Raw genomic sequence first — 72,089 nt, forward strand, 5'->3', positions numbered from 1 at the left:
GGAGCCTTACTCTAAGGTGCCACACAAAGGAATATGTCACTGGAAGTAGTACTGTAGGTGAGCGGCACCTCGCTTTACATTCTGCCACATACAGTGCTCCTCTCACTGACCACCAATGAAAGAGGTGCCCCTTCTGGAAGTGAGGTGGGGGCTGGATACATGGCCTCAGAGGGCCACATGTAGCCCACAGGCCATATTTTGGGGACCCCTGGACTAGAGGGTCTGATCTCATGAATTTCAAAAGATTAAGAGAGCATTTTGGAACTCTGAATGAGTACTTAGAGTATTTACTCACTGTCTGATTCTCCCATAACCAGGGTAGTTACTTCTGCCCCTTGGGATTTGAGAGTACCCTCAGGGGTTTGAGGGTTTCTTGCTTCTCTACTAATATCAGCTCAAGTCCCCAGAAACTATGTTGCCTCTGTTGTTAGGCATTGGCACCACCATTCCACTTTCATATAACCCACTTAACATTAGCTTTGACAAAAGAATATTTATTTCAATGATAGAGCAAGAATACAAGGCACAAGCACCTCAGGGATCTATGATGCTATATATTGCCTTGGTCTTATGCTCAGCTTAACTCAGTTTCTAAACAGTAGTGGACCCACTAAGGTCAGGTTCAAATGATGATTGGTTCATGTATCCTTATCTCAGTTTCTATAGATTCAAGTTTAGAAGCTCTATTCTGAAGGTTGTTCCTTGATCTTCATGACATTATTGCAGGACAAGCTAGTCTAGACTCTTACTTCTGGATTCCTGTATCTAGATAGCCCCATATTTTAGAACTCACAAGATTAGAGGTCACATTTATTTCACATAGAAGGGGGAAAACACAATGACCATGAACCAAAGTATATTTCTTAGAGCTATGTGGTCTCAATGTGGCAAAGAGCCCAAAAACTTTTCTTCTTGTAACATGGTCTCTCTAGAGATGACATAATTCAAGGATATTCATGAATGAATGTAGTAAGGAGGGAATTTCCTCAGGATAAATTCAATTTTGGCTATAGAAACAAATGAAGGGGAAAAAAAAAAGGTTTTTCGTAATCAGCCTTGGTGAATGTTTTCGAGTTTGCATGCCCAAACCACAACTTCAAGCTGCCTGTGAGCCAACCTCCCCCCAACCCCTCCCCAAAATACCCAGAGAATGGAAGGAGAAAGTACTCTAATTGGAAGGTTAGACAGAGAGATGGGACATGCAAAAATTGTCCTCAGGCTTTGGGAAGAGGGGAACAGAGCAGCTCCCCCATGAAGGACCAGCACTCTAGCCAATACTTCAACACTGCTCCTAATGACCAAAATGAGTTGGAGAGTATCTACACATATGTTTCACTTTCTCTGCAAGCTACTTAAAAGTCATCATAACTCTCATGGAAGCCAGGCTTCCAGCTTCTCCATCTGGGGAAGTTGCATCGGCAGACAAAATGTATCTGATCTGCACAAACACTAGACACTAGTTATATTAAGCACTAGAAGGAAACTAGGTGTTAATTGATATTGATGATATTGCCAAGGATGGGTAAGCAGTGAATTGAATTGAATTATAGAGTTTTGAATGTTCATTCAGCCTAATTTCTTCCAAATTAAAAATCTGCAGGGAATGCTACTAAAAGAATAGAAAGCCTTACTTACTATCAACTCACCTTTTTAAAGTAGAGCTTTAGGCTGGATAATGGAAGTTTTCGTTTAGGCAAGTGGCTTTGAAAAAAATTATAGGTGTGGGATGGGGAATCAGGATGCCTGGCAGGTGTGGGAATTAGGTGGTTATGCATAAACTCATGTGTCTTATTGGATGAGTCAGAATAAAATTCTCCATGACTGATCTGAATTTGTACCTCTGTAGTCCCTCTAGGACTGATATTTCCAGGTCAAAGATTCACGGAATTTAAAACTAGAAAAGATCTCTGTAAACATCTATTCTAACCTTCCTTATTTTATAGGTGGAGAAATAATTTCAGAGAGAGGAAGTGAAGAATCATGGGTTGTAAAGAGTAGAGTCAGCGTTTGAATCAGTTTCTCTGAATTTAGATGCACTGTTCCTTCCACTTATATTTCTTCTTCTAGTTTCTCAGCTTGTCTTCTTCCAAGAGAAGTTGGGAAATATTTGGTCCCAGTCTTTTATGTTATGATAAATTTAACAAGGAGATATACTAGTCTACCACCATCTGTAATAACTAAGCATGGATGCAGTGTTATGTTTTTGTTTTCTGTATGATGGGGATGGAGAAGTAATGTAAGGCATAGCATTCCAGCAAAGCATTGATGGATCTGGGATGTCCTAGGTTCCTTTGAGTAGGTGAGCAAGTATTTACTTCTATGGCTCACTGAGATATTTAGGTGGCTCACTTAAGTGACCAGAGAATGTGTTTTATGTCTTCATTTTATCCATGAAAGTCAATTTGGTTAAAGAAAAGAATATTAAGGACCTCCTGGGTCTAAAGGTTGGTCACTAGAGAAGATAAAAAGAGTAGAGATGAGAGACTTTCATTCCATAACATTTTGTGGGTAGTGGAAGGAGATGATAACAGTGGAATGAGTGTTGGATTAGAATTAAAAGGAATAGAATTCAAATCTTGTTGGGTTTTTTTTTTCATATGCTACCTTGTGATCTTGGGGCAAATCACTTGATTTCTCTAGGCTTCCCTTTCCTTATCTATAAAATAAGGGGGGCAGACTAGATGATCTCTAAATTCTTTGATCTTTTCAGGTTCTATAGGCAAAATATGTTAAATTCATAAGGATGGTTCATTAAAAGTCCTATGTAAGACATAAGGGATGAAAGGGCAGATGGTGATAGTCTGGCATTAAGAAGTTGGTAAGTGATAAGGGAGGTGATAATACCTAGGAAATGAATATGCCAACAACAAATTAAAGTTTGGTTCCCAGGCTAATCTGTGTTTTTCTGGTTCAATATATTGCAATTATTGTTGGCCAATCATTTTCAGTTGTATCTGACTCTTCATGACCCCATTGGGGGTTTTCCTTGGCAAAGATACTAGAGCAATTTGCAATTTCCTTCTTCAGCTCATTTTACAGATGAGGAAACTGAGCCAAATAGGTTTAAATGATTTGCCCAGGGTCACACAGCTAATAGGTGTCTGAGACCAGATTTGAACTCAGGAAGATGAGTCTTCTAGACTCCAGAAAGTGCATTGTGTTCATTATGCCGCCAGCAATCAGTATTAGTACTTCTTATCCATACAGTTCTCTCTTAATCTAGGATTTGTAGCTGAAATCCTTCTGTAACGTTGGTATGTTGTTGATGCCTCTCTAATTTTGGGTGTTGGCTTACTCACTGAATCTGCATTCATGCTGACAGCTATAAGGTGAACAGGGAGGCAAACATCATGCTGTTAGAATTCAAACTCTCTCACAGTTCTAGAGACAGCTCTGGAATGTATATTCTGACACAGTAGCTCCTCAACTCCTATCAGCATGCTTCCTATGAACATGAAATCAGGGACATGATGGAGTATTTAAAAAAAAAAATCCTTCCTTCTGGCATAAAATCAATAGTAAGTATTTGTTCCAAGGCAGAAGAGCAGTAAGGATTAGGCAATTGAGAGTAAGTGACTTGCCCAAGGTCACACAGCTAGGTAATATCTGAGGCCGGATTTGAACCCAGGACACCTCTCTAGATCTGGCTGTCTACCATTGAGCCACCTAGATGCCTTGTTCAAAACTGCAAAAAGGAGGAAAAAATGGTGGTGCTGTGTTGGTGGTTCTATGGGATATATGGAATTCTTTATTTATTTTGTTACTTTGTCTTTGCAAGACCTATCACATATTCATGCAATATATGTTATATATATATGCACATACATATAATATGTGTTATATATGCACATATATATGCACAAACATACATGCATGCAGGGATCGTCTAGGTCCTTGGTTTCATTGGCCTTTACCATTTTGTGCCCCACATGACTCTCTACAGAAACACACATTGAATTGGTGACACATTAAATATGGTCAATGACTGTAACACATCTTCTGCCAATGACAAGAAGAGATCAAATGTCACTAGTGTTTGGATCCTCCTTTTCTCTGCCATGGGCTAAACCCTTCACTTAAGCATAGACTCAAATTTCTAGGAATTTCAAAGTCTTTTTCACTTCACTGATCCCTTTGATATCAAATGGGAAGATTCCTAATAATCCTGAATTGGCTCCTGAATCTGGGAAACCTCGAAGTTGCTAATATCTTTAGTGACATAATAATTGAAATAATCAGATCAGCATTAAAACTGTAGATGGGATTTGTGTAATGAATTTAAATGTATTCATCACACAACCTGCATAATGCAATAGTCTCCACAATCAAAAATTAATAAACATGAAAATCTGCAATGTATTTATGCCTAAAGAGAATAAATATTATGGTCCCATAAGAACAATTGAATAATCTCAATATTGTTTTTCCTCAATTCAAAGACAATTAAAGATGAATGAATAAAAAAAAAATCAAGAAAACAGAGCTAAGGAGAAAAAGCTTGAAACTAAAGCTGAATTGTTCACACAAAGTCCCCAAATGGCCCAGAATCCTGATTTTCACTCAGGAGGTATTAAGGTATGAAAGCCATTCACCCTTAGAGCATTCTGCTAGTTTCACCCATGGTTAGGTATTTTGCTCAGATTGTACACAAACTGCATTTTCTGGTCAGTTTGCTCCCTAACACATACTAGCAGACCAGTAAATGTTTGTACTTAGTTTTAGACCAACAAAAGCTTCTACCCAAAGCTCTTTGCAGCATCTCTTCTCCCTGGAGTAAAGTAGCCTTTTATTCTGTGCATTATCCCGAGCATGTGCTGGATGGATTTAAATTTCAGGGACACTATTTCCACCCTGGATATTGGCAAAAGTTAAAAATCAGCATTTGATTAATTGTTTTCTTTAAAAGTGACAAAATATTCTTGATTCAAATTAAATTTGAAAGTATGTCTTACATTTTTGGAGAGCCAGTTGTTAAATGTTACCAGCATACCACATTATTGACCTCATATGTACGAACTTGCATTTTCAAAAGTGACAAATTAAGAGGCAAATATTTACAATGGGTTTCATCATGATATTCTTTTGAATCTGTTTCCTTAAGTGATTTAATCTAGGTTTCACATAATTCAGCATTTTAAAAGATACTAATAACAATAATAATAATAATAATATATTAATGAGAGATTTTAAGGATTATGAAGATGTTTTATCCTTACAACAAATTTGTGAAGGAAGACATCAGAGGGTTTTTTTTGTCCTCATTTTATAAATCAATGGAAAAAAGACAGAGGTAAGTGACTTTTCTAGGATTACACAGTAAGTGGGTATCAGAGCAAAAATTTAAACCCAAATCCCTCAACTCCAAATACAATCCATATATCCCTATATATAACTTGCCTTATATCTATTTAATTAGTTAACATTTCATTCATTTTTTTGGCTATTTAATAAGCACATATCTTGCCCTAATGTGTTTTTCCAATAGCTCATCATGCCATGAAGGTGATCTCATATCCTTGAAGGCTTTGACCTATCAAGTATTTCTTTCTCTTTTAAATCTTTACCTTTGGTCTTAGAATCAACACTTTGTATTGGTTCCAGAGCAGAAGAGCAATAAAGATTAAACAATGAGGGTTAAGCGATTTGCCCAGGATCACACAGCTAGAAATTGTCTGAGGTCAGATTTGAACTGGATCTCAATCTACTCAGGTCATTTTTAGATAGAAATTTCAGAGCTCTGACTTTGCTACTAGTGTCTAAGGCTTTATGGGCAACCTTTTGAGCATGGTGTGTCAAAATTCACCAAAAACCACGTGCAAAACTCAGGTGGTGTGTCACTTTGAGGGAAAAAAACCCTTAATTTCACGATATTTTTAGTTTAAATAAGAAAAATGTATAATTGTAATATATAACTGTATTTAATAAACCAGAAAATAATTTTGTAATTTACCTGCTTAGTGATTTCTTTGTTCTCTGTCCTAAGCCAAGCTTAAGCTACCATTGGTACATGTGAGATGCAGGAAGTGATGTGAAGAACGGTCTATATATTTTGTGTCACTTCCTCTCTCTCTCAGGCCACTCTCTCTTGGAGACATTGGGCTCTCTTGGGGATGTTGGTCTTTTGCTCAGAAGTGTGGGGAGCTCTGGGCAGCATTTAGGTGTGCTTGCAGCTTTTGGTTCTATAGCATGTTTCAGGTGAGACGTCTTCCCTGAGCAACCTTGGTGAGTGGTTAGGCTGATTTCTCCTTTCCTTGACTTCCTGAAAAGCACTATCCCTCGAGGAAGCCCCTCATCTTGGAGGAGACCTCATGGCTGAAAGCCAAGCTAGATTTGAACTTCTGAGAAGGCCCCTTGACTGAGGCATCTGGACTTCCTTTGGCTTAGGCTAGGCTGGAGAAATCTTATTCCCTTTCCTCTCTCTTTTCTTCTTATTTTCTTCCTACTATTGTAATTAAACCACCATAAAAAATCCTAAACTGACTTGAGCATTTTATTGGGACTGAAGTTAAATCCCTGGCAACCACTAAAATAATATATTCAGTCAACAAATCCTAATTTTACCCCTAACAAGACCACTATATTGGGGTCAATAGACAATGTGTCCAACTATGTCTGATCAGACCAATATGGGCTCTAAAATCTCTACTAGAGGTTAGGCTAGGATAGCCTAAATAAACATTTGGAATGGAGATGTTTAAATTTGTACATCTCACATTTCTTTTGAGCTACTACAATTCTGCTTTGCTCCTAGAGGACAGTGCCTTCTTTGATGCAGTCACCCCTTTCCAGATGGCCCTGTGACAGTGTCTCCCATGTCTCATAATTGATACCAAAATATTTCTGAGGCATTAAGTGTCCTTCTATCACTTCTTCTGACCTCCAGGAGAGCATTTGCCTTGTGTGAGTTCTTCATAAAACAGTATTTTAGAGAAATGTCTTCTACTTTTCTTCAGAGCCTCTTAAACCCAGCAATGGCAATGCATGCATCAACCTCATCATCTATGTAGACATCCTTGGAAAGTATACTGCTACAGTAAGGGAACTAATCCATAGCATTCAAAATTTCTCCATTTCTAGACATTTAAGTCACCCAGTCAGTCTCCATTTGTTTTAACTGATGGTTCCACATATGGATAGGGTAGTGCTGGTGGAGAATTTCTGTTATCTTCACGTTCATTGTCAGGCCAAACTTAGCAAAAGTGGCAGAGAATTGATCTATGGTTTTTTACATCTCAGACTTAGAGGCTGCACTGAATGAACAATCATCTGTAAACAGAAAATCATGAACCAAATGCCCCTCCAGATATAGAGACATAGGTATCCAGAATGGAAGGTGATAGTTCCATTGTACTTTGTCTTTGTCTTTCCTCATATGGAGTGTTGTGTTCGCTTCTGGAATATGGTGAGCTGGTGTATCCAAAAGAGGGCAACAAACATGGTGAAGAGCCTTGAATCCATGTCATATAAGAATCTATTGAAGGAACTGATGATGTTTGGACTGGAGAAGAGAAGGCTTGGAGGAAGATCCAATATGTCTTCAAGGATTTGAAGGACTGTCATGTGGTGGTGAGAATAACTTTATTCTCTTTAGTACCAGGGGATTGAAAGAGGAGCAATGGGTAGAAGATTTATAGAGGTCAGTTGAAGTTTATAGAGGCCTAGATGTCAAGAAGAATTTTCTAACAGTGGAACTGTCCAAAAGCAAAATGTGTCAAGTTCTACTTAGTACATTTTCAGCACAGAATAAGCACTTAATAAATGTTCATTGAGTTATTGACTTCAAGTAGAGGCTAAAGGACCAATTGTTGGGTCTGTTAGAATGGGGATTCCTTTCAGATATGGGCCGGATTGATAGGTTGTTAAGGTCCCTCCCAGCACTTGAATTCTCTCATTCTGGGATTCTGGATCAGAGCTGACCACTCATGTTTTGTTTTGATTTTTTTTCCTTTTATTTTTTTAAACTTAAAAAAAAAATAACTGAAAACAAGAAGATCCTATTCCTTCATTCCAGATAGGTATGCTTTAAAAGACATGGAAAGAACTATACAAGATAACAAACAGTGAAATGAGTAGAACTAAAAATAAAACATTCTATACAGCCACAGAACTAATACTGGAGGAATTGAGAACAAGAATATTACTTCCCAAAAATGAACAGAAAGATAAAATGTGAAAGACTTCATTCATATGAATATGTTGGCTTCTATTCACAATATCCTATGTGATGTGAGGAGGAGAGGAAGGGGCTGGGGCACTAATGGACAGGTATATTATGTAGATATGAAGAAAAATAAATTAAACAAATAGTGATTTCATTTTTGTAATAACGTCTTTTTCTCTACATATGGAAATGCTTGTTTTGTTTGGATTTATGAACATTTGGAATAAAAAATGTTTAAAATTTCCTGGGGAAAAAATAGACAGGTGTGCTTACCTGACTACTCACATCAACACTTACAGACTCTGGAGGCAGTGAGTCAGTCCTCACAGTCTAGATGTCTCCCCAAGTTGCTCTTGCCTACCCCTCCCTCCACCTAAGAAGAAAATGGCACCACATCCCCTGGTTACACTTGGCATCTGGACTCTGATTTTCCCTAGAGATGAGGGGTGCCAATAGGGAGACAGAGGTAGGGAATGAAGACAACTGGGGAAAAGTAATGAAGGAGGAGGCAAAGAGCAGAGAGGCCAGAGAGAGAAAAACTGGGACTTTGTCAGAGGCTGTCACTGCTCCTTTCTATCTCCCCAGTACCTAGCACACTGTCATGAAAACATGTACTTAATAGATATGTAGAATTTACCTGCCCATTTCCTCAACAGGGACTGAGTATCTCAAGGACTTCTCTTGCTCCTTCAAGACTCTTCTAGGAAACTCATAGGAAAACTGGACCTAAAGCACTCTGACCCTGCAAAGGCCTGTATACCTGTGAGCTGTAATTATCATTAGGACTGCCATAGGCCAGGGAATTAGGAGGCCAAACCAATTTAAGAACTCCAAAGGGACATACCCTGGGGTTATTGTGCCTTTGTTCCCAGCTAGCTTTTAGAAGCCATCTATTTGTAATATGTTATACAAACTAGCTGAGTTCATTTTTAAAAAATTAATTAATTAACTAAATCAATTTAGAACATTTTTCCTTGGTTACAAGAATCATATTCTTCCCCTCCCTCCTTTCCCCCTCCCCTTCCCCTAGCTGACCCACAATTCCACTGGGTTTTACATGTGTCCTTGTCCAAAACCTATTTCTATGTTGTTGATGTTTGCATTAGGATGATCATTTAGAGTCTTCATCCCCAATCATATCCCTTCAACCCATATAATCAAGCAGTTGTTTTTCTTTGGTATTTTTACTCCCACTGTGTTTCCTCTGGATGTGGATAGTGTTTTTTCTCATAGATCCCTCCAGGTTGCTCATGATAACTGCATTGCCACTATATGGAAAAGTCCATTACGTTCAATTATACCACAGTGTATCAGTCTCTGTGTACAATGTTCTCCTGGTTCTGCTCCTTTCACTCTGCATCACTTCCTGGAGGTTGTTCCAGTTCGCATGGAATTCCTCCAGTTTTTTATTCCTTTTAGCACAATAGTATTCCATCACCAACATATACCACAATTTGTTCAGCCATTCCCCAATTGAAGGGCATCCCCTCATTTTCCAATTTCTTGCCACCACAAAGAGCGCAGCTATGAATATTCTTGTATAAGTCTTTTCCTTATTATACCCAGCAGTGCTATGGCTGGATCAAAGGGCAGACAGTCTTTTAGTGCCCTTTGGGCATAGTTCCAAATTGCTCTCCAGAATGGTTGGATCAATTCAAACTCCACCAGCAATACATTAATGTCCCCACTTTGCCATATTCCTTCCAGCATTCATTATTTTTCATTGCTGTCATGTTAGCCAATCTGCTAGGTGTGAGTTGATACCTCAGAGTTGTTTTGATTTGCATCTCTCTGATTATAAGAGATGTAGAACACTTCTTCATGTGCTTATTAATAGTTTTGATTTCTTTATCTGAAAACTGCCTATCCATGTCCCTTGCCCATTTATCAACTGGAGAATGGCTTGACTTTTTGTACAATTGAATTAGCACATAAAAATTGAATATTTCCTATCTCCAACCTCTTTACCTTTCCAGTGTGTTGATGTTCTCCCCCCTCCCACCATGTGCTTCATTGTGACATAAATTTACCGCATTTTGTTTCTTTTCCCATTTCTTTTAGTATTGACCTTTTTTTAGCTCTAGTTTTATATATATATATGTGTGTGTGTGTGTGTGTGTGTGTGTGTGTGTGTGTGTGTGTGTTTGTGTGTGTGTGTTTATGCATACATATATCTATATACATATTTATGTCTTAGCATTTCATCCTATACAGTTTGTCACTGTTCTAAGTATAATTCTTCTAGCTACCCAGGTGATAATAACAATTTTTAAGAGTTACCAATGACCTCATTTCTTATAGGGATACATTATTGTGTCTCTAAAAACAAGTGCTTTTTTTGGTTTTTCTTTTTTCCCTCTTTTTTTTATTTACCTTTTGATGCGTCTCTTTGAGTTCTGTGCTTGGGCATCAAATTTTCTGTTCAGGTCTGGTCTTTTCTTTACAAATGCTTACAATTCTTCTATTTTGTTAACTGACTATACTTTCCCCTGTAAGAGTATAGTTAGTTTTGCTGGGTAGTTGATTCTTGATTTTAGATCTAGTTCCCTTCCTTTCCAGAATATCATATTCCATGCCTTTTAATCCTTCAATGTAGATGCAGCCAGATCCTGTGTTATCCTCAATGTAGGTCCATGGTATCTGAATGACCTCTTCTTAGCAGCTTGTAATATTTTTTCCTTGGTCTGATAGTTCTTGAATTTGGCTATAACATTCCTAGATATTGTCATTTGAGCATTAAGTACAGGAGGTGATCAGTGGATTCTTTCAATCTCCACTCTTCCCTCTTGTTCTAGAATGTCTGGGCAATTTTCTTGGATAATTTCCTGTAGTATCATGTCCAGGCCTTTTCTTTTGTCATGGTCTTATGGTAGATCAACAATTCTTAAGTTGTCTCTCCTGTAACAATTTTCTAAATCTTCTGTTTTGTGAATGAGATGGTTCATATTTTCCTCAATTTTTTCATGCTTTTGCTTTTGTTTTATAGTGTCCTGCTGCCTTGAGAAGTCTCTTGCTTCTAATTGTTGTATTCTGGTTTTTAAAGATTTGTAATCCCTGAGTTTTTGGTCATCCTCCTTCTGATCTTTCATCTCCTTTGCCTCGTTTTCAAGTTGATTAATTTTGGCTTTCAAGACACTGTTTTCTGTTTCCAGATGACTTACCTTGCTTTTAAAGTTCTTTTCCCAGTTGTCTTCAGCCTCTCCTAATTGTGTTTCGAATTGTATTTTGAGTTCTTCCAGAATCTGTATCCTATTTGTTGGTGTTTCTATTTTTTTGCTTGGTGTTCATTCATCCTGCTCTGTTCCATTTGCTTGAATTATTCATTGCCTGAATAGAAGTGGTCGATTGTAATTTCTTTTTTTCTTTTTCTATTGTTTGCTCATATTTACCCTTTCTTTACTCCCTGTAGTTGCCTGCACTCTTGTGCCTCTTGTTTTTTGTTAGATCTGTGGTTTTGGCCTTTTCTGTCAACCTTCACCCTTGGAGCTTAGTAAGCAAATCTCTCAGTGCAGGATGTGGGGGAGGGGTGCTGGATCTTCAGCTTCCCTGCCCTCTGAAGGCTTTGATGTGATTAAGCCAAGTTTAGTTGCAGAGCTGGATGTGCCCTGACACCAAAACTTAGGATATGAAGGGGCAATATTGAGTGTTTCTGCTGCTTCAACTAGGCTGCCCACTCTGTGCTTCTTCTCCAACTGCTTCCCCATCACCTGTGTTTGATGCTCTGAGCCTGGTAGCTTTGCTCCCAAGGTACTCCCTCAACCTAACATTCTTTCTTGAGCTTCTGGATAGTCCACAGAGATGTGTACCTCCACCTTTTCTATGTAGAAATGCATGGGGTCAGGCTGCACTCCAGCTTCCTTCAGTTCAGACATGACTTTCTACATCCTATGTGTCATCCATGATCCCTGGATCTTCCTTTTGTTCATGTGAACTTCTGGAAGCCTGGGAACATTTCCATATCTACCTTTTTTACTTTATCTGAAGTGAAAAACACTATTCCTAGCATCTTCTCTCGGTTGTGAATACTCACCTAGAACTCAGTGAGTTGGCATAAAAAGTGTCCAACCCCAGAGGTAAGGCTACTGCAGGCCACAATAACCTTGTAGAGATATGAGGGGATAGCCATTATCCATGACAATTACTCATAGATAACTCTCTTGTTTCCATATTCTCCTGTCTGTAGCAAGGTTAAATTAAGGTCCAGATAAAACCTAAACATCATCAAAACTCTCCATTAACTCTTGAAAATATATTTAAATTCCTGTATCTTGCTTTTGAAGATGTGCTGAATGATCCATCAAGGCCTCTTTTCTTACTGATCATAGCACAGCACATTCTTTATGTAGCTTTGAGGCAAGGTCTTGATAAGAGGGAATCCATATTCTCCCAGACTGTTTCTTCAGATGATTTTGCCAGCTTCCTTGTCCTCAAATCAGAGTCCTTGCCCTGTTGATAGAGGAGCCTCTGGGAAGCAAGCCTAGTCCCAGAGGCACCCATGATGGCCCTGGCCAGGAAGCCACTGAAGAAGCACCAACTACCACCTACACAAGAGGCCAGATGTTCCATAGTTCCCACTGAGACTCACCAGTAGTGTGGAGAGTTGTATATGTCCCCTGTTGCCTCAGTATAAAATATTATGCCAATATTCCTGTCTAGCTTCATCTTTCTTCATGCTTCATTTTATTCCCCTCAGCATTTTCTAAGCAGTAACTTTGGCATTCTCTCTCTGACTCTCTCTCCCCCTCCTTCCATCCTCCCCTCTCCTTCCCCTTTCATTTCCTCTCCTCTCCTTTTATGGATATAGGACCATAATCAAATCAACATCACCACACTAAAATGGAAAGGGTATAACTATCTATTCCCCTATGACACTACTCAACATCTCAGCAACTTCCAAAACAACAAACTTTCACCTGACCACATACCTCCCCTATGTGTCAGCTCTTCTTTATAGTTATTCTATCCCCAGAGCACAGGGTAATGCTTGGCACATCATAAGAACCATATATTTTTCTTTTGCTCTTTGACGTCTTAAAAGCCAGAAATAATAGCTAGTACTTTTTATCATTTTAAGTTTCATAAAATGGTTTACAAATATTACCTCACAATTATGACATCCCAAGAAGGTCCATACTATTATTATTCTCACTTTCCAAGTAAGGAAATTAAGGTAGATTAAAGATAAGACAATTGGATAAGGTCAACCAACTAGTGGCTGAGTCTAGAATTGAACTCAGCTCTTTCTGTTTCTAAGTCCAGGGGACTATAGAGTCTGGCTGCTTCTAATGCATAAAACCTGGATGTCTTCTACAATTAATCCATAAATTAGATAGTCTTATAAATCTCTTTTTATACTAGCCCTGCTTCTATCTCTAGGATCTTCTGCCTTTGACCTTTTGTAATTAACTGATCTTTCTTCTCAGACCCTGAATATAGACAGGGTGTTTCAAAGCACTTAACTTCATCTACACTATTTATCTGTCACCTTGTCATTTTCTTTCCTGGGACACAAGAAAGTGATCAATCCATATTGTGGACCTTGCCTACCTATAGTCCTCAGACACAAGTAGCAATATGATGTGGGGTCTCGAGAAAGTTATCTCCCCAATCTGTACCTCAGCTTTTATATTGGTAACCTGAGGGAGTTGTTATAATGATGTCTGAGGTCCCTACCATTCCTAGTGTTCTCTGATCTGTCCCCACAAATTAGCTAGTCTGGAATCAAGGAATTCTTTGTGAAACAATGAGGGAAACTTGCTGCCTTTTGCAAAACACTGGTTTAATAGAGACAGAATCTGAACCCAGGTTGTTTGCAAAGCTGCCAAATATACTCTGAAAAAAAAAATATATATATATATATAATGTCCCCAAAGATCTATAAAAGGGGACCAATGAGCTCACTCTGAGATTCTTTGTTGGGGTCATTATAAGTACCTGTCATTTTCTTATCCTCTCTTTTATGAGAATTTCAGTTCTTCCCTCATCCCCTACCCCATTGCAAGATATAGTTGTACGTGTTCATGTTCCAAAGGAATTTGAAACTGAATGGCATATGCTGAATGGCTATATGTAACAAAGCTGAATGCACAGCTCCAACCAAGAAAAATAACCCACTTTCTGAGTCTGCCCAATTTAAAGTGCTTTCTTTCTAAATCTACTTTATGGGAAATCATTCATAGATACATATCAGGGTTGTTATAATGATGAACAAAATGGTCCATTATAGAATTCTTGGCACATCTTTGGGCTTTCAGGGGATAGGTGCTCACACAATTTTACATTCAAAAATTATGGCTAATAGAATTATTGCTAATATAATCATCTCAGACACTTTTAGCATTGTCAGTCATTCTGGAAGGAAATTTTATTTTAATGTACTTTTCTCCCTAGACCTTAATGGTCTTTTCCTACTCTTTTTATATCCAACTACCTTTTTCGATTGTTTCTTCAAAAGGATCCAGAAAAAAAGAGACTTCAGTGAATATCTTACTTATTCCTTCTTCCTTTAGAGATGCATTCCCTTTGATTCTGGTGGGATCATTCAATGGGTACCTCATAGAACTTGGGGAAAAATGAGACATTATTTTAGCTTACATTACTGGGATTTTTTTTTTAGAAAATCACTAAAGTTAGTATCTGAATACCAAAGGAATAAATCAATCAGTACCAAAATATCCACTGAAAGTTGAGCAGGCTTGTGATTTAATTATTCTTGATTCAATTATTTGTTGAATATAGAGGAAGTAGAAACGAATGACAAGTGTTAGTCTTTCATTCTTGCTGGCCTGAAATCTAATTAGAAATTATATATCCTTCCCCAGTTTTCTGGGGTTTTGGATGACAAATGAGCCAATTAACATTTGCATATGTTCCATGAATATAGGCTACTACCCTGGGATGTCTACCTGAAGCACATGAAGACTTCTTCCAGAGGAATGGGTGGATAAGAACAATTTGCTCCAAGAGCCTTAAAGGCTCCCTGAAGTAACTGTTATGGAATGGTTCAAGCTTGGAAAGACATTCAAGATGCTAAATCATCCACTGAATCCACTGACTTTTGTCTTGCTACTAGAATTTGATGACTGGAAGAGAGTGAGGCTAAAGCTGTTTTGCAATTCTGCCTCACCAAAATCCAATTCACATGTAATTCAAGACATCACTCATCATGTTGACATCTGTCTTGTTTGAAAATGAAGGACAAGGGGACAGCAATGTGGCTTAGTGGGTTGAGAGGCAGACCTAGAGATGGGAAGTCCTGGGTTCAAATTTGACTTCATATAGTTCCTTCCTATGTGACCCTGGGCAAGTCATTTGCCCTCCATTGCCAAGCCCTTACCATTCTTCTGCCTTGGAACTAATACACAATTTTGATTCTAAGATGGAAGATATGGGTTTAAAAAATGAAGGATGATCAATAACAACACCTTCAGGGTACTCCATCCAAGACTATATTCTTCATTATGTTTTAATTTTTATTTTGAAAAAAAAACTACAAAGGCAACATAGTATAGTGGAAATAACACTAGTTTTGCTATGAGAAGACCCGAGTTTAAATTTCAGTTCTATCATTTACCACTTCAGTGACCTTAGGATCATTGCTTAAATTCTGTAGGCTTCACTTTCTCTATCTGTATATTAAGGATATCAGTATAAGACATCTTCTAATGTTCCTTCCAATTCCACATGTATGATTCCATGATCACTTGTTCATAGTAGACCAAATGGTAAGCATCTATGACCAGAATGGTAGCAAGTATACAGAGTATTAGATCTGGAGTCAGTAAAATCTGAGTTCAAATCCTGCCTTAGACACTTAATAACTATGTGACATTGTGATAGAGTCCAGTGGTCCCTGGTGGTCCTTGAAAACATTGGGCAAGTCATTTAGCCTCTCTACCTCAGATTTCTTATATATAAAATTGGGTTAATAGCACTTGTTTCTCAGGGTTGTTGTGAGGGTTAAAATATTTATGAAACTATTATTGCCATTATCATCATCATCTTTTGTGTATCTTTAAGGCCAAAAACTTTGCACTGTAAATCTTCTTGTTGAGATTTGATTGAAAGAACTGTGTCTTACCAACTGCTCTCAGGACTAGTGGTCCTGTCATGTCAAAGCCCTATACAGATCTTTGTTGGAAAACATCAGGATTTAGCCCCCTCCATCCCCCTTAAAATATTAGTTCATTTATTCAAAGTCACGCTAAAGACTTTAAGATAACTTATGACTTTGTTACAACTATAATGGATTAAAAATGAATAAAAAACTTGTCCTATCACATTGTCATTGACTGAATTGAAGCTCTTATTACCTCTGGCCTGGACTACTTTAATAGTTTTCTAATTGACCTCTGATTTCAGTCTCTCCCCTCTCTAACATCCTCTACAGAGCTACTAAAACAATTTCCCTGAGTCATGAGCCTAAATAGGCCACTCACCTGTTCACTAACCTTCTATGGCCTCCCAATGTCTCTAGGATAACATACCAACTTCTTATATTGGCATCTAAGCCCTTCTGCACTCTTGATCACATCTACTTTTTCTGTCATATTTTATATTACTTCTGCAACTATATATTCCAGGAAAAACTGAACAAGATTTTCTGGAAGTATGTCTCTACCTCCTATATCTTTGCATTTGCACAGACTCTTTCCCATTGTGAAAATGCACACCAACCTCCTCTAAGCCTCTCAGAATCTTCTTTTCTGCCTAAATTCAAGTCTCTCCTCCCTTATAACTCTTTCTCTAACCTTCTGAATACTTAGCACTCACTCCCTCTTCAATTTCCCTTCTACTAATTGCTGTATAGACTATAGCCTTCCATTAGAATCTAAATTGTAAATTCCTTGAGGACAAGAACTGTTTAATTTGTGTGCATGTCCCTCTGTATTCCCATCACCCCATGTGGTGAGTAGCTCATAGCCAAACCTTAATAAACATCAGTTGAAATGAAAAGGTGGTCATTTCCCATTTATTAAATTTAGTCCAAGAAAAAACAAAACAAATATACGTGTTGTCCAGAGAAGCATGGTCTAAGAATGAAGCTTCCTCAAACCCGTGAGAAGCCTCAAGATAGGAAGATAGTGGAAGGAGAGAAGTTCTGTATGCTGCGAGGGGGGTGGCAGAGCCAAATTAGAGATATGAGGTGGCAGGAATGAGTCAGAAATCCAGGCCTTATTAATTATCAAGGAGCCACAGCAGAAACTCAGATCAGTGGACTATTCAGAAGGCTTATACACATCCAGTGATCCAAATTTAATACCACACAGGTCGGAGACATGATGGAGCAAAGAAAGTGCCTGGCCGAAGGCCAGGTCCCAGGTGAGAGAGGTAGATCAGGAAAGGAATCAAAGATGGCCAAGCTCCCGCAAAGACAGGCATCAGTGAGAGCTGAAATCCAAGTGAGGAAGAGAGAGAAGAGAAGGTGGAGCTTGCTGCGCCCTGTATTTAATCTCTTTGATATGCAAATATACACAATACATAGGGATGATTATCATTGGTTAACGACAAGGTATAGGTGTGGTTTCTCTTAGCCAGGTGAGCACAAAGAAACCTGTGTTCCCGCCTAACCTGGGGGAACCTGGGGTCAAGGGTCAGAGCCTTTCCCAGCCATGCGCAAGACTGAGCATGCTCTCTTCTAAGCCACTCTGTACATACTGTTTCCCTTGCCCATAGCTAGGGGTGGACTGCTACAAAAAACAAGCATCAACTCCATTTTGAATCTTATCTCATTATGCCCTCATCTCTCCACAACCCTATCTACAGTCAGAGGAAACAGGTCATATCCTTTCATTTGAGAAGGTAATTCAATACACTAAGCAATGCCAGGTGCTATGTTATTGATTCTCCCCCTGTTTGCTGTCACCCCAGCACACAAGCTAGTCAGCTATTCATATCTAGCAGTGTTCCATTCCCACAGGTGCCATCTTTAAAGGAAACTATTGATCTTTGTCAGCATGTAATGACATGAACAAATAGGCAATGAGCCCCTTATTACTCACCATGTTGTTTTTCATCCTGTGTCCCATCTTAAAAATTTAGAATTCTTGAAACATTTTTTTGTGATAGAACACAGGTCATGCTAAGTGCAACCAGAGACTCAAGATGGCAATTCTATTAACAAAATGGAGCATTAGATGAGATATTCAGAAGCACAGATGGCACTCAATTGTGTCCATCAAAGGAGAAGTAGCTTTCCAAAATATCATTAGCCCAGCATTCCCTTTATACCACCACCTTTATGGTATTTGTTTTTACCATTTAATCAACATCTCTTTGCCCACATGCCTGAGAAATTCAATTCCCTTTTCAGTAGGAGAAAGTGGACCCTGACTGATTTCCATTATATTTATATATCCTCACCCAGGCTATGGAAGCCATCAGCAGGCTCTCCACAATGACAAGCTGATGGATGGGGTCTCTGGTGCAGAGAGGAAACAGAGCCCCAAAGGATATTGTTTCTCCCTCCTTTTGCTTTTCTGAAAAATGCTACACACTACTCATCTGAAGCTGTAAATACAGAAATATAGTAGGACTGATTCCCCTTTTCATGACCAGCACAGTAGTTCCTTAGCACTCCCCAAAGTGGCACAGTTAAATAGAATGAGCTAAAATTCTGGATGTAGTGAACCAAGATTCAGCTCCTGGTTCTCTTCTTAACTTCTTGTGAGACTGGGCAAGCCACTTGAAGTTCCTTGGTTCTTTGTCTCTTCATCTATAAAATAAGAAAGCTAAACTAGTTAGACGTTAAAGTCCCTCAAAGCTATGAATTTATGATTCTATGATTGCTAGCACTTTGGCAACCAGAAGTATTTAATTTGTATTGTGGTTGAAAGGTCACTAAATAAGAAATTAGAGAGAGTGGGGTTCTCTACTCTGCCTCTCTTATAAATCAGTAAGTTTTTTTTCCTTTTTCCTGAACTCCAATCTCACATCATCCATTGACTTTTGGACGTGGCAAATAAAATATTCTATAGACATCTTCAACTCCACATAGCCAAACATAGAAATCATCTTTTACTTCTCCCCACCTTTCCTACTAAATTTGACAGCATCACCATCTTCCCATTTCTTACTTGTGTCCATTCCACATATCCAATCTACTGACTGACTTAAAGTCTCTACCTTTACAACATTTTCCACATAAACTACCTTCTCTCCTCTGACACTACCACTATCTTGTGTATTTTCTCATCTCCTTAATTTGGACTATTGCATTGACCAGCTAATTGATCTATTTGCCTCAAGATCCTCTCCATTACAGTTCATCCTCTATTCTATAATCAGTCCCAGTGTCTCCTTATCATCTCACAGACCAAACATACAATACTCTGTTTTGTTTTTAAAGCCTTTAATAAACTGAACTCTTCTACCCTTCCTATCATCTTACAACTTATTCATTGCTTATATTCTATGATTCAGGGACTTTAGCTTTTCCTCTCACTAGACGTTCCATCTCCCAGCTATGCATTTTCACTGAAGATTCCCCATGCTTAAAATGATCTGCTTCCTCATCTATTACAAGTATATACTACAACTTAATCAGTCATTCCCCAATTAATGGATATTGCCATAGTTTCCAGTTCTTTGCCATCACAACAAGAACCACTATAAAGATTTTTGTACAGGTAGGTTCTTTCCCTTTATCTTTAATCTCTTTGGGATAAAGACCCAGTAGTAGTATTGGTGGGTAAAAGGAGATACACAATTTGATTGCCAGTGGGTTCCAGATTATTCTCCAAAATGGTTGTCTCAGTTTGCTGTTCCATCAGCAGTGTACTAGGGTCTTGATTTTTCCACATCCTCTCCAATATTTATAATTTTCCTTTTTTTTGTCACATTAGCCAGTCTGATGGGTGTGATGTAGTAGCTTGATCATTTTAATTTACATTTCTCTATTCAGTAGTGATCTGGAGAATTTTTCATATGACTAAAGATAGCTTTAATCCTTTCACCTGAGGATTGCCTGTTAATATCCTTTGACTCTTTTTTAATTGGGAAATGCTTTGTATTCTTAATATATTGACTCAGTTCTCCATGTATTTAAGAAATGAAGTTTTTGTCAAAGAGACTTGCTATAAAATTTTTCCCCAAGCTGTTGTAAGATAAATTTCTACACTGGAGTGTGGATGTTATTTCCAATTTATGCCAATTACAATGAGAGAAGAGTAGCATTCCCCACCCACCCCCATCTTCTCTTATACTGTATTGATTCTTTGAGCCTCCTCACCTGAGATAATTTACTTCCAACTTTCCTTCCTTTTCTCTTTTCCCAGTGTATTCCTCTTTTTAATCCCATTATTTTTAATATCATTCCATCATATTGAACTTACTCCATGATCTCTTTCTATATATGCTTCTATTCACAATATTATTGCCTTAAAATGATAAATTTCTTAAGTATCCTATGTAATTTCTCACAAATCTTAAGTATCACTTCTTACTAGTAATATAATCACTTTAATCCCATTATTTCTCTTGATTACCTTAAAGTAATCTCAAATTATCTCAAATATCTTAAATATCACTGGTGCCATGAGTATCTTATATATTCTAGTTGTCATTTTCCTATGCAGGGAAAGTAATCAGTTTAACTTCATTGTTTCCCTTTATTACTTTAAATATATTAAATACTTTAGTTATCCTTTGCACCTTAGAAATCTTGAATATTCTAGTTACTACTTTCCCATACAGGGATGTGATTAGTTTAACCTCACTGAGTCCTTTAAGGTTTTTTTTTCTTCTTTTTACCTTTTTATGTTTCCTTTGTGTGTTGAATTTGGTTATCAAATTTTCTTTTTAGTTCTAGTTGTTTCACCAGGGATACTTAGAATTCTTCTGTTTCATTAAAATTCCATTTCATCCCCTGCAGTATTATTCTCAGTTTCACTGGGTAGGTAACTTTTGGTATGTTCCCCCTCCGCCCCCCAGTGCCCACTGCTAATAATATTTTCTCTTTAGCTTGGGATCATTGACTATAATTTGAGATTGACTATAATATTTCTGGGATTTTTAAATCTGGGATATCTTTCAGAAGGTGATTGGTGTATTCTTTTGATTTCTATATTCCCTTCTTGTTCAAGAACATCAGGATAGTATATGGTATCACAGTTCTTTTTTATTTTTAACATGGTTTTCAAGCAATCCAGTAATTCTTTTATTATCTCTCCCAGATTTATTTTTCAAATCAATTTTTTGAGTAAGCGATTTTAAATTTTCTTTGATTTTTTTCATACTTTTGAATTTGTTATTGTTTTCTGCTGTTTCATGAAGTTGTAAACTTTATTTGTCCAATTCTAATTTTTAGGGAGGCATTTTCTTCTTTGAAGCTTTGTATTTCCTTTCTTAAGGAATTATTTTCAGATTTGAGGTATTGTATTTCCTTTTTAGGTAACTTTCATTTAGTAAGCTTTTGTTCTAAACTGTTGATTTTTTATATTGTTTTCTTTTCTAATTTTTCTTCCACATTTCTTATTATCTGTTTTTCTTTCCTTTTGGGAGATTCTTCCAAGGATTCATATTGGACTTGACATCCTTTCACATTTCCTTTGAGACTTCACAAATTTTCATTTTTGTATTGTTGTCTTCTGAGCTTGCATTTTGGTCATCTCTCTTGCTGAAATATTTTTCTGATATCAGGATGTTATAAATACTAATCTGGAGGTTTATTACCAGATTTATAAGCATTTATTAGTAAAGAGAGAAAGATTTGATAGAGGTAGAGATAGATCTTAGCCTTTTGAATTTTAGAGATAGATCTGATTCTCCATTTAGCTGGATGCCTGAGACCATTGCTTGCCAGAAATAACCAAATCAGATATGGAAGCCAAGAAAGAAAAACTTCAGAGGCCATTTTTTCAAAGGTAGAAGCAAAAAGACCCCTCTCCTTTCCACACTTACTTTTTAAACCTCCACCAGCTCCTTCATCTGTGGTGACGGTGAACTGGCTCTGGGGAATGCCAGGGGATGCCAATGTTGGTCCATCACATTGGCAGACAGGACACCTGACTCAGAATTCCTATGTCTTACCACTAGGGTGTGTGGGATCCAAGTCCTCTAAATAATTTACTTGATGCAATGCTTTTTCTTTGTCTTTTGCTCATTTGGAGGGTATTTTTTTTCTTCTTGCTTTTCCCTATTTAATGAAACTTACCTCCATTTCTGGGTTGGAGGGAGTACTGACCCATGCTTATACTGTGTCTGGGGTTGACTCAGCTGTTTTGTTCTCGGATTGAGTATTCTGCAGAGGTGGTTTAGTTGGCTTGTTGAGTGGAAATTTGCAGGTATTCAGTTCAAGTGGTTCAAATTAGGTATTCCTAACCTGGCTGAGACTAGATCCTGTTGAGCTGATTTCCTCCCACTACTATCTGTGCTGGATTGGTGGATGGCTCTGTTCTGTCTGGACTAAGTAGGGCCACTTTCATCCCACTGCTGATTGTTCTCTATTGTGTTGGTTTCCCCTTTTACCCTCCCAACATTGGACCACACTGGTTGTGCTCCTTCTCCTGCTATTTGCACTGTATTGCAAGTTTCACTAAGGCTTGTTCAGCTCTCTTTTCTCATATCCCAGTGAGATGGGACCTCCCTGATGTCTCTCCAAGTTGTTCTTCTTTTGTTGTTTCTATCTCTCCAGTATTCATTTTGAGGCATTTTTGGTTCTTTTGTGGATGTTTGGAGGGTGGTTGGCAGGCTTCAAGTGTTTCTTACTTCACTATCTCTTCAATATTCCCCAACTCAGTTGATGAGGTCCATGACCTCCACAGCTTTAACCACCACCACCACCACCACCACTGTCACCACCCTCACCATCAGCAGAATTAGCTGGCTACTTTTAAAGGAATTGTACATACCATTTTAACCTTTTCCAACAACATGATGGAATAAATGAGGAAGTCCCTGCCTTTTTGTGAAAAGGGAACTTTTTCACAATATCACCTCTAATCCTGGTGATGAAGATCCAGAGTGAAAAAGGAATCATTTACCTCCATGTTTAACAATAAATTAAGTACTCTGCCCTCTCTTTTGAGAATGTTGACATATCACAGAGAGAGGGATTTTGGCAGACGATGGAGGTATTATAACAGTGCCAAATGGGTTAAACATCTATCTGGTTCAGCTCTGGGATCTATAAATAGAATTTAAGCTATTGTGCTAGATTCATAATCACAGTGACCAGCAGGGCAGGGTGGGGTCTGAACTCTTAAATTTTAGAATCAGAGACTCTAGAAATGATTCCTAACTCTACCTCTGACTACTCACATGGCCTCAGTTTCATTGCTTTACACTGAGGGGGTTAGAACAGAAGACTTCTAATATACAATTCTGCTTTAAATCTATTATCTTAAATCTGGCCATCACTTTCTTCCTCTGTAAAATGGTGGGGTCAAATTAGATCACTATCTCAGAATCTGTATAGGACTGGACTGTTGCTGCCATTCACTTAATTTCTGTTCTCTAGGTTCATTCTTTCAACCTGAAACACTATTAAACATATTAGGAAATAATTTTATAATTATATTAGAAAAGCAAAGAGATGGCATATGTAGACAAGAACTGTCTAAGCTTCATTAAAAATCGTTTTGTTTTGTTTTGCTTCCTTATACACGCTGAATCAATTAGAAAAATGTGCTCAGTGTAAAAACTTAGGACCCATTTCATCTCTTACAATGAAGCATCACTGTATTTATGATTCCCTGTCTTGAGATCACTGATATTTTTAAAAGATTCTGGGGATGTTAATAGGTGTATGAAATGGGAGACATGAATAGAGTTTCAATTATGTTATTATATTATTATTGTAATTATTTATTATTGTATATTAATTATATTTTATATAATATTTTAGTTTTATTTTATATATTTTACTTTATTTCTTTATTTTATATTTACATATATAATTTTTATATTGTATGTATTATTTTAAGTATTGTCCAGATGCATTAGACTGTGGACTCTTTGAGAACAGGGACTGTCTTTGACCCTTCTTTGTATCCTTAGCATCTAGCACATTGCCTGGTACATAATAAATACTTAATAAATATCTATTGAATGACTAAATAGGTGACTTCACACAACCTTTGAAAAATTAGAAAAATCAGAATACATGCACATATAGTGTCGCAGGACTGAGCTATTGTTATGAAAGTTAATCACATTAATTTTTCTTTTGAATTAATATATGTTCACAGATGAGTTGTCTTTTACATTATTTTTATCTTTATTTTCTTAATTTAGTTTTAATTTTTATTTTCTTATGTCTGTTTCACTCATTCACTAAATGAATATTACAATTGTTGGTGGAATGACTCACAAACTGTAATCTCTGGCAAATTATGCATTCTTCTGGGGACTCATTTTCCTCATCTATAAACTTTAACAGTTAGGTTAGATGGACACTAAGTTCTCTTCTAAATAAGTCCAAGAATCTAATGTATACTGTGTCACTGACTCCTCAGTTGTCTGCAGATTCCCTCTGTCTCTGGGACTGAAGCTAGTTTACTCATTCAAAGGTCAGAACAGTTCTTTAGAGTGGGGTTCACACAGCTACAATTCACTCTTAGCATCCTAGAGCTAACTCTGATATGGGGAAGCTCCAGTTTTTGTGGGTTTTTTTTCCTAAAGTCACAACAACAACATCATTGATGCTTAAACACATGAGATATTTACTGAATCAGAAAGAGCAGGAATAATCCCAAGAAAAAATAATTTAGAGGATGGCATTAGCAGGAATAACCAAAACATCACACTAATCATAAATCCAAATCCTGCTCTCTCATAAATAAAAAAAGTATTGAGAGACACAAATGGGCACACAATTCTAGAAACTCAGCAGGTTGGCATATGAATAGAGAGATCTATGTGCTATATGCTACTCTTGACTACAGACTAAAAGTTTCTATATCTTTATTCTCTTTAGAGAATAACCTATGCCATGTGTCATCTGATGGTCAAAACCATTTCTCTGCCATTTGCAACCCTTTCTGTTCTCACAGATCTTCTATTGCATAGAGTCACTTCAATGGTTCTCTAAAGCAGTGTCAAATAACGGTGCTGAGAAAATATTATGCTCTTAGGAAATTCTATCAGCCTTACACTTTTTTAAATTGAAAAACAGTTGCAAGCCTGAATCATCAGAGCTAATTAGTTCTGTTTTCTATAGACTACAAGAGTTTTCCTCCCCTCAAATCATCAAAAGCAACAAACGGGAAATAGAGGTAAGCTCCTCAAGCGTTCCTCTTCTCTTTGTCTATAGGTGGCATTAAAGGACAGTAAAACCATCTATCTTTTCACTGGAAATAGAATTTATTTCTCCAGAGGATTACCTCTCAGCAAAGCAACTGAAAACTGACCACGTTCAATCACTTTCTCTGTATTTTCTCATGCTGGCTTCTCAGGTTTTTGTTGTTTTGATCCCCTGTTACTTTAAGCAACTTCTCTCATTGTTTTTATGTGTTCTGTTCTGCACATCTGATGATTCTTGTACTCAGGTTCTTCAGATTTCCAATGTCTTGTAGCAAAGCCTCCTTCTGTTTAATGTCTTAGCTCTTTCTTTCAATTAAAAAAAAAGAAAATCTAAACTTTTTGTCAGTTGTCTCCAGAAATCCTTATATAAGGATCTGTTTGTGCTCATATCTGACATACAGATTCTTCAACATCCTGAATCTGACATACAGATTCTAGTTATATACTTCAACATCCTGAAAACATTATTATATAAATGAACTGATGAACAATGTCTTGCAGCCATGCACACCTTCAATCAGGGCTTTTATCTCTCATAAAAACTATTACTTCCCCTGTCCTTTCAGAAACAATGCTTGTCTCTTTTCAAGTTATTTTATCTAATGGATTCTGTTTCTTCTCAAGCTGATTTTATCAGTGTCCTACTCACAAATGTTCTTCTTCTGCCCCTTTCACTAAAGCATCCATATAACAAAGTGGGCAGTACTTTATACAAAGATTCTCCTGGTTTTTTCCTTTGAGAACAAACAAAAGAAGACCAGGCTTTCTTTTCCATGACACATCATCAGAAACCTAAAAAACAACTATACTGTTCTCCTTAAGGGTGCTCTTCTCTAAGCTAAATATATCTCCTCCTAATTCCTGGAAGACATGTCCCTCAGTAGCCACTAAGATCATATTTAATTTTGTTGTATGATGAATTTCTGTCCACTCATGGCTCCAACATCTGGTACTTATGAAACTGATTTATTGAACCGAAGTTTAAGGCTTTACATTTGACCATATTTACTTTCCCCTAATCATAATCAGCATAGTACTCTAGACTTTTGAATCCTGATTCTGTTTATCCAGTGTGTTAACTAGCCCTTCCAGATCTGTTCCATTTACACGTTTGATAAGCATAAGCATACCATCTATATCTCTAAGTCATCAATCAAAATGCTAAACATCAGAGGGCCAATTAATAAGTCCTGGGGAATTTTACTACAAATTGCTTTCTAAGTTGGTACTAATCATTAACTACCGGTAATTAGGTGGCACAATGGGTAGAGGAACAATCCTGGTGTCAGGAAGACATCTTCCTGGGTTCAAATATGGCCTCAGATACATAATAGCTGTGTGACCCTGGGCAAGTCTCTTACTCCTATTTGACTCCATTGCTTCATCTTAAAAATGAGCTGGAGAGGGACTCCAGTATCCATGCCAAGAAAAACCCAAATGGGATCACAAAGAGTAGAACATAATGAAGAATGACTGAACAACAACACTACATTTTCAGTGCCTCAATTCAATGAAATCTGAATTCATCTAATTTGTCGATATATAGGTAACTTGTATCCAAAGTATTCTTTTCATCTACTTGTTTGGAACCTGTGTCAAAAAAAGGGAAATTTTAGTCTGACATGACTCTTTTTCTTGACAAAAGCATTTTTTAAAAGTTCATTAGAGTGAAAACTTCTGTTTTTAGATTTTCACCAAACTAATCTTTAAGGATTTTCCTAAAATTTGAAGTCAAGCTCAATGGTCTATAGTAATTATTTTATTCTCTTTTTTTAAAAATCAAAACATTTGACCTTAAGGATTATGGTAGTCTCCATTCTTCATATTCTTAAAAACTTGTAGTATCTGATTATTCTGTCCAACTGATTTGGAAATGTCAATTCACCAGGGGCAAGTTGGTGCCCCCTTATTATCATTTCCTTTCTTATATAAGGGTTCTGGACTTAAATTTAGCTATTTTTGTCTTGTTCTTTCCTGTGAAGAGATATTGAAAATAAGAATTGAGCAATGCTGCATTTTCTCTGTTTTCAGTTATCTTCATTCTACTCATCCAAACAGCTGTCCTAATTGTCTATTCTTTGGTTCTTTTACTCAATATAACCTGAAAAATTATCATCAGGGCTTTAGAACTCCTGAACAAGACCTATATCACAGTGTTATACTTAGCTATTGTTATTTCCATTTTGTTTACATATCTTTTCTTTAAAAATCAAAGTTGGTATGTGAATTTTCTATTTACAGGCATAGATCTCTCCAAATGAATCCCATATTACCTCCTCATTGCAATTTTTGTTTCGTTCTTGAGAGCTTGACCTCCCAACTGGGCTGATTTCTTTTATGTGAGAATTTAGGTCATAAAGGAAAGGTGAAACAAAAATAGTGGATTAAAGACTGCTCCCTAGCTGAACTTTCCCCACATTCTCTCCAAACAACTTTGAAATAACTTCTCAAATCAAATTTTGGAGTGGCAGAACTAACAAAAGGTAAGAGTGAGATTCTTTTCTAGCCTCAGAAAATACAGGAGGTCAGCAAGAGGCCTTTGTAACATCAGAGAAGGAATTGGCCCAGAGTGTGACAGCTGGACTAGCCATGGACCTTGGAGGTACCTCAGACAGTGACAGCAGTAGATTTGGGAGCACTCAAGCTAGGGAAGGCTAGGGAGTTGGAATATTGGTTAGAAACAGACTACAAGGAGTTGTTTGCTGTCATTGGGTACAACTGGCACTGATTGGCAGCTATATTTTCCATATATAGTTCAGTGTCTCAGTTCTAGGACAGAGACAAATACTGATTGGCCACAAAGGAGCAGAAGCACTTGTTCCCACACCAAAGCACAGGAAAGCACTAGTCCTTGTGGCTGTAGGAGAACAGGGGACCTGATCACTGTTCCAGGGCCAAGAGGAGTACTACAAATTCTGGTGACTATAGGAGAGCAATGTAAAGACCAGAGATGAAACCAGTAGAACAGTGATCACACCTATGCCAAGATCATACCATTTTGGAAGAGCCAAAAACTTGCAGACACCCAAAACTTCCTTTGAAAATACCAGCATGAAAAGGTCTGGAGCTTGAGAATACCCCATTTGAGCAGAGCCCAACTTCAATATAATTTTTGAATTGTAAAAAATAAGCTGGAAAAAAAATAACAAATGTGGGGATAGGGGAGAGGCCATAAAAGCTATAGTAGAGTTAAAATAAAAGGCTGGAGCACATCATGCTTCATCTGAAGTAAAAAAAAAAAAACAGGTAGGGATAGCAACCTTGATCTCAGACAAAGCAAAAGCAAAAATAAATGTAATTAAAAGGGATAAGCAGGGAAGCAACATTTTACTAAAAAGTACCATAAGCAATGAACTTTTAAGGACAAATTTCTCTAATAAATGCCTAATTTTACACATATATAGGGAATTAAATCAAATTTATAACAATAAGAGCCATTTTCTAATTGAAAAATTATCAAAAGATATGAGCAGTTTTCAGAAGAAATTATGTTTATCTATCATTATATGAAATATGCTCTAAATTACTATTTATTAGAGAAATGCAAATTAAAACAAACTTATCAGAATGGCAAATGTTGGAGGGGATGGAGAAAAATAGACTGTTGGTAGACCTGTGAAATGATCCAATTATTCTGTAGAGCAATTTGGAACTAAAATCAATAAATTACAAAATTATTCATGTCCTTTGACCCAGTGATATTGCTATTAATCGTCTATAACAAAGAGATGAGATAAAAAGGAAAAAAAAGATCCATATGAAAAAAAATTAAATTTACAGTACTTCTTTTGCTGTGCTAAAGAATTAGAAATTGAAGGCATTCCTGCCAGTTGATGAATGACTAAATAAGTTGTGGTATATGCTTGTGATAGAACACTATTTTGCTATCAGAAATTTTGATCTGGATGGTTTCAGAAAAACCTAGGAAGACCCATATGAACTGACGTAAAGTGTAGTAAATAGAACTAAGAGAACATTGTACACAGAAATAGAAATGGCAATTGTAATGAGGATCAATTGTGAAAGATTTAACTACTCTCATCTGTAAGGACATTGATCTAAGAAAATTCTAAAGGACTCAAAAAGAAAAATGTTTTCCATTTCCAGAGAGAGAACTAATGAACTAATGAATAAATTGAAGCATACTTTTTTCACTTTGTTTTTGTCATTTTTTTCACTATGACTAATGTGAAAATATGATTTGTGTGACTTCATACACATAATATAATATTGCTTGCCTTCTCAATGGTTCAGAAAAGTATTCAGGGAGGAAGATTTAAAATTCAAAAGTTTAGAAATGTATATTAAAATAAAATATAGAAACATAATTTAGATTGTGAATGCTACCAATTCTTCTGAACTCTTTGAAATCTATTTTCTAAAAATCCAGTATACATTTAAGATTATATCCAGTTTTTTTCTTTCTTTTGTATCACAAATCCTGGGAAAGAGTGAACACTTCTTAATCCCAGCAATCAGCTCTTCCTTATTGGTGAAAAGAAAATCCTCCATAAATTTATTTCTTAATTGTTCTGTAAGTAGCATGTTGTTGATCAGTACATCCATTCTAACAATAAGTGTTGCATGCTTGTCTGTGTTTATTCTCAGCTGGCAGCTATGGTACAATGAATAGAATGTTGGTTTTGAAATTAGGAATATCTAAATTGAAATAACATCTCAAATACTAACTATATGATGATGAGCAAGTCACTCAATCTCTTTTTGCCTCAGATTTGTAAAATAATACCTACCTTCAAGGTTTTTTTGAGGATGAAAAGAGATAATATGTGTAAAGTGCTTTGAAAAGATCAGCATTATACAAATGTGAACTATTATTGTTAATCAGATTATCCCATCCTACAACCATTCCAGATAATTGAGAATTTTCTATTTTATAATTTTATAATCATGATAAAATTTTCCAAGGTAAGAATCTAGGGATATTGGCCCTAATATATTAAGTTAAATAACTGATTTTTGTGCTTGCAGTTCAGCTTCATATTATAATAATTGGGTAATATCTCTTTTTTTGGAGTTAGCAGGGAATGGGATGTTCTGCATAAGTGAATTTTCCATAACCATTTTTGATAGAAATCTTTCTAATATACTTCACACTTTCCTACTTTCTCATACAGAACTTACCAACATAATATAATGATTTCTTGATGATTAAGAGACATAATTTCGAGTAGATCCCTGGTTCTGAAGTTGGAAGAACTGGATTCATAATCTTTCCTCTATCACTTACTACCTATGTGGCCTTAAGCAAATCATAGTCTTTCTGGGTTTACACTAAAATGGTCCAGGAAACTTGGAACTGTATTATTTTCATTTCTCTTTTCTCAACTATCAGCTACTATATCTTCCTGTCATCAGTGTATCTTGCATCCAATTTTCTCTCTTTTTTTGCATGTTTTGGCTGAGGTCCTTAAACTGCCTCTCTAACAAGAAAAAGGGCATGAGTTTTGAGACAATTATTTGACACCCAAAGGCATCATATCTCAGTTCATGGTTTTATATTGGTGGTTAAGCCTCTTGATGTTTGTTTCTTGATGAATTGAGTATAGATAACAATATATCAGGAAGAATAATATGAGGTATAGAGGAAAAGAGTACAGGGCCTCAGCATCCAAACACATGAGTTTAGATCCCAGGTCCGACATTTACTAGTGTAAGGGGTAAAATTTAGGGTTGGGCTGAATATATTTTTAGTTGGTCACCAGGGATTTAAATTCTAAATCGTAATGAAATACTCCAGTCAGAATGGAATTTTCTGGCAGTTTATTTACAATAGAAGGAAGAAATTAAGAAATGAGAGAGAAAGAGGGAAAAAGGAAGGAGAGCTGCCCTGGCCTGATCTGATCCTCCTCTAAGAGATGGGCCTCTCCAGAGGCTGGTGCCTCAAAAAAGCCAAGGAAAGGGGAGTCAGCCTTCTCACTCACCATGTGACCTTCTAAGGGAAGCAGTCTGAAATCTCTCCCTGAAGCTCCTCCATGGCCAAGTTCCTCCAACAGGAAGTGATGTGAAATATAAAGGCAGTTCTTTATGTTACTTCCTGTGTCTCACATATACCAATGGTGGCTTAAACTTGGCTTTGGCCCAGGGAGTCAGTCATTTGTTTCTGATTTGTCACTTGTTAGCACATGTGTGTCATAGACCTTCCTATCCCACACTTAATCCTTAAGTGGGGGTGTATACATTCCTGGTTGCTAAAATTCTAAGGACTAAGCAGGGTGGAGTAAATCTAAAATTCACACTAGCTGTATTTATCTTTCCCAGTCTGATTCTTCTCATCAGCAAAATAAGAATTAGTTTATATTCTTTACCTAACTTAATAGTTTGTTTTTGAAAGAGCTCATTATAAATCTTAAAAGAACTTTACAAATTAAAATATTCTGTACCAGGCTCTGGAGTTGAAGAGTAGCTTTCATACTATGTAGAGGTAGTCAAAGGAAAATAACTAGAATGATTAAAGCTTTGAATTCATGTCATATGTTTAACAAATTAAAAAAAAATACTAGTCATGTTTAGTCTAGAGAAGATGCTGGGGAACCTGATAGCTTTTTTCACATATATGAGGGGTTGAGAGGTAGAGCAAAGATTAGATGTGTTCTTTTGTCCCCACAAAGAAGAACCAGAAATAATGAGTGTAAATTGCAAAGAAGTCAATTTAGACTTGATTTCTAAAAAAGAGACCTTCTTAACTATTAGATCTGTTCAAAAGTGGAATGGGATAGATGTTTAATGTGAGGCACAGGGCAGATTGTTGAAAACAAGCCCAGAATAAAAAAGATTTGTTTGGTTCCAGAGAATCTCCTAAAGAATAGAAAAGCGAATCAATTTTTCAAAACCATTCAGGCAAATTAGACACTTTTGCAAAAGAAGCCAAGGAAAGGGAATCAGCTCAAACTGAGGCAGCTGGAATTATTTGACCACGAATCCCCTTGAATTCTCCATGATGTAGTTTATCTCAAGTGCCTATAATTGAAGCCTAAGTTCCATGTGCTACAGGATGAACATCTTCTTACTTTTTGTCATCTATATGCAGAGGACTTATGAAGTAAAGATCCAGCCAACAAAAACCAGAGAGAATATTTACCTGAAGATTTATAGTGATGTCTTTATTTAAATGGCACTATCTTTCTTAAGGGACTTGCAAATTATAAAGCCTGGAGTTATGCAGAATTAATGTCTATATATGAACTTATGGGGTGTATGGGGTATTCAGGGAGGGGTAGTATCTCTGCTATTGAGGGCTTGTTGTGCCCTTCTAGGGCAGCTCTCCAGCCTCTGGCCCTCACCTGACACCCAGCTCTTACTTGTGGCTCCTAGTAGCTGCTAGCATGCGGCAGTGGCCACACCCCGGGCAACGGCTTAGACAGGTCGGCTAAACCTTGTGAGGGTAGCCATCGGGTCGTCGACCCCTGGTGAACCAGGGCTTTGCTCACCCAACATGTGAAGACTGCTTCAGCTGAACAGATGGAAGAAACCACTGTGAAGGTTCAACGGCTGAGATGGCGACGCAGCAAAGCACTGTGGAGTGCTGTGGGCATGTTGGAGCACAAAAGACAACACTGCCATCCAATGCAGCTGAGGAAGTCTCCACGTGTAATGACTTTTCGTGCCACTGGACCCAGGCTTCCAACGCTGAGAGAGTGGGACTGTCTCTGTGCATTGACTTTTCCACTTAAATCTCCTTCACGCACAAGTGTCTTTGTGCACATTCATCTATCATAGATGAAAACGCACAAAGACAATCATCATCCTCGGTTACCGAGAGACTACTACTACTATATGAACTTATCCTGAAATGATTACAAATAAGAATCAATTATGAGAATGTCCTAAAGACATGATACTTGGTTTGAAGATCATCTAGGAAAGTTTGGTTTCATTTTCTGGGGAGATTTCATCCATCAAATCTCCTCATCACAGAACCATTTTACTATGCTCTTGAGTTTCCTGAATCCTTTCTCTCTTTCAGTGGCTTAGCGTGTCATTCAGAATAGATTGGGTTTTCTCAAGGTATAAGTTATATCTAGCTACTAAAAGGAATGCATCAGTCAGCTAATTTGGAACCTGAACTAGTTCATAGATTTCTGAAAGAAGTTCTATATTTTTCCTTCTGAGTTTATATCTAATATCTCCAAACAAAATCATTTTGCTATTGAAATTTTCTCCAGGAATTAGTGAAATGGGAAAAAAGAAGGAAGTGTTCCCCTTATGGAAGGAACTTTTCACCTTGTAAACTCTCTTAAAGGAAGAAGTCAAAAATATTTCATTTTCCCTTCCAACTTCATCTGGAAGTAAAGTCTTATGACCACTTTCAGAAGAACTGCAATACTTTCTATTCTGGGACTAGGACCTAATCTCTACCTATTTAAAAAAAATTCTGGATGTCTTCCATTCTAGAAGTCATTAAATTGATTATTATATAAGATTCATGTGAGGGTTAGATATTATATAATATTCTTGTCATCTTAATTTCCACTTGGAAAATTCCAATGGAACCCATAATAAGGTGTTTGAAATGGCATTCAAATATATGAACTATCTTCTTAGAGGGAAGAACGGGGTAGGTAAGTAGAAAAGATTGCCTGAAATATGGTGATTTTACCATTCTTTGAGTTTTTCAAGCAAAAGATGGAAATTTGTTGGATATTTTGTGATGAGCATTTCTTTTGCATTTTGGTTGAACTGAATGGCTACTGAGGTGCCTTCCAATTCTCGCAGTCAACTCTCTGAGTTAATGCTAAGTATTAATTACTTATTAAAACATGCAGTTATTTCCTTATCCCCAAATATTTCTCAAAAGTGCTTTAAATGCATAATCCAAACAGTTGTTGAGCCTACCTCTGTATTAAGAATATAGATAGAATCTATTATTACTAAAAAATAATACAATTTGACCCATTCCAAATATTAAAAAGGTTTCTCCAAAATAGCAAAGTCCAAATCATATAAGCTTTAAAAAGGGTACTTCAATGAAGAATTAGTTTTTTCTTAACAAGTTATTTGGAAGAACTAGGGCTTATTAATTCTCATTTATTCTATTTTTCATAATACCCTATATCCATAGTTTCCCTCATATCAATTCTAAGACTCATAAAAGTGATCAACATTACTGAATAAAACATTGCAAGGCTAAAGAAAACATTTTTATTCTTAAGTGAGCATTACATAATGCTAATATGATCCATATTCATTATTGAAATAAATTATTGATTGAATTCATAAATAATTTTAACTATTTTTAAAGCAAACTTTAGCTGACATATAATTACAAAAGTTGAACTTTAAATTAGTGAATTCTGGTTAATATGCTCAAAGCCTACATTTGGGCAGACTTTTTTTTTTCTGCTCAAAGAGGACCTATTAGGGTTTGTCTCAGAGTTAAAACTAGATTGGGGCAGCCAGAACTTTGTCCTATGGTGGAGAATTTTCCTCAAGGTCAGAAAATTTAAAAGTCTACATTCATACTTCTATAGAGAAGAAAGTGATGGAGAGTAGCAAAACTTTGAGGGAGAACAACTATGGTAGAACTAATGAAAGAATGGTGAGGGCAGTAAGATTTCCAAAGGGGTGCATCTCAACTGTGTCTACATCCCTGTAGAGGAGGGTTATTTAGGCTAAGGGAAATAGACTATGAACTTTGGAACAGAGCCCTCAAACAAAGACTCTCAGAAGTGATAGTTATGGGCCTTCAGGCTTCAGGGAAATGGGCAGCCTAAGGACCAAGGGTGGACTAAGGAATGTTACAATTAAATCTTTTAAGATTAAATCACATACAGGAATTAGATATGCCACATCTCATTCTGCCTGTACTTGAAATTGCCTCTGAGAAATCTAAAAATATAAATAAGATGTAAATCTTATCTAGACATAGGATAAAAAAAAATAGTCCTAGTTCCTAAATAAACACCTATGGTAACAGTGCAGGAAAAGTATAGCCTTTATTTCACCCAACAGAAAATGAAAAACAAATGCATTAAAGATTCAAGTATCTCACTAATTATTAATATAATTTCCTTATCTCTTAGCTTAACCCCATCTTTTTTCTGAGTTCTTATAAAGTTCCCCAGACTCAAAGCATCATCCTTTATTTTTTGGCTCACATGGCAAAGAAAATTAGTATGAAGTTGCTAGAGAACCAGTTCCCTTTTCATTGAACCTGACTTATATGAATAACTACTAGTTGATGGAAGGGCTCATTGAGTTGATATGGGAACTCCTTTGACCATATCCTAATTGCAGAAGCAGACTAGTTTATTGGATTGTGTCAAATTTGGAGTGAGAAGGACCTAGGTCCAAATCCCTTGAGTGAAGCCTACTATCCATGAGATACAGGGAAATCATTTCATATCTTTCTGCCCAAAGAAACTTTATAGAAGTTATCAACTAATTCATATATGAGAGGTGATCTGTTTGAGGGATGTTTCCTACAGGTATGCTGTTGAAATCAGAGTTCTCTCTCAATCCAAAACCTAAAATTCTTTGGTTAAATCTTGCCTCCCAAACTAGACTGATCTCTTTTCTCCTTCCTCACCATTGTAGCTAGCACAGGTTTGGGTATATAATCTGCATTCAATAAATACTTATTGTATAGTATAGTGGTAGTCTCTCGGTGACCGAGAATGACAATCGTCTTTATGCACTTTCATCTACGGTGTACCCTCATGTGGCTTTGGAGTCCAAAGGCTGAGGCGCACAGTTTGTGGCACATGGGGCCTGGGACGCCAGTTGTTACGGGAGGTGCAGGTGTGGCCTGATGTTGGCGTTCATGCACAGCGGCAAGACATCGACTTCGTTCATCTACAAAGGTGGCGGCGGCCTGGTGAATGTGGGTTCGCCAGCTGCTTCTGACAGAGGCAGCGAGTTCTAGTTGCTTTGGTGTCATGCCAGCCCACTTCAGGTTTGACTTTAGCTGATCCTTGAATCTTTTCTTTGGTCGGCCTTATTTCCTGAGTCCAGCTGACAGTTCACCGTAGAATACCTGTCTTGGTATTCGCTGTGGGTCCATGCGGATGACATGTCCAGACCATTGTAGCTGGGCTTTGAGGACCAGGACTTCGATGCTGGTGGAGTTGGCTCTGTCGAGGACTTCCTGGTTGGTGATTCGGTCCTGCCATTGGATCCTCATGATTGACCGGAGGGAGCGTTGGTGGAATGGCTCCAGCTGCTTCATGTGCTTCCGGTACAGTGTCCATGTCTCACAACCGTACAGGAGCGAGCTGAGGACCACTGCGTTACACACTTTGAGCTTCGTCGCAGTGCTTACACCGCTGTGGTGGAGGACTTTGCAGCGCAGCCGCCCAAGTGCTTGGCTGGCCTTTTGGATCCTGGCATCCTGACAAATTTTGCTGGGCAACCGAGCTTGCTAAGGATCACCCACAATGCGTCCCTGTTCACTGTGTCTAACGCCTTCGTCAGGTCTATGAAGACAATGTAGAGACTCAGGTTCTGCTCAAAGCATTTTTCCTGCGTTTGCCTCACCGTGAAGACCATGTTGATGGTGCTGCGATCTGGTCGGAAGCCACATTGTGATTCCGGCAGGTTCTGCTCTGAAACAGATGACAGGAGTCTGTTGATTATAACACGGGTGAGGATCTTTCCAGCAGTGGAGAGTAGTGAGATGCCTCTGTAGTTGTCACAGGCTGCTTGTGAGCCTTTGTTCTTGTATAGGGCTACGATGGAGGCATCTCTGAGTTCTGGGGGCATTTCATCCTCTTCCCATATGCTGGTCAGCACTATGTGGAATGCCTGGAGTGCCTTTCTATTTAAGGCCTTGTACACCTCGGTTGGGATCCCATCTTTACTGGGTGTCTTGCCTGCACTCATTTGTTTAATGGCTTTTTGGACTTCCTCTATTGAAGGAGGGACATCAAGTTGTTCAAACATAAGAAAAACTCAAAATAGACCTTGTATAGGTCCAGTTTTGGGGGATCTGGTCAAGGGCACTTTGGTCGACTGAAGAGGGTCGGTTGAGAAGCTGACTGAAGTGTTCTTTCCACCCGTTGCTGATGCCTTTTTTATCTTTTATGAGAATGTCACCATCAGAGGATAGCAAGGGAGTAGTGGTGGGTTTTAATGGCCCAAAGACAGTCTTGAGGGCACTGAAAAATTGTTTGTAGTTTTTTGTATCAGCAAACCGCTGGATTTCTTCTGCCTTTTTTTCCCACCATTGGTCTTGTATCTTCCTGATCTCAGGAAGCACCGTGGCTTGGAGAGACTTAAATCTGTCCTTTTTAGGAGCAGAGTTTGGGTTATTTTGCCACTCCATAAAGGCTTTGTTCTTTTTGCTCAATAGGTCTTCAATAGCAGTGTTGTTCTCGTCGAACCAGTCCTGGTGGTTGCATTGTTTCGGGCCTAGGAATGCCTTTGATGTTTCCTTCACTGCATCTCTGAACTGGTTCCATTTCTCGGTTGAGCTTCCAGTGAGTGGTCCCTTGGCAGACAGCTTGTTGTCCAGGCAGGACTGGAATGTAAAATGTATGAACTGTCTGTGCACGTTTTGGATGGCGAGGTGCAATGCGCATTTGAAGAGTCGCTCTAACCAATTGGTGGTCTGTCCAGCATTGAGCTCCTCTCATGGCTCTGGTGATCTCTACATCCTGGATGTCTCGCCGGCGTACAATGATGTAGTCAATGAGATGCCACTGTTTTGATTGTGGGTGCATCCACGTTGTTTTATATTTGTTCGCCATTCTGAACATAGTGTTTGTGATGGTGAGTTCGAACTCTGAGCATTTGCTGAGTAGTAGTAGACCGTTGTTGTTATTCATTTTGCCCACGCCATGTTTGCCGAGCACTCCTTTCCATCTTTCATGGTCCTGGCCAACGCGGGCGTTGAAGTCTCCCAGTAGTATCAGCTTGTCATTTGTGGTCACTGAGTGCAGGACGGCACTCAGGTCAGAGTAGAACTGCTCGATGGTCTCCTCTGTGCTGGTCAGTGTTGGGGCATATGCGCTGATGATTGTAGGATACCGGTCTTTGCTGAGAGGCAAACGGATCTTCATGAACCTCTCACTGATGCCCACAGGCAAGTCTGGCAGCTGTTTGAGCAAACTGGTCTTGATGGCCAGGCCAACACTGTGAATTCTGTCTTCATTTGAGGCTCTACCTTTCCAGAAGAAGGTGTATCCAGTGGTGGGTTCGCTGAGTGATCCTTCTTCTGGTAAGCGTGTTTCACTTAAGGCTGTGATGACGATGTTATATTGTGCCAGTTCTTTACCGATTGGAGCTGCTCTTCTCTCAGGTCTTGGGGTATTCTCTCTGTCAAGTAATGTCCTGATGTTCCATGCTCCTAGTAGGACTTTCTTTGTATTTTGTTTTCTTTGATTTCGACCGCTTAAAGGGATGACCCGCCAGCCGTGGTGTGCTGACCGGGTGTTTGTAGGGCAGGCAATGTTTGCCTTTTCTAGTCCCCTCCCTTGATTAGGATGAGCAGTGCTGTCCTAGAGAGGGCTGCTCAGTTGCCCAGGATGCTGCCCAACGTCCCTGCTGACCACAGGGCCGAGCGACCACTGGTCCGTGGGCTGCCTACATGAAGGATCGTGACTACAACTGCCAGTGGTCACCTCCACCTGTTGCTTCATCACTCCCCCATCGCCACAGGTCTTGAAGAGGGTGGGTGGGGTTAGGATAGATGAGTGTGCAAGACACTTGTGCATGAAGGAGATTTAAGTGGATGACAAATTATTTGGGGAGAAACAGTCTTTATGTCCCTGTCTCTGTTTCTGTCTGCCTTTGTCACTATATCCATCTGTGTGTCTCTGTCTCCATCTTTCTGTCTCATTTTTCTCTGCCTCTGAGTCATTATTTCTTTCTGTCCTTGTTTCTCTTCATCTCTGTTTCTCTGTTTCTTTGTTTCTCTTCATCTCTGTTTCACTGTTTCTTTCCGTCTTTTCCCATCTCTGTCTCTTTGCCTCAGTCTCTGTCTCTGTTTCTATTTCTCTGTCTCTATCTCAGTCTCTCTCTATCTCTTTCTCTCTTTGCCTGTCTTTTTCTGTTTCTATCTCTCACTTTCTCTGTCTCTGTCTATCTGTCTCTCCCTGCCCCTGCCCTCTACTTTAGAGGCTTCTGTGATATATAACTAAGAAAAACCAATTAGAATTCTGCACTTGCACTTAGAACACTTACTTGCTCAGTGACCATGGAATTATGGGTCTAGCACAAGCAGAGACATTACTTAGTCAGTTTCAGCCCCTTCATTTTACTGCAGAAAAGTTGAGGTCTGGGAAGGTGAAGTGTTGTCCCTGGTCACAATCATAAAACCGTAGCCAATTAGAGCTGAGAAGATACATAGTGATTATTTAGCCCAAACTTTTCAATTAACAGTTGGAAAACCAAGACAAAGACAGAAGTGTTTTCCCCAAAGTAATACTGATTATCAGCGATGCTATAGTCATGGACAAAAATGGTGAGGTCTAGCCTGTTAAATAATTTTTATGAATCTCTGCTATCACCTGATACTACTTTGTATTAAAGTGAAAGCTCTGGGCATCCTCTCTTTTTAAATATGTATTCAGGTTTAGCCCATTCAGAAGCATCATTAATATTATTGCTTGAAAGGTTAATGGCCAACAGGAGTATCCCCTGGTGAATCTCAATTGGGTGGCCTTCATTATTAATCTTTGATATTTCTTATGTCAAACAAGTTATCATCCTTTCATTAAACCTGGGCATGGTCAAATTCATCAGCAGTAATCACTGTGACATCTACAGCCAACATAATACAGAGCGTATATTTTGAGAAAATGCATACACAAGACAATATGCAAAAGGAATGAGCGGGATATTTTGTATTTTTCTTTATTAATCAACATTTCTTTTTCATAGTGACTCTCCTTTTTATTTATATTTCCAGGGGCTTCTTAACTGTAGACATGTTTCCAGTATCCTCTTTTGTCATTTCAGAGCCATTGGATTCCCTATACATTCTGTGGGGAAGATGTAGATTTGTTTAAGACATGAAATAAACCAAGACCAACCATCAAAAGAAAGGAAAAGTATTTCAAGAGCTTTAAGTCAGGGGAAATAGCAAATCCTCTGGCTTAATCTGAAATCTTTCAGCTGAGGTATTTTGCCATTGATTCAGCCATGCAAAAAGGCTTGAAATTTTTAACAAATCACAGTGGGAGAGAAAAGGAGGAAAAGAGATTTGGTGGGGAGAGGGGTGAGACAGAGACAAAAACATGAGATACAGAGACATGAGAGACAGAGATAGAGGCAAAGAGATAGAGGAGAGACAGGTGTAGAGACAGAAAGACAGAGACAGAGACACAGAAAGATACAAAGACAGAGAGTGCAGCAAAGGGGAGGGAAAAAGGAAAGGAGTAAGGATAGGGAAAAGGACAGAGGAAGGAGGGAAGAAATGATGGGGGAAGGGAGGGAAAATGGGAGAAAGAGAGGTAAGAAGGAGGAAACAAAGACCCATTAATCCTAGACCAAGAAATGACAGGCCCTAGACTTCCATCTAGTCCAATGCATCCATTTTCCCAGAGGAGTGAATTGAATCCCACAGAGGTTTAGTTCCTTGTCCAAAGTATCACACACTGTAAGGCAGGAGGTTTTTATGCCTCTTACCAATTCAACATCTTTCTCACCTCCTCATGGGTTAAGAATAGACTCTCAGAGCTGGAGGTACTCCCCAAACTGTCATTAATTCCTCGCTTCTCTCTCTAGGATCCTTTGTACCTGCAGTTTTTTCTGTAGGAAAGATCCCATTTTCACTTCCCTCCTCTCCTTCCAGCCTCTCCCTATATACATTGGAACATCAGCTACTTCTGAGTAGTGGCTCTTTTCTACTTTCATTGTTATCCACAGAGTTTCCACAGCACATAACAAAATGTTCAATTTTCTTCCTCTCTCCTTCTTTCCTTCATTTCTTCCTTCCTTCCATCCTCTGTTCCTTCCCTCCTTTCTCCCTCTTGTCTTCTTCCTTTCTTCCTTTTAGACTGTTGGAGCAAATTCAGATCATTATACACTTAATAAAATGTTTCCATATTCATCACAATGAGTAATTAACAAGGCTTTCATATTTTACTCCATCCTTTAGTCTCAATTCTTTATTGCTCTTGATAACAAAAGTAGAAAATGGATGGAAATGTAGCATAGATTAACATCTACAAATTATACTTATTAAAGTACTTTTCTGGATCTGTTGAGAAGTGCATGGACTTGGGAAATCTGGTTCTATAAATCATTGACCTGAAATTTTACAATGGTAGAAAACTTTTGAAGTCATCAACTCTTTTAAAGATGAGGAAACTGAGGTCTAGAAAGATGAAATAACTTATCAAAGGACACACAGGGTATTAAATAGCAGAACTGCTTTCAAAACCAGTTTCAAAAGTCTCCCTTTCTAGGCCAGTGTTTTAATTTGTTATTATTGCTTTTCATTTTAATGGCTAACTCTACTTAATTTTTTTTGTCCATAATGAGATAGAACAATTAAGAAATTGAGAAATTAGGACCTAATTAACACATTGTTTTGTTATAGGTGAATTGTTTGTTTGCTGGTGTTCAAAATAGTGGTGCCTGATGAGTAAATGAAAATGGATTTGATTTATCTCAATTAGATGCTTAAGTTATATGTCATTCGTTTCACTGAAAATGAATCTATAATTGGAAGGCCATCTAGTCCTACCTTCTCATTTTATAGGTGAGGAAAGGGGGGTTCTGGGGTGGGATATGACTTCCTCAATGTCCCTCAGAAAATAACAATAGGCAAATAGATTCACAGTCACACCTATTGTGAGAACATAATGTTTATATTGCAGTTTTTCTTTCAGAGGAAGAGTATAATCGAGATACTATTCCATAAATTTTCTTGTTCTTTTTTCCCTAATACAGTATGTGATCCATGGTATATCAAGGAATACCTAATAAAATATAATTAATATATCCATGAAGGCAGGGACTTTCCTTATTTATCACTGAACAAGTGCCTTTATATAGTAGGTGATTAATAAAACCTTGTTGAGTGAGTGAATGAATAAATCAATGGTATATGGAACAGTAATATGTTCACAGACTTTTAGAGAGGGCATGCATCTCTTGTTATAGCTATCGTCAAAGAAATTGCTACATGGATTGATATTCTTCTTTATAAGGAGAGATTCAGATATAAAACAGTCAAATTAATCATGATAGTCAATATCCCATGTATATGCTGACACCCAAGTCCTCTGGGAGGGCTACCTGTCAGTTTGGAGAGACTATAATAAGTATTAACTATAAAGAGAACATTAAGTTCTACAAAAGTCTTTTTATTATATAAGGTTAAAGAAAATAATAAACATAGATTTATCTGTCTAAGTTCTAAGGGAACTTAGAAGTCTAATGTAATTACTTGGTGGAGGAATCTATGAGTCAAAGGAATTAAAAGACTTGCCCAAAATTTGTATTGTGCTCTGTGATATTCCTTAAATGTTTTCTGACCAAATTTAGAATTATGCCCAAAGGGCTTTAAAAGATTGCATCCCCATTTGATCCAACAATACCACTACTGGGTTTGTATGCTAAAGAGATAATAATGAAAAATGTTTGTACAGAAATATTCATAGCCATGCTCTTTGGGGTGGCAAAAAATTGGAAAATGAAGGGATGACCATTGATTGGGGAATGGCTAAACAAATTGTGGTATGTGATGGTGATGGAATACTATTGTGCTATAAAGAATGATGAACTGGAAGATTTCTATATGAACTGGAAGGACCTCCATGAACTGATGCAGAGTGAAATGATCAGAACCAGGAAAACATTGTACACAGAAAGCAAAACACTATGGAACTATCCAATGTACAGGATTTTACTATTAGTAGTAATACAACAATCCAAGACATTCCCCCAGGGACTTATGAGAAAGAATATCATCCACACTGACAGAAAGAACTGTGGGAGTAGAACATGGAAGAAAAATATATGATTTATCATTTAGCACTTGGTTATATGGGTATATGATTTGGGACTTTGGTTTTAAAAGATCACTCTATTACAAAACTGAATTATGTGGAAATAGGTATCAAGTACTAACATTTGTAACACAGTGGAATTGCTTATTGGATCTGGGAGTGGGAAGGGAAAAAGGTAGGGGGAAATGAATCATGTAAACATGGAAAAATATTTTAAAAAATTAAAATTAAAGAAAAAATGTGTTCTGCTCAACAGATAAAATTGGTTAATTATCTTTAGAGGACTCTGTAGTCAAGCCTTCTGTTTAATAAGGAAATTATGTTTATCATAGGAAGGAATTGCCAGAGGTATGTCCTAAGCTTACATTGAATGAGCATGGATACATTCCTTCACAACAGTCAATGCCCTGCATCCCCTTAGCATCATGCTGTCAACAGTTAAAATTCCTTTTCTGATATCTTTCAGTTTGTGGTACTCCCTCTAAGAAATGTTGCTTTTTTTTATTTACCCATCTACATGTTTAATCTTTCTCTTAGAACTTAAGCTACTTGAAGTCAGGCACTATTTCATTTAGCCTAGTACCTTGTACTTAAAAAAAAAATTCATAAATGGTCGTTGAATTGAATTGAATTAAATTGACCATCTGATGAGTGGCAAGTAGTATTAAGATTTCAGTTTCACTGGATTCAATCTGATGTAAGCTAATGAAGGATAAATGATCCACTGGGAGAGCCCAAAGAGTATAGTTAGTCTATACAAATGAAATTATAAATGAATCATCTAGCAGAATGGCAGTGGAAGTGACCACTCATCAATCTGGTCTCTAAGCTCCTTTACTTTGATAAATCATATGGCTACTAAGAGCCACAAGCAGGCAAAGAAACCAATTCAAAGAGTGGATAAGTTTCATTCTGATTTTTTTTTCCTCAGGATACTCCTAGTTAAATAATTTTGAGTCAATTCCATTCCCTTTATAAGGTCTGCAAGCCATAAGGTATGTTAATAAAGAAGCTGGCTGCCTGGCCAAGCTTTTTTCATTCATCCTGAAAATAAATGGGAAGAGGTTTGCACCATCTGCTGTATAAATTGATGAGAAAAAGAAGAGGAAAGAAACCAAACAAAGAAACCAAGCCTAACAACAAAGACAGATGAATCCTGGGGGCATGGAAGTACAAACTTCATGATGAAATCATAGCCAAGAGAACCAAGTACTTAAATATCTATCACTGTCAATCTATATGAAAGAGCACTACTTCTTAACTTCTTCCTGTCTTATACATATTGGAAAGCTGGGCACTCATTTTGGATGACTTCTCAAGATTTCATGATGGCTGTGGAAGGCAGCATGGGGAGGTGGGAAGGGCATGGACCTCTCTAAATTTTAGCTCTGGCATTTATTCCCTGTGACCTTGGGTAAGTCATTTATCTTCTGAGCATCCCATTCATATTAAAAATTAAGGCATTGCAATTGATAAGTTCTCAGTTCCCTTTCAGCTCTAAATCTATGAGCCTATGATTCCCCAGCACATTTTCCCATGAAAACATGGCTGAAAAGATTACATGGCTATTCCAGAGAGAGGATGAGAGCACGTTACTAGAAGGCAACAAGGAAGAAAAAACAAATGCATCATTTGGGATGATTGAAGTCAATGAAAGACTGTGGGCCAACAACAGAGAATAGCATAGCCATGACTTTAGTATAAGTAAAAGAGGAGTTTGGATGGATTCCTAGATATTGATACTTGGACACACCTATCCTATGTCCTATGCTGCAGATTCAGAGGATTTCAAAGTTAAATGAGACTTCACAGGCCATCTTGTCCAATCTGTACCAGCCTCCAGAATTACCTATTGAAAAATATTTAAGAATTTAACCAACCTACTTTCCTTTGGCACAACTCAGAATCCTTGTGATTTAGAGTTGTAGGCTGCCTATTCAAAAGGTTCTTTTTCATGGCTATCTTATCTCTGGTCCTCTGCTTTATCTCCATCTCTGTGTGGCCTTACTTAACCTTTTGTTTGTCCTTAAATCCCTCAATAATTTCCTAAAAGTATGCTTTATTAGAATTCAGTATTTTTAACAATATTTCAAAGATTCCTCTCCTACTCCTTCCATTTTCTTAGAATCATAAAAACGTTGCTCCCCACAAAACATATTGAAATGCTGACCAAATCTCCAGTATGGATTTATATTCTCTTATCATCTAATCCCCAAAGCCTGAAGTAGGAAGAAGAGATGCTTCTTCATTCTCGTTTTTACTTCAAGATCCTCCCTTAATATCAAAATTCTCTCATCTTTTGAGATTTGGTCTATCAAAATATCTTACACATTCTAAACACTAAGGGTTGTGATCCCCTAGTCTTTAGATCAGTAATTGTCTTTCTTATCAAGGAAGGTTATTGCCAACCAGGAAGATGAGGAAACTTCATAAAAAAGGAGTCAGCATAGAATATTGCCCTTCATCCAAATTTGAATCTTGCCTCAGACCCTTACTAGCTATATGAGTCATTTAATTATTCAGAACTTCAGTTTCTTCATCTTTAAGGTGGATATGTTTATACTACTTGCCTCATAGAAATGTTGTGAGGAAAACTCTCAAATAATTATAGTTAATGTGATAGATTTTTATTATTTATCATTTTTCCTGATTGGGATCTCCAGGTGTGACAGGATTGTGGAAGAAGGCCAAGACAAATTACACCTTATCCCTCATCCTTCTTGAGATCTAACACACACAGAAGCACACACATGTATATAAATGGATTAGGCACCTACTATGTGCTAGGCTCTTTAATAAGTGGTAGCTACATCCCTGAGGATGAGATAGGCTCTGCCTTCAAGTTTCCTCCATTGTAATGAGGATGGTGAAAGATAATACATATGTTAAAGAAGTGTCTAGAGAAGGGAGTGTTAGGGGTGCCAAAGAAAAGGAGTAAATCTATAGGGATAGGGATAGAGAGAGAGACTGGACTTGTGCTTTCATTGGCATTGGGGATTTTCAGGTGAAGTGACTTCTTCCAATGCGGATCAGTATATTCCCTGTAATTTACAACCTAAATTACTAAGAGGGAAGTGATTTGCCCAGGTTCACACAGACAGTATATGTCAGAGAGATGTCTTGAACCCACATTAATCTGGCTTCAGGGGCAGTCTTCCATTCACTAGGACACAAAACCTCTCAACAGGTATGGATTAAACTATCAGCTCCTCAAAAACTAGGACAATCTTTTGCCTTTCTTTGTATATTGGGTGCTTAGCACATGTCCTGACACATAGTAAACACAATAGATATGTACTGATTGACATAGAACACTCTGACATGCCCTTTTATTTGATTACTAATCCTAAAATATAATGTAGAAGAGGATTGAAAGGGAGGATAGTTCAGATGGCAAGATGGCTTGGATGGATGATTAAAGGTGAATCATGGTCTCGTCTCATGGTCTGGGGTCAGCTTGCTGGATCTAGTGGGCTACTCAATTTTGTACTCATTGATTGACCATTTGAAACAACTTGGCCTCAAGTCCTAAAGCTTAATAGATTAACTTCCCAAAGGAATGGAGGCATTTCTTTCGCCATTCATTCCAGATGTGCTAAACTAGGTATGGAAAATCATAGCAGTGGCAGGGCATATGACAGGATGTCAGAAGGTATTAGAGTTTCCAACTATAATTCACTATTTATCCAACTGCTCTGGCTCCCATTCACACAGGATACTAATCCCTTTCCCATATCACTGTGACCCTGAATGAGTCAATCACTCACATATAGATTAGATCGACTTTATTAAATTGAAATTTTAAAAGTTAGAGGCACAGGATTAGTATTATGAAGCAGAATCCTAGAAAATGGGGCTGGATGACTGCTTGTGAAATATTCTTTCCAAAAGTCTGCTTTCATTCTTCCACCTCTTCACCCTGTTCCTTGCTATGCTTAGATGGGCTGGGTAAAAAGGCCTGAAGAAATATTGCAATATTTTGCAATAATACTGGAAGAATAAAGTGAGAATATTACTTCCAGAAAGTAAAAAAAAAAAGATAAAATATGACACTTAATTTATATAAACATGGTAGCTTCTCTGACAGTATCCTATGAGATGCAGGGAGGGTAGGGTGAGGTTAGGACATTTGCGGATGGGATCTAGTATGTCAATATGAAGAAAAGGAAGTTAAACCTATAGGAGATTTGTGATTTCATTAGTGTAATATCTTCTTTTTCTCTATATATGGAATATTTTTTGGATTTGTAAAATATTTGGAATATAAATATGAATTAATTAGTTAATTAAAAAAGAAATATAAGAAAGCATGGCCTTCACAAAGTAAGAAGAAGGCACTGATGTCAGTTCTAGTTTTGAAAAGACTGACCTAAGAAACAAGCTAAATAAACTATTCTTACTGCACTGATCTGATGTAAGCCTGACAGCCCAATTTGTTTAAAAAAACAAACAAACAAACAATATTTTCTCTGCCCCTTGGGTATTGTCTATTAAACATTCTGCTTAACTTGCAAACGGCCTTTTTTATGTGTTGAATCAAGGCGCCTGAGACAGACATATTACCAAAGGATGAAAGAAAGACTGGCAAAACAGTCCCCCCTGCTCAAAGCAATTCATTATCCCAGGAGCTTTCTCCTTTTTTCACCAAGATCTAATCTTTTTCAGAAACTATTATCCACTAGCTACTCAAGCCATGTTCTTTGAGATGCACATGAATGGATCACTTGATGCTTTTATTTGGACCTAACTGGTTTGTGGACATTCATTTATTCTTATTGAAACTTCCAATTGTTTTGCTTTAAAGAAATAACATTTCCTGACATGGAAACTGAGATAATTAGCTCATCAGGTAAAGCATCAACAAAAGCATACCTAATTGGATGAAAAGCAGGATCTCATTAAGGAAGATGCAACCAATTCTCAGTCACCATCATCAGTGGAGAGGAACAGAAAAGAATAATCCCCAAAGCAACATCTGGTGATCCAAGTGGCATTTCTGAAACTATTGAATTGTTTTATATCAACAACAAATATGAGTGGGGTTGAGAAAAGCAGCAAGGTGTAGTAGTGGATAAATAGAATGCTAGACTTGGAGAGACAAAGACTTGGGTTCAAATTTTACCTCTGCCCTATATTATCCATGTGACCAGATGTATTAAATCTCTCTGATCCTTAGAAAACTACTATAAGATATAGACAGGGTAAAAAGGGAAAGAGTTCCCCCACTAGAGAAATCACGGGTCTTTGGCATATAAATGTATCTGATGTTCTGAGAGCTTCATTTTCACAAAATAAAGCAGACAAACTGTGAAGACAAACTGACTCAGAGATGCTGGGAAACTGCCCAGTTTCCCCATCCATTTCCTTGTTCCCTTACTCACATCCCAAGAGAATCACAAATTCACAGAACTAGAAGGAACCTTAGAGATTATCTTATCCACTTCCCTATGTTAAAGATGAAGAAACTGAGGCACAGAAAAACCAATTCTTTCATCTAATCTATCCATTCTGGGAAAATATTTCTCTTTCAGACTAATGTAAAGTTGACCCTCAAGCCTTACATATAAAAAAGCTAACAGTTTGGAATTTTTAAGATTACTCTCTGTGCAAAGGGCATTGAAAGAGTTGAGCTGTCAACAAAGCTGTAATAAAAAGATTAGGCAATGTCAATACTAAGTGCTGAGACATAAAATGAAATTCTTAAGTGTGGTACATATGAGCTGTCAAAAATCTTTAACCAATCCATGAACCTGCTCTAAACTTGACACTATTCCACCACCTTCATATCTTTTCCCCATCCTCTTCCTCAGAGAACAATAATCAAATCCACACTATCATGCCTAAAAAGCATGTCAGTAATTTGTCTGATAGCTCCATTCACTAATTCTGTAACTGCACTGTCTAAAACATCCCTTCTCTCCAACATGTCTCCCATCAGAATGTAAAGGAGAGAGAGGGAGAGACATAGAGAGACAGAGAGAGAGAGACAGAGAGACAGACAGAGAGACAGAGAGACAGACAGAGAGAGACATAGACAGAGACAGAGAGACAGGCAGAGACAGAGAGACACAGACAGAGAGATAGAGACAAAAACAGAGAGAAGGGAATACCTTTCTTTGTCTATGTGTATTCCCTGTTCTTGGTCTATAATATGTGTTTAATATGTGTAAGTGGAGAGAGAGAGAGAGAGAGAGAGAGAGAGAGAGAGAGAGAGAGAGAGAGAGATCTAAATTCAATGATACTATTAGAAATAAAGTAAAGGTTGGTGGGGGAGGAGAACAATATTATTAAAGTTCAAAACATGGTCTTATACCATCATTTAAATAGCTTAATATTGAATCATTAACATAATATACATAATATAACATATTATAAAACATAATACTATTCACTCATTAAGTAATCAATTGAAAAGGGGGACTGGTCCAATTCTTAGTCCAGCACATTCCGTCTGCTGCAGTACTGCATCGAATGAACCTATTTGCTGGCCTTCATAAGGGAGGTCTCTGCTCTCCACTTCAAAGTATGTATGCGTATTCTATGACATTTTTCTATCTCTTAAATGGGTGGCAAAGAGAAGCCTTTTTGATCAGTTGCTGAGCTGGGATGATGCATACATACAAGAAGTACCAAATTGATCTCCCCCTTAGTGTTAGCCAAGGCAATAACTGAGTGGGACAAGACAGTGCGAGAATCAGTGGTCAGTTCTTTCCACTCAGGACCATATGTGGCTGTGAATATATGACAGCTGTCCCCACCCCATTGTTGTTCTTTCTGCTCTCTGGAAAAAAGGAGTATTTGGAATGGATATGACTTCCCAAAGTTTTAAAGGTTGGGAGAGCAAAGTTCAATAACTAGAAACTGGATGGCAGCTGAAGCCAGCTGACACTTGGAAACCAAAACTCAGTAGTAGACAAGATTCAATCGAGTATCCAAGTTTCTAGGCTTTTTGCAGGGGGAATGACTCATCCATTGGATATGCAACATATCTCTTTCTAAAAGCAAATTCATGATAATTAGCTAAATGGTATTGAGGTACTTGCTAATCCATAGATCAATAAATGACATAGAGGCATCGTAACTGGCACTGATATTGAAGGGATAGCTAGATTGAGTAATCAGTCCTAAGGGAAGCAATCACAATGGTGTATAATCCTGAGATTAGAAAGATCACCTTGTTGCCTTTTAGGTAGAATCTTTGGACCTCAAAGGAGCCATGTAGGCAGGGCAAGTGGGAATTGGAATACAGACTCCCAGATATAATATGGGTGGCATAACCAATAAGCCAAGGGGCACAGTAGATGTTTCATGAGGAACCTGTCTTTTGAAGGCACATTTTTTCAGTCCTGACATGAAAGAAAAAGTTCTACTAACATTAACATGAAGTAAGCTTCATTCAAAGAAAGGCTCTTTGGTAGCTGAGTAAAAACTGGAGTAGGAAGGGACAGGAAGCAAGGAGATAAGTTAAAGGTTCTTGCAACAGTTCAGGAAAGGGATGATAAGGAACTTAATGAGGGTGGTAGCTTTGTAATTGGAGAGAAGATTTATGTAAGAAGTGTTCTGGAGAAAAAAAGATTAAAAAGATAGGATTTTTTAAAAATTAAAATTAAAAGATATGATAAATGATTTGATATTAAGTGAGAAAGAGAAGTCAGAGATGACAATGAAGTTACAGACCTGGATAATACTAAAGATAGAAGTGCTTTCAATAATAACAGGGAAGTTGGGAGTAGAGAAAAGTTTTGGAAAAAAGATAATTAGTTCTCTTTTGGACATGTTGAATTCAAGATGCTTACATTCAGTTTGAGAGATTCAATAGGTGTCCTTTTACATCTTGTTCCCCTCCACATATTCTACAACCCAGATACACTGACCTATTTGAAGTTCATTGAACATGACCCTTCATTTCCCATCTCCATTCCTTTGCATAAGCTGTACTTTGTGCCTGGAATACTCTTTTTGCTTCATCTTTGTCTTAGTTTCTCTGGCTTTCATCAAGCTCTTGTTTAAATGTCAGTTTTTGCAGGGGATTTTTCTCAGTCTCATGCCCCCACCTGCTAATTCCTTTCCTTTTTAGGTTATTGTCAATCGTTCTACATAGCTTCAATTTATCTAGTTATTTCCATGTTGTCTTCCCAATTAGAATGTACACTTTTTGACAGCAGAACATTTTTTTCTCTCTCTTTTCATCTGCAATATTTAGAATGATTATCTGGCAGAAAATAGTGATAAATCAATGTTAATTAACTCATTGACTGATGTACTGAATGTGACGTGACAATAGAACTCAAGAGAAAGAACAGCACTGAATAAATAGACCTAAGAAATACCTGTAAACATATGATGATTATACCCATAGAAGTTGATGACATCACCAAGTGAGACAACATAGATGGAAAAGAGATCAGGTCCTAGTACGAAATGTTATGGGATACCTTTATTTAGTGAGTATAATGCAGATTAAGATACAGAAAAACCCCAAAGAGATAATGGACAAAAAGACTTGTACAAAAATATTCATAGCTGCGCTCTTTGTGGTGGCCAAAAATTGGAAAATGAGGGGATGCCCATCAATTGGGGAAATGGCTGAACAAATTGTGGTATATGTTGGTGATGGAATACTATTGTGCAAAAAGGAATAATAAAGTGGAGGAATTCCATGGAGACTGGAACGACCTCCAGGAAGTGATGCAGAGCGAGAGGAGCAGAACCAGGAGAACATTGTACACAGAGACAAACACACTGTGGTACAATCGAACGTAATGGACTTCTCCATTAGTGGCGGTGTAATGTCCCTGAACAATCTGCAGGGATCTAGGAGAAAAAACACTATCCATAAGCAGAGGACAAACTGAGGGAGTAGAAACACCAAGGAAAAGCAACTGCCTGACTACAATGGCTGAGGGGACATGACAGAGGAGAGACTCTAAACGAACACTCTAATGAAAATACTAACAACATGGCAATGGGTTCGAATCAAGAACACATATGATACCCAGTGGAATCACGCGTCGGCTATGGGGGGGGGGAGGGAGGAAAAGAAAATGATCTTTGTCTTTAATGAATAATGCATGGAAATGATCAAATAAAATACTATTTAAAAAAAGATACAGAAAAAACCACTGAGAATGAGCTGTCAGAGAGGTAGGAGGAGACTGAGGAAAGAATGTTATGAAAATAAAAGAGGGGAGAGTATCCAGAAAGAGAAAGTGACCTACAATGTCTTATGACTGGATATGAACAAGAGACTCAGAGGATTAAATGACATGGAGCAATCTATATCCTTGGAGGAAGATATTATAGGTCTAATTCAATATATGGATCAGGCATAATCCTTCCTTTTAAGTGACTGGAATGCAAATCTACTATTTTTTTAAAAATTAATCATTGTACAATATCCAAATAAATAGACAAGGAAAAGTGGCATTTCCTTAGAAGAATCCCCCCAAAAGCATGTGAGTATGTGTGCGTGTGTGTGTGTGTGTGTGTGTGTGTGTGTGTGTGTGTGTATTAACAAGCTGAAATGACAGACTCACTGAAGAAATGTGGATTATATTCACCAGGAACATGACTAACAACAGCAAACTCTTACCAATATTATTGCAGCTCTTTCATAGGACACAGTACAAAAAAGAGTAGAAAATGGAAATAGAAAGGTTTTGATTTTGTTTAATCCCCATCATTCAAATAGTTATAAGCAGACATCTAGAATAACTTACAAAAATTTGATTGAGATACAGAGGAAGATTTATTATTGATATGACAATATATCCATAAAGAATTCTAAATCTATGGATCTTTGGTTTTTTGGCAGGAAGAATAAAAGATTAGAGGGTGATAGATAATAAACTAGTCAAGCAGGTGAATCATGTTAAATACCCTGGAAATCTCATTAACCCAAAAGGTGAAGAAATCCTGAAGCTAAGAGATTACACTTTATTACAATAAAGGACATTAAAGATTATTTATAATATGGTTACAAAGCTGATTATTAATTTTGGCAGGGGAATTTGAGTCTAGGCATTAAAAAGATAAAATGACAATATGGCAGAAACTGTGGAAATGAAATTTCTTAGCATACTTCCTGGCTATCTGAGAGTGGATAAAATTTGAAGGGCAGAAATGTGCCAGGCTTAAAGCAAGAACACTGTGGTCAAAATTACTTACAGGAATAAGTGAAGAGAAACAGGTTAAAAGACTGTAAATGCTACACTTTAAAGGATAGCATTTGAATATTCACAAAGGCAAAAAGGACAGAAATCCTGAAGAGGACTTAAATGGTCGTGCTTTCAGAAAGGTGCTATAGGTAAATTGTCTTGGTTTGATGGCTATATATCAATTTTTTTCCCCTCAAAGAATATGTTGTTACCATTCTTGGTAGCCCATTATATTTTGATGTGTTACACCCTCACTTTCACAAAGGTACTAGAGGGTGGAGAAAATTTCTGATTTCACCTTCATATCTCTAATACCTGGATGACACATAATGAGCAAATAACTGTGTTTCCTTTGATTAATTGAATTATTTTCTTTTTCTTCATAAAAGAGGGAATATGAAGCATTATTTTTTAACTGGAACTTAACACTTCAATCATGTAGAAAAAGTGGCTTTTAAAGAGGCATGTGGTATGTCCCTCCTAATTTTTAAAGCCCAGAAGAACCTAAAGAATTCTAATTAGTTTGAGGCTATCTGTGTAATTCATCTTTAAAATATGATCAAGAAAGAGAAGATGAAATGGCCTATCCATCTACCCAGTGAGATGTTACATAACTGAAAGAAGTAGAAGTTATTTGTTATTTCTGTAAGTATATTTTCTATACAATCCAAATTCTTATCATTGTGAGTTTGATGTAGGTTATGGGGATTTGCCATCATGTATGATCTCATGTCTTGATTTTTTAAAGAAGGGATTGAATTTATTTATCACAGTGTGCCAGTTCTCTATCTAATTTATGCTACTGAGAAAAATCTAATCACCTAGAAAATAACCCCAAAAGAACAATTGCATTCAATGCAGGGGTCTTCTTCCAGGGTATATATCAAAGCACACTCTTTTTTTGAAGACAACAGAATGTGATTATCACATGAAAAAAGAATCAAATGCAACTTGATCTTATACTCTCAAAAGGATGGGATCTGAACACACTGTGATGGTATTTTGTAATTTGGAAAGAATAGTAAAAGTCTTTCTTCCTACACCCCCCCCACTTGCTGCATAATTGCAAATGCCAATTCTGAAATAGTAAAAGGTTCTTGTGAATATATTAATTAGTAATCATATGTCTTAAGGGGGGAAATGGTGAGACAAATTACCTTGTGTCATCCATCAGGCTGGTTTAAGTACCTACATATTGCATGAGACACACAAAAATTAAACACACACACACACACACACACACACACACACACACACACACACACACACAGCGGAATTTTCCTATATCAGAAGCTGCTGGCTTCAAGTAACACTTGCTTCTTATGAATCTATCTCTTTCATTTTTATATTTGGGAAATCTATGTAGAAATGATAAGAGGCTAGGAAATAGTCAATCAATCAGTCATTCAGTCAATCAACAAGTATTTAGTAAGCACTTAAAGGGGAAATTGACAGAGATCATGAACGAAAAAAGTGAAGTCTTCAGTTGTTAGAAATCTTCCTTCAGAAGGAAAACAAAAAAGTCTTTCTTTCTATTTGCCTTCAATATGTGTCCTCAAGGAACCCATGAAATATAAATGAATTGCTATTGTTTCTGTTATAAAATATAGGGAGAGCAAAGGAAACTAGAAATCTTAAATCACTAAGAAAATAAGGAGAATTTTTTAATGTAAACAACCAAGCAAGAAGATAATCTCATAGGCACATTCTTCCACTCTTCCTCAGTAGTTACAAAAAATGAGATATGTTGATACTAGATCCATAGGCAGAAAGGGTAGTTATTTACTCAGTATGGTTTGTCCTGACCAATTATCCTAACTGACCTGTTGTACTGTCTGAATTTTTGCCATATCTAGAGATTCCTAACCTAAGGCTTAGCTTTTAAAGTTTAATTTTAAAATGTAAATGATCTTAGAGTTTTGATCTCCTTGTTCCCTCTATGGTTTCTCTTCAATGTGTCTTTCATATAGCTGCTATATTATCACTGCTCTAACACCAATTTGACTATACCACTCCTGTATTCAAGGATCTGTAGTGGCTCCCCATTTTTTTCTACAATAAAAGACAAAATATTATCTGATTGGAACCTAAGGTCATCAACCATCTGGGTCCCACCTACTATTCCAGTATTATTTCATATTTCTCCCTTTCACCTATTCTCTTTTCTAGTAAAATTGGTCATTAGCTATTCCTCGTACAGGACCTTCCATCTACTCATTCCATGTCTTTCCATAAGTTGTCCCTTGTGCATGTAGTACATTCCTTTATGACTCCTCTTTCTTAGAATTGCTTGCTTCCTTCACAGCAGAGCTAACATGGTAACTCCTATACAATATCTATTAGTGTTCTCTTGATATTATTTAGTGTTGTGTCACAGATACTTTGTATTTGCCTGGATATGTGCTGTGGCCCTGTAGGATATGGCACTAATATTGATAGATGGACAGACAGACAGACAGACAGACAGATAGATAGATAGATAGATAGATAGACAAACACACAGACAGACAGACAGAGATGAATAGACAGACAAGCAGGCAGACAGACAGATAGATAATATATAGATAGATAAAAGTATACATGGATGGGTAGATAGACAGACAGACAGACAGATAGATAGATAAACTCTTTTAATATAATTTATTTCACAGTATGGAAGATAAATGTTCTTCATTCACTTGATTTTCCTGTGAGTATTCCTGGTGTGTTAGGCCAATTTCTATTGAGCAGTCACAAATCTCTTCCAAGAGGTTAATAAATAAGTCATAAGCTACATTAAGATAGTAATAGTATTCAAAACAAAGGACGTGAGCTATTCACTATCCTCCATACAATCAAACCACATGTAGAGAATTATATTTTTATCACCAAATTTTAAAGTCATACCATACATGAATGGATGGAAGAAAGTGGGGATATTGAGTCAGGAAAAGAGAAGATATTGCTGAAGAGTAACATAGCAACTGCATTCAAGTGTCTGAAGAATAGTCATATGGAAGTAGAAATAGACCTTTTTTTTTTTTGCTTTGGTCATAGAGAAAAAGTAGTAAGCTACAAAAAAGTTCATTTGAATTAGATATAAGTGGAAACAATTCCTTAAAATTAGGAGCTGTCCAAATTGTAATGTAGTACAAAATTCAGTAGATATTTTCTAATTCAAAGATCCTTAGCCTGGGGCCCATGGTAACCAAATAAATTAGTAGATGGATTCTGGGAAGGCAGTAAACTTGGATGCAGGAAAATTCTATCTTTATTTTCATTAACCTCTATATAAAAGTTAGCATATTCTTTAAGCATATCCTTCAATTGGCTTTTTAAAAATTATTCTGAGAAAGGGTACATAGGCTTCACCTCATTGCCAATAGGGTCCAAGACACAAACAAATCTTAAGAATTATTCCTCTTAGACTATTGTTAGAGAAATTTCTCATTCACTTATGGGTTAAACTCAGTAGCTTCTAGGTCTTTCCAACTCTGCTTTTCTATTATTATATGATTTTGACAGAAGAACAATCAAATAGGTGATGACTTCTGAATAACAAGACAAGGAAGACTAACTTTGCATTTCACAGACTCACAGAATTTGAGAATTGAAAGGGACCTTAACTGTCATAGAGCCCAATACAGATCCAAAAGGAATCTCTATAACACACCTGAAAAGTGGGCATGCAGTTTTTGCTGAAAGACTTCCAAGGAAGAAAAACCAACTATTTCTAAAAACAACCCACTCCACCTTCAACTAGGTCTAATTTGTTGCTTTTTTTCTGGACAACAAATCTACATTGGCCTGGTTTCTATTTCTACCTCATAGTCTTCCATCTGCCCCATGGGAACAAAGAGAATAAATTTAATCCCTCCTCCACATGACAGTTCTTCAGACACTTGAAGACAGCTAGCATGTTCTCCTTAAGTCATCTTTTTTCCAGGCTAATAATTTCCTTCTTCCAATGGATCTTCACATAATAGGAAATCAAAGCCATTCTGCACTCTAAAATCCTCTGGTTAATCTAATTAATATACTCCTTAAACCATGATGCCCAGAATAGAAAGCTGTATGAAATTACAGAGATTTATCAGGGTTTATATACATATATGTATATACACACATATATACATTGTGTACCTGTGCAAAGTCTCTAAGGTAGTGGCATTGGGATCTGATCTTGCCTGTGTTAAGAAAATTTCTAGATCATGAAAACATCATATTTTGGTTGAGAGAGAGAGAGAGAGAGAGAGAGAAGAAGAAGAAGAAGAAGAAGAGGAAGAGAGGAAGAAGAAGAAGAAGAAGAAGAAGAAGAAGAAGAAGAAGAAGAAGAAGAAGAAGAAGAAGAAGAAGAAGAAGAAGAAGAAGAAGAAGAAGAAGAAGAAGAAGAAGAAGAAGAAGAAGAAGAAGAAGAAGAAGAAGAAGAAGAAGAAGAAGAAGAAGAAGAAGAAGAAGAAGAAGAAGAAGAAGAAGAAGAAGAAGAAGAAGAAGAAGAAGAAGAAGAAGAAGAAAGAAGAAGAAGAAGAAGTGAGGGAAGGTGTTTGAGCTTTTGCTCTCTCTTTGTATATATAGATATATAAGTATATCGATATATTCATATCTACATCTTTATCTATCTACATCTACATATATAACTAGAAAATGCATAATTGTATCTGGACAGATGTTAAAATCCTAAGAGAAAACTGCTCTGCTAATGGAAAGAAAAATTTAAATATATGGAAATAAGTGACACATTTTAAAAATGAAATGGCAACCTTTATGGAATTTTAGTGGTACAAAACTAAAAGTCTGAATGCCAAGAGAGAAAACTGGGATGCATTTCAGTCATTTATTTAGGACTCAGAGGGCACTGTACAGTGCCATTGTGAGTAACAACCATAAGATCATAGATGAGATAGAGCTCAAAGGACCTTGGATAGTACAATGGAAGAGTAACTGGCTTTGGAATCAAAGAATATGAATTCAAATCTGCTATTCTGCTACGTTACTATTCCCAGTTTGGACAGTTCTTTTGTTGATACAGATTGACATTTTGTCTATAACAAAGTCTTTGAGTGTTGCCTGAGGAGTTCTGAGAGGTTAAATAGGTGCCACCATTCATAGTGGCATATATCTGATATGTATAGAGTATATATCAGAAACAGGACTTCCACACAAATTTTCTTGACTACATGAATACTCCTTTAGCTACTGTCATGCTTGACATGCATTTAGAGATTGAATATTTTTAAATATATAGCCAGAAAAATCTCAAAAGTTTTCTATTTCTAGATGTAGATTTCTAATAATGCTTCTCCTTTAAATAGTTTTAAGAACTAGGAGGAAGGAGGAGCTCTGACACCTATTGGTAGATTGAAGGAATTATCAGTCCTCCAAAGCTGGTATTCTTCTAGTTTGGTACTCTCGCTTCCAAAGTTATCAAGTTGACAAGCTTTTATTTAGTTCTTCTGTAAGTCAGTAACTTTGCCAAGAGCTAGAGATATAAATTAAGGCAAAAAAAGATAGTTTCTCTTCTCAGGGACTCTATTTTTTAATAAGGAGTCAACAAGGGAAGAACTATATGTATAACAGAAAAAAATATGAAGTAGAATCTGAAAGGGGAAAATATTAGCATCTAGGGAGACCAGGAAAGACCTCTTTGGTTAAGAGGAATTTGGGCTATTGTCAAGGAAGTCAACTACACTAAGAGATGATGGTAAGGGGATAAGGGACTGAGCTGCCATTTTTAAATCAGACTTGTCCTTGATTTGTCCTATTCTCCCCAATATCATACCAATTTAATTACTATTCTGATGCAAAATTGACCCCAAAACTCTATTGATGTTTTGACACCATTCTCTAAATCTAGATATTTTGTTTCTAAAAATGGGGTGCAGAGGCCTGAGTGTGGGGTTTAGAGTTAGAGAACGCCAATATGGATCCAATATATTCCATTTACTAGTTGTATGACCTTGGGAAAAATCATTTGACTTCTTTAATGTTTTGGATTGCTCATCTGAAAGGTGAGGGGTATGTACTCCATGACCTTTAAGTTCCTTTCTAGCTCTAGATCTCATGTTATTCTTCCCCCCTGATTCTGACATTCATCTCTCTCCAAATCAACTTGATTGTGAACATAGGAAAATCAAAGATTGGTATATGTATATTTTTTTAACTGGGAAGAACATTGAAGATCATGTGGTCTAACCCCCTCAATTAAAATAGAATACTGATGCCCAGGGTGATCAAGTAAGGAAAGAAAGTAGATTCTAACCTGGACTTCACATCTCTAAACTGAGGCTCTTTCTATGGAACCAGACTAGAAATGAAGGTGAGAACTTCAACTTATGTCATAGATTGGCACACTTACTCCTATTTTCAAAATGTGCTTTTCAGTATGACAAGGCACGAATCATTTCTGAGCTTTCCTAAAAATATTACTGTCAAGCAACGTAAGTTTGGGGTAGCTCTTGTAATGAAAACCAAAGTGTTTGAGCCAAGATTCTGTTTAATTAAATAAATGTGTGCAGTCTCATGACTTGTTATTTAATCCAGTACCATTGTGTGAGAGCTTTGGAAAATATGCTGTTCTCAACTACACTTACTAAAAATACAGGTATAAAAGCTTTGGCGAGGAGATTTTTATAATTATGGTCATCTGATCTTTTCTTGTTCTTCCTTTTTTTTTTAAAGAAATGCTTGTTAAATCAAGCATTCTATTTTTGTAGTTAGCACTAATTATCCAAGAAAAGGTGAGATGCTGAAAAGACTATCTAAGGTTTTCATTTATAACAACCGATGATGTGTAATTAACAACTGCTGAACCATCCAAGATGAAGTATATATTACTCATCTGTTATTGCCCAATCCTTCTAGATTAAAATGGCATTTCACATGAAGTTAACTGACACAGTTAGAAATCGTTAGAGGGAAAAGTTGTCATTTTTACCTCCAACTCAGGCAAAACAAACAAAAGAAAAAGATCTCTCCCATTCCATTGTTTCTTAGAAACCATGTTATAGGCTCTTCATGGATGTTGTCATTTCATTGAAGGTCAATCAAACACTACATCAAAGCTGCATGTACTGCTTTTTCCCTTTGGAGTGTCCATTGCCAATAATCCCTGAAGCTTCTCTAAGGAAGACAATAAATTTTTGTTGAATTAGCAATTGATCAATAAATCAATTTTCCTCTTTCCTAAGTGGATCCTACCTATTCTCTACAGAACCCTCATCTACTGTAACTGTGCTAGGGACAGACTGAGATAATTGGAAAATAGTGTACTCAGGATGGTGGCACCAAGAAAAGGCATGGCCATAAAGAGAATACACAGGACTTCTTTCAGACCATTTGGCCCTTGTTGCTACCCTAGGGCTTTGAAGGAAGGAGAAAGGCAAGCCCCAGAATAGGCATATTATGGCTATAGATCAATGAGTTTTGAGGAAAGGTTCATTTCATAGCCACAAAATGACTATAACGTGAGGCATAGGAATGTTAGTTATTGCAATGGGAAGCAAGTCCTAGTCTAGGTGCTTACACTCTGATACAAAGACCCATTTTTCTCTTACCAGTTTTGTATCCTTTAAGACTCATGAAGTCTTAACTCCTCCTGTTCTTTGAAAAATTCCTGAATCCTGCAGTGTATCTCAAACTCGTCTTAGAATTCTTGTACTTAATTGAATTTGAATTTATGAACTATATGCCTACTATACATGAAACCTTATGATAGGTGCCATGGTGAAGACACAGCTGACTATTCAAGGACATAATCACTTTTAAGACAGAGTTTATAATCTAGAAAAGAAGTGACAAAAATAAATAGAATGCTAACTATAGGATGACAAGCAAGGATGTTGGGCACTTTCCTATTATACAGTAAAAAAGAGCATGCTTTGAATGAATAGAATCAGCTTTCATATCCCACCACAGATACCCTATGGGTGACCTAGTGGATTATCTAATCTTTCTGGGTCTATTTCCTACTCTTTAAAGTAGTTTAGTCTTGATGGCCTAAGAGCTTCCTTTCAGGTCGAAACCTACCAATCTATAAGGATGTATACTTGCATGTTTATGTATGTGTATGTATTAATAGATAGCCAAATAAGCAAAGTACTTTAATAATAGGCAAGGAAAAAATAAGAATAAATATCAGTTTATGATTACCCTTCTTAGCTATTGTTTTAATTATTATCAACTAGATCAGGGGTTTGCAAACTATGTCCAAGGGAAGCTGGCTGTAGTTTGTGTAGTTTGCTGAATCCTCAACTAGATTATGGGGTAGCCAAGTGCTGTAGTGAAGAGAGCACCATCAAGTCATGGAGTCAGGGATATTCATCTTCCTTAGTTCAAATCTGGAATTAGACACTTACTGTATGACCTTGGGCAAGCCATTTAACCATATTTGCCTCATCTGAAAAAAAAATGAACTGGAGAAGGAAATGGCAAAATCATTTCTCCAATATTCCTGCCAAGATAACTCCAGATGGGGTCATTAAGAGTTAGCCACAGCTGAAAATGACTGAACAACAACGAATAATGAACTAGTTTATATGATTTGTGAGGGGAAGAACCATGAGTGCTGCATTTCTTCAAAGCCAATCATAGCAAGAAAAATAGTACCTTACATGCAGAATAAATTCATTGAATAGTTAACAGTTACTGACCTGAGAGAGTCCTTTTATATTTGATTTACATGAATTCCATCAACTTACAGTGTACATTAATATCAAGTGGCAAGGTTAGACTGAACAAACATCATCTAGGAGATTGAACAATAAAGCAGCTTGGAATATTGGGACTTTATAATAAACTTCAATGGTAAACTTATCCATTCAATTCTAGGGTGAACCAGAATTGCTTTTCTGAGTTCCAAAATAAACATTTACAGACTCCCTGGAAATACAGAAATTAATAGGGGAGAATTTGTACCAATGAAGAGAAGAAAAAGAGACAGCTGGCAGAGCCTGATGCTCATGCCAGCTTGCTTTCTGTGATAGACTTTGCACTTTCCCCATGTGGAAAAAATGAGTATTCAGTTGGTTAACAAGCTGAATCATTTAACTTTTGCAAATAGACCTGCAAATCGAGAGGTTTTACATAATCATGAGTTTCCTATGAAAAATGTAGTATTTGATGAAGTCTTATACATCTCCAACAATGAAGTCATTAGTCCTTCATAAATTTCAATAGAATTCTGATAGATGTCAATATATAAAAGACTACTGATTTTGAGGGTTCTCTGGCACAGGAGAAAGGTTGTGTGGATAGTGGACAGAGGTCAAGCTTCAGTCAGGAAGCCCTCGTTTCAAGCCCCACTTTGGCACAAGCTCATTGTCATCTTGGCTGACTTGATTAACACCTCCATGATCTAGAAAACTCCCTTGGGCTATAGGTTGCAGAGAAGTTCATGAGTTCCTTCCACTACTGAAATCACAAATTCAGGTGCAATCCCTCCCTCTTGGTAAAGGAACTCCTTGGAATGCCAGTGAGTCTCAGAGCCACCTATCTTAGAGAGGTGACTGAAATGTAAAGGTTCAGGAGCTTGCTCAGGGTCACACAGGGAGTAAGTCAAAAAGAATGGGAATCTCGTTCTTCTTGATGCTAGTTACAATATCTACTGATGCCTACTATGCTGCCTGCCATTTTGTAAATCCATGATTCTCCAGGTTTGTTTATTTGTTTGTTTGTTTGTTTTATTTTAGGTCCATTTTATACTCTTTAAAAAAAGTCTTTTACCTTCTGTCTTGGAACCAATACCGTGGATTGATTCCGAGGCAGAAGAGCAATAGGGGTTAGACAATGGGGGTTAAGTGACTTGCCCAGGGTCACATGGCTAGAAAGTGTGTGAGTTCAGATTTGAACTCACTTGAAGATCATCTGGTCTAGCCCCCTCATTTAAAATAGAATACTGATGGCCAGGAACTCCCATCTGTAGGACTGGCTCTCAATCCACTGAGTCACCTAGTTGCCTCCATCTATTTTATAATCTGAAAAAATTATTTTTTTTAAAACCCTTACCTTCTGTCTTGGAATCAATACTGTGTATTGGCTCCAAGGCAGAAGAGTGGTAAGGGCTAGGCAATGGGGGTCAAGTGACTTGCCCGGGGTCACATAGCTGAGAAGTATCTGAGGCCAGATTTGAACCTAGGACCTCCCATCTCTAGACCTGGCTCTCAATCCACTGAGCAACCCAGCTGCCCCCAATCTGAAAAATTATTAAGGATGCTTTAAAAACTTTATTTATGTTTATTAAATATCAGTAAAGCTACTGATATTTTTGTATTAGAAACTAAAATATTTTGTATTATTATGAAAGTAATTTTAACACATTAAATTCCTGAAAGAGTCTAGGTAACCCCCAGCAGTTCCGAGAACATATTTTGAGACCACTGCTATAGACAATTGGACCAAATTCCTATTTAGCCTCATGGTTTTTACTTCAGTCTCTGTATCCTAAAGTCTTATAAGGGCTCCTTGATTACACATTTTTCTATGGGCAGGCCTCTTAAACTAATATCATGTAGGGTTTTTTATGTTTCTAAATCACTCTATTGATCTCTTGTTTCAAGCACTTCAGACTGAAAAGAGTACTCTGCATGAACAGTCAGCAATGGGCCTACTTGTTGGACCTTTTATAGCCTTCAATATATCAAAGATCTATGATTTAATCACTGTATATACTTCTGTCAATAATAGCAGCTTAATGTGTTGTGGTACCACTGAAATTCATCACCTCAAAATCACAATATATGTAATAGATGATGGAAAATGGGGAAGATTTATAGTAAGGGGGAAAGATAGTAAAGAAATGATAGCCTTCCCCCTTCTAAAGCTGCCCTCAGCTTTACTATGCGGGGTTCTGAAAAGGATCTATTTGGAGAGATTATGATGGTAATCTCTCTGTCTTTGGGGAGAGAAAATCACCTCTCTCTCTCCCCCTCATTCTCAAGTTTCCCCTCAAAATTACCTGAATCAGTTCTTGAATTCTTTCTTAATTACAATTCATTGAAGGGAAGCAAAAGGGTACAGGGCAGATTGAGGAGAAGGATTTTGTATTCAGGAAAGGAATGAGGGAGGAGTCCATATCTAGGTAATATCCTTTCCCCCAGGTCAAGCAGATCAAGGCTGGTTCACCTGACCCACTTAGGTTCAGGAATGATGAGGAATCTGATGCTTATCTGCACAACTAGTGTCCCAAGTCAGATTAAGGAGGTAGATGACAACTTTTCTTGTTTGGACAGCTTATTTCCCAAAGTCTTGTCCAATAGGTTTATCTTCTGGTGGGATTTGGGTCAGAAAATTCATAAAGAGAAGATCATGGGATCAAGAAGCCCAGTTGGAGCTATCTATCTGGGCTATCGTGCCAGGTGCCACTCTCAACTGTAACTGGGTCAGCTAGTTCTGAATTCCTTTTCCTGCCCATCCCCTGCTGCTGTGGAATTCTGCAGCTCTCTCCTTTTTCATTTCTCTTCATGGTGTCAAACCTTTTCTCACAGATAGTAAGCTCTTCAGCTGGTCCTGGGGTGGTAGATGTATGGTACTTTGGTCTTCTCTGAGAGTAGGGACAGCTGTTGTATCTTTTCTCCTTCATAGTATCCCTAGTACATAGCAAAGCATCTACTATATTGTGGGAAAGTTCCTGATTACAGTTTGCTGATTGATTAGCCAAATCTTAATTTGAAACTTTTCCAGCTCCCCAGGTCCTTCCAAAACTTCTATTTCTAGAAGCACTTTTTAGAATCTAAAATTATCTCTTTCCACAAAGAAGAGTTAGGTTAGGATTTTGATAAGAATTTAATGGGGCTAAAAAGATTACACACCCAAAATGTACAATCTCGGTAACTGAATCTTCAGGGATCCAACTTCATAGAGATATTTAACTTGTCATGAGTGAATAGGAAGATGATTCTGAGTGCTGTAATCAATTTATGAAGTACCTTGAAATGAGGTACAATGTAAAGTTCATTAGATTAGCATTCTGGGTTCAAGAACTGTCTCTACCTCTAAGTTACTTCATGGATTGGACAAGTAATTTGGTCATTAATCTTTTTACTTTCAGCTCCATTCATGTGTGCCATTGTGAATGTTATCTTCCCATTCAGACAGTGACTTTAAAATAGCACATGCATAATAAATTGGGGGGACGTTAATGAAACTGCATCTGAGACTGCCTTCAAGTATTGATTCAAGTGGAAAGAGGGATTAAAGTCTTTTTGATTTTATGGGACAGAAGAAGGAGTAATGAGTGAAAGTAGAAAAGAGACTAAAAATTTAGGATTATTGTCAGGAAAGGGCTTCTAAAAATGAAATTGGAATGATCTTCTTTGAGAGGTTAGTGCTTCCCTGTCCTTGGAATTCTTTGACCACAGACTAGATAACCATTTGATGGTCATGTGGTAGTAGGGATTGGACCAGAAGTTCATTGAGTTTCCTTCTAACTCTCTAATTCAAAGACTCTGTGAATGTATCAACTAACTCCAACATATTATCATTTAATACATATTTCCATGTTCATTATGTTGTGAAACAAGACTCACGTTGCTTACATTAGAGAATAATTCATAGGGGAAATAAAGTAGAGAATGTATGTTTCAATCTGCATTTCAACTCATTTTGTTCTTTAGATAGCAGTGGATATCCTTTTTGTCATGAGTCCTTTAGGGTTGTCCTAGTCCTTAATAATCAATTGATATAGCAGTAAAATTAATTTTCCTCATAATGCCATCTTCTTCAGCCATCTTTGCTTGGGAACAGTGAGAAAGGACTTCAGCTGGCTTTAGGAAGAATGGAAATACTTAAAGTAATCTATTAAATCTAGTTTGAAAAGAATTGCAAAAGAGTCATGTCCCTCAAATCCAAAGCCAATTGGCATGAATATTCTGAAATAGGATAACTTTGTCCTTACTAGCTCAAATTTGAGCTTTTTTTGCAACTTTTCCTTTCTCCTATTAAGTTATTCTTGTTTCAGGTTCCCAGTGTTCTTCTGTTAAAACCCAATAAAAATCTGCCCTGAATTAAAATTCATATTGGAATCTCTCTTTTTTTAAATCTCAGAGTGAATTTAATCCACCGAATTCCCTTTCCCATTTGCATTTTAAATATTATAACTAGTTATGAGATCAATTTCAAACATCTGCAGGTACATAAAATAAAATGATAAGGGAATTCTTCCTAGTTTTTCTAGAGCTTATAATGTATGGGTGAATGTTCCTAATCCAATGTTACAATTTATTGAAATTTGATTTACTAAGACCTTCATAAGAATATCACTCAGATAAATATGACTTCACTCTAGAGCAGGAGTTCTTAAGCTGAGATCCATGAATTTTTCTTCTCAATAACTTTATTTCAATATGATTGGTTTTCTTTGAAATCCTCTTTTTATTTTTTTACATTTTATACAATTAAAAATATTCTTCTGAATAGGGATCTTTAGGTTTTACCAGACTACCACAGGACTGCAAAAAAAAAAAAAACAAAAGAAAAAGGTGAAGAATGCCAGCCCTACAGAGAAGAGCCTGAGAGTAGAAATACAACATCCAGAGATGCCATGATATAAGCTATTTCTTTGGGATCTATCTTTTAGCTCCAAAACTCTGTGTGATAATACCACCACTGTTGCTGCTACCACCATCTTTACTTTTTTTTTAAATCTCTTCTTGATATTTAATACAATATCTTGAATATTGTATGACTTGTGAAATCATTCCATCCTTACAATGACCTTGTGAGCTAAACTGACCAGGTATCCAGAATCACAGAATTGAGAGCTGCAAGGGATCTCAATCAATCCCAAACAGTTACCAAGTGTCTACAATGGAATAGTGATGGTGCAAGTTTCTTGGGATACAAACGAAAAGAATGGAACAATCCCTATAATAACAGAGCTCCCAAGAAATCATCTGATCCCTCCTCCTGCTTTAAGGCAGGTGAGATATGAGTTCCTTTTTATAGAGGAGCACTCTGAGGTTAACTGTGAAGGCATTTAACCAAGTTCAGATTGCTAGTAATTCTGACTCCTTTCTATCTCTTTATTTTTTAACACCAAAATATTTCTTTACTTATTATTAATCAAATTTATCCACATGTTCCAGTCTCTCTCTATCCTCCCCACATCACAGAAAATATCATTCAGGTGACAGACATGTTCATACAAATTATGTCTTTCATGTTTCCATCTTTCAGGTCTCTCTTTGGAGGTAACATACACAATTTATTCTTTGAGTATTAAATCTGTAGCTGTGTGTGATGCTGTCTTGGTTCTGCTCATTTCACTATCCATTATCCAGGTAGTTCTTTCCAAGTTTTGTTTTGTTTTCAATTATCCTGCTCATTGTTTCTTATGGTGCAGTTATATTCCATCACTTTCCTACATCATGGTTTGTTTGGCCATTCCCCAATTAATGGGCACACCCTCAATTTCTAGTTCTTTGCCACCACAGAGAGCTGCTACAGATATTTAGGAATATATGGGTTCTTTGATATTTTTTCCTAATGCTCTTGGGAAATAGACCCACGATTCGTATTGCTGAGTCTAAGGGTACATGCTTCCACTGACCCACACACTTCATGGGTACTACTATCAACATTTAACCAAAAGGAGAAATGATAGAGCAAGTCTAATAAGAGAGAAAGAGAATACATGCAAAAACAAACCCATGAACTACATGAATATAATTATTTAAAAAAAACTTTTTACACAGATAAAATCAGATCTAAATAATTGGAGAAATATTCATTGTTCATGGATGGGCAAAACCAATATAATTAAAATGACAGTCCTACTTAAACTAGTCTATTCAATGGCATCTCAATTAAATTACCTAAATTAAATTATTGTAGGGACTGATCAACAACAACAAATACATATATTTATATTATCTAGGTACATATAATGATATAAATGCATATATATAAAGATATATGTACATATAAAGGTAAAGATATATATATATAGTTATGTATATATAAAGATAAAAAGAAGACAAATTATCTTGTATTTCAAGTTAAATTGTCTAATCTCATTTGGGAGAAAGAACCATTAGTCATGTGGCATATGAGAATCTGATTCGTAGTCAAAAGATTTAAAATAGACTTGCATCTCTGCTACTTCTTGGCAACCTGTGATAATCCTGAACAAAATCCTGAAGTCAGAAAGTACCTTACACATCATAGGATCATAGACTAAGAGCTGGAAAGGACCTTAGATACTATCAAGTTGACCCCATCATTTTTACAAATGAGGAAACTGAAACAAAGAGAAGCAAAGTAACTTGTCCAGTATCACATGGATAGCAAATGTCTGGGGGCAAGATTAGAACCCAGTTTTTCCTGATGCCAAATTCAGCACAGACAAGTATGCCATTCAGCCTCTTCAGACATCTACCTTTATTTTTTTCCTCTTAAAAACTGAAATAAGAGCCCATAGGATTCTCAAACAAGATCAGGTCTTATGGTTGTTTTGGGTTATATGGAAAAGCCAATGTTAGTTGCAAGTCTGTGGATGCAAATTTTTGACAAATTTTCATTAAATTATAAATGACCATCCTTTGATATCTGTTACATTATTATAAAAATTTAATTCAGTTTACCAAATGATAATTAATTAATCCCATTCCTACTTTACAGAGGAGTTAACATAGACCCAAGAAAGTGAAGGGGCATGCTCATGGTCACACAGATACTTCATGTCAGAGCCATGAATAGAACCTCCATCTCCTGATACCAGAGGCTATCTTCTCTCCATTAGAACATAATGCTTTTCAATAGCTTGGTCCCAGGGGAGGTGGATCAGCCTACCAAAAAAAAGCCAGTGTTTCCTCATTTCTCTTTTTTTTTCCTCCACTAAATGTATTCAAAAGAGTAAAATTCTAGTTATTGAGTTGATTTCCTCATTGAGCTGGTTCTGGAAAATGCACGGTGCAGTGATTCTTGCTGTTTATTATCCATAGCAGTTCTTGATTCATTCTTGGGTGAGGGTACTGGGAAGGAAATAGAACTACAGAATGAGAATGCAAGAGTTCATTTAATTGTTCTTTACTCACTTCAGTGAAACATCTTGTCAACAATCATCCTGGGACTCCCAGGCCCATCTTCAACACTAATAGTTGCTGACTGTTCAGTGATGGAGAACTCTCACAGTCTTACCAAATTTCAATCAAATCAGGCAATCAGGACACAAGTATTTATTTATAGATTATCCTCTAATCTGCCTAGTACTGTGTAGAACATAGATACACAGAAAAAGAGAGGGCGGGGAGAGAGAGAGAGAGAGAGAGAGAGAGAAAAGCCAGGGTCCCTTCCCTCAAAAATATAATTTGAAAGGCAACAACAGCAATCTCAATCCACACCTGTAGCAAGATCTAGATAAGCACCATCCTGGAGACCATTGCTAAGAACACATAAATGAGCAGTTTAAGCACATTTTTTTTATATTAGCTATTTTGCTAGATGCTGAGGATATGCAAAGTATTTTTAAATGCTTACCTTCTGTCTTAGAATTGATATTTATCATCAATTAGAAGGCATGAAAAGGGTTAGGAAATTGGAATTAAGTGATCAGCAAGGGTCACATAGCTTGAAAGTGTCTGAGAACAGATTTGAACTCGGGCTCTCCATCCACTGGGCTACCTAAATATCCTTAAGACAATTTTTGAAAAAATACAGTTTCTGGCCTCAAGAAACTTACATTCTTGTCAAGGGGGTTCAGGGAAGATGGAGATCAATGTATGAATAGATAGACAAGATGTGTAGGAGAGGATTAAAGTTAGAGAGATCAGGTAATTTCTCTATAAAAGTTGACACCTGAATTGGGCTTCTAAAGATGGCAGAAATGAGAAGAACTGTGTGTGCCAAGACAGGGAGGCAAGAGATGAGATATTAAGTCTAAAGAACAGCAAATAGAAATGTTTAGCCAGGAAAAAAATAGTATTTGTTTTTGTTTGGTTGGTTTTTTTGTGTAAGCACAATGAAATTATTTATTGGACAAATGAAATTTAAGGTTAAATTGTCAGCACAAAAACCTGAATAGTATAAGACAGCTAAGTTTTTAGGATCCTTGTTGTTCATTCATTTAAGTCATATATAACCCTTCGTACCCACTGGGGGTTTTATTGACAGAGATATTGGTCATTTCCTTCTCTAGATGATTTTACAGGTGAAGAAACTGAGGCAAACTGCCTTAAGGGACTTGCCCAGGGTCACACAATTAGGAAATATCTGAGACCAAATTTGAACTCAAGAAAGATAATCTTCCTGTTTTCAGGCCAGACACTTTATTCACTGTATTTTCTTATTTTTACCTTAACTTAATTAAGTAATCAGAGTGATCTATCCTTTTAACTTAATCAGTCAGGAACTTATGAATCCTTTTGATGAGAGTTCATACCATCAGAGGACAGGAGGTAGATCCCATTGACACTACCCTTTGGGCAGAGGACAGGAGGTGGATCCCATTGACACTACCCTTTGGGCAGTGCTAGGCAAATTGAGAGACTTTGATTGGTTCCTGAGATGTGATAGACCAGTCCACAGTGCAAGGAGGGAGAAACTGGAGAGACAGGAAGTGACTTAGAAAAAACTGCTTATAAAAGCAAGCTGAGAGTGTTCTGAGTCACTTCTGCTTCTGCTGTGCTGGTGGCTCTTGCTGAAGGAAGTTTTCTGTGTTGGTATTTCTGCGCTGGAGGATTTTCTGCTTTGGAGGCTGAGACTCTCCAGCTCCTCTGGTTGGAAATTGGAAGATGGTTGAGGAGAGAGCTAGATTTCTTTGGAGCAGACTTAGAGTGGTAGGCTAGACAATCCCCCAGACATCCTTCCAGTCATATAGGTTTGCCATCTCAGTCATCTTTAGCTCTTTGTCTACTCCCACCATTAATATTTAATCCATTGTATCATATCATTCATATATCCCTATCCATTCACAAAACTTTCTGCCACTCTAATTCAAGTCCTCATCAGCCATCATCTTAAGAGCATTAATAGTAACCAAACTGGACTCCCCTGATTCTACACTCTCTCCTCTCCTTTCATACAGCTGCTAAAATAATCCTTTACCTAAACTTCAAGTTTTTTAAACCTGTTACTCTTTCTCTTAACAACTTGAGTAGGTTCTTATCCCTATTATCTCTGAGGAAAAAACAGAATTCTTGACCTGGAATACAAAGTTATTTTATAATTTACATTTCTAACCATTTCTTTCTCTTTAGATTACTTTTCTTAAAACAAGTCTTTAATAACATCATCTTTCCATCCTAAATTAAATGTCCCTTTATAACAAAGAAAAGTTAAATATAAACCAATGCAATGACTACTCTAGAAATAATGAACATTACTCTCCTTTCCAAATACTAATCTTTCTACTCGCTTACAAAAATGAATAATATAGAAATAGGTATTGATCAATAATACATTTATAACCCAGTGGAATTGCTTGTGGTTCCTGGAGAGAGGAGGGAAAAGGGGAGGGAAAGAACATGAATTATGTAACCATGGAAAAATAGTTAAAAATTAATTAATTTTAAAAATAAATAAAGTGAACATATTCTACCTTACCAGAAGAATGTAAGCTCCCTGAAGGCAGGTACTGTTTCATTTTTTTTCCTTTGCATCCCCAGTGCTTAGCACAGTATGAAATAGATGAATACATTTGTCAAA

This window comes from Monodelphis domestica, chromosome 7 (assembly GCF_027887165.1).
Source record: "Monodelphis domestica isolate mMonDom1 chromosome 7, mMonDom1.pri, whole genome shotgun sequence".
NCBI classification, from domain to species: domain Eukaryota; kingdom Metazoa; phylum Chordata; class Mammalia; order Didelphimorphia; family Didelphidae; genus Monodelphis; species Monodelphis domestica.